The 71,314-nt window shown below is 33.1% G+C and overlaps 8 protein-coding genes across 8 annotated transcripts; 3 read left to right on the top strand and 5 right to left on the bottom strand.

The window, feature by feature from the left end:
- The first annotated feature begins 5,584 nt into the window (after positions 1 to 5,584).
- LOC114723362 (uncharacterized) lies at positions 5,585 to 7,997 on the top strand. Its single transcript, XM_028909557.1, has 3 exons — positions 5,585 to 6,144; positions 7,127 to 7,479; positions 7,856 to 7,997. The coding sequence occupies exons 1-2, from the start codon at positions 5,632 to 5,634 to the stop codon at positions 7,187 to 7,189; spliced, it is 576 nt and encodes a 191-aa protein (XP_028765390.1). The 5' UTR covers positions 5,585 to 5,631; the 3' UTR covers positions 7,190 to 7,479; positions 7,856 to 7,997.
- Positions 7,998 to 14,129: 6,132 nt separating this feature from the next.
- LOC114723327 (probable sodium/metabolite cotransporter BASS3, chloroplastic) lies at positions 14,130 to 17,873 on the bottom strand. Its single transcript, XM_028909521.1, has 5 exons — positions 17,364 to 17,873; positions 16,631 to 16,726; positions 16,230 to 16,536; positions 15,801 to 16,048; positions 14,130 to 14,681 (listed from the first exon to the last, which is right to left on the bottom strand). The coding sequence occupies exons 1-5, from the start codon at positions 17,762 to 17,764 to the stop codon at positions 14,444 to 14,446; spliced, it is 1,290 nt and encodes a 429-aa protein (XP_028765354.1). The 5' UTR covers positions 17,765 to 17,873; the 3' UTR covers positions 14,130 to 14,443.
- Positions 17,874 to 19,778: 1,905 nt separating this feature from the next.
- On the bottom strand, positions 19,779 to 23,993 carry LOC114723328 (flavanone 3-dioxygenase 2-like). Its single transcript, XM_028909522.1, has 5 exons — positions 23,675 to 23,993; positions 23,352 to 23,587; positions 22,772 to 23,099; positions 22,039 to 22,091; positions 19,779 to 19,998 (listed from the first exon to the last, which is right to left on the bottom strand). The coding sequence occupies exons 1-5, from the start codon at positions 23,951 to 23,953 to the stop codon at positions 19,977 to 19,979; spliced, it is 918 nt and encodes a 305-aa protein (XP_028765355.1). The 5' UTR covers positions 23,954 to 23,993; the 3' UTR covers positions 19,779 to 19,976.
- A 7,232-nt stretch (positions 23,994 to 31,225) lies between these two features.
- On the bottom strand, positions 31,226 to 32,663 carry LOC114723330 (flavanone 3-dioxygenase 2-like). The gene is made up of 4 exons (XM_028909525.1): positions 32,382 to 32,663; positions 32,031 to 32,266; positions 31,584 to 31,911; positions 31,226 to 31,468 (listed from the first exon to the last, which is right to left on the bottom strand). The coding sequence occupies exons 1-4, from the start codon at positions 32,661 to 32,663 to the stop codon at positions 31,226 to 31,228; spliced, it is 1,089 nt and encodes a 362-aa protein (XP_028765358.1).
- A 10,536-nt stretch (positions 32,664 to 43,199) lies between these two features.
- LOC114723329 (uncharacterized) lies at positions 43,200 to 43,520 on the top strand. The gene has a single exon (XM_028909523.1). It carries the CDS (start codon positions 43,200 to 43,202, stop codon positions 43,518 to 43,520), a length of 321 nt encoding a protein of 106 aa, XP_028765356.1.
- An 11,469-nt stretch (positions 43,521 to 54,989) lies between these two features.
- On the top strand, positions 54,990 to 57,448 carry LOC114723383 (uncharacterized). The gene is made up of 3 exons (XM_028909577.1): positions 54,990 to 55,185; positions 56,386 to 57,082; positions 57,124 to 57,448. Coding segments are annotated over exons 1-3 (894 nt in total). The 3' UTR covers positions 57,125 to 57,448.
- A 568-nt stretch (positions 57,449 to 58,016) lies between these two features.
- On the bottom strand, positions 58,017 to 65,390 carry LOC114723384 (fimbrin-2). The gene is made up of 14 exons (XM_028909578.1): positions 65,120 to 65,390; positions 64,766 to 64,936; positions 64,348 to 64,589; positions 64,096 to 64,267; positions 63,555 to 63,593; positions 63,354 to 63,422; positions 63,140 to 63,256; positions 62,625 to 62,836; positions 61,796 to 61,951; positions 59,960 to 60,159; positions 59,664 to 59,821; positions 59,236 to 59,332; positions 58,600 to 58,691; positions 58,017 to 58,437 (listed from the first exon to the last, which is right to left on the bottom strand). Exons 1-14 carry the CDS (start codon positions 65,204 to 65,206, stop codon positions 58,270 to 58,272), a joined length of 1,980 nt encoding a protein of 659 aa, XP_028765411.1. The 5' UTR covers positions 65,207 to 65,390; the 3' UTR covers positions 58,017 to 58,269.
- Positions 65,391 to 68,367: 2,977 nt separating this feature from the next.
- LOC114723382 (uncharacterized) lies at positions 68,368 to 70,817 on the bottom strand. The gene is made up of 4 exons (XM_028909575.1): positions 70,692 to 70,817; positions 70,346 to 70,564; positions 68,972 to 69,154; positions 68,368 to 68,791 (listed from the first exon to the last, which is right to left on the bottom strand). Exons 1-4 carry the CDS (start codon positions 70,695 to 70,697, stop codon positions 68,738 to 68,740), a joined length of 462 nt encoding a protein of 153 aa, XP_028765408.1. The 5' UTR covers positions 70,698 to 70,817; the 3' UTR covers positions 68,368 to 68,737.
- Between the last annotated feature and the right edge of the window lie 497 nt (positions 70,818 to 71,314).

The following is a 71,314-nucleotide window of genomic DNA, read 5'->3' as shown; positions in this document are numbered from 1 at the left end:
ATCATAATTAACATGAATTACTCCGAACAACTGTATTCTATACTAATAGAATGCATGATTTGACATTATTTTGCTTAATTAGGTGAATGAACAAGTTGTCGTATACATCTATTTATTTATTTATTAACCTATAGTTATGTGCCCCTTCATTAATGATAAGATTATATATATTGACCCAATACCTAAATAATTGGATAGATTTTTGTTTTTTGATTCAGGGTTGACTTGGTAAACACCAATTGGAGTTTATTTTGGTAAAGAAGAAACCTATATAATTTTATCTTATGTATAGGACGGCAAATTTGGATTCATTTTCTTCCAAACATTTATTAGCTAACTCTTCGTTGGAATTTTATAGTAAACTTGTGCAGTTCAGGAACATAAGAATCAATTCTAATTACAACTCTTTAGAAAGTTCTAGAAATAATTAAAGAATACCCCACTAAATTAGAAAAAATCTTAAATTGTATTGACTCTCTATTAAAATATAATAACTTTGTAACTTTATCTCTATTTAATATACATCTTTCCAAAAAAAAAACATTTATTCTTATTTATAAGGCAGAGAGAGATTTTTTTTAGTCATATTTATAGCTCATCTCATTAAATTTTTAATGTAAATATATTATTTTTTCTTTCATTTATTATAGTGTAAATAATTTTTTTTAAAGGTGTATATATTAAATAGAAATAAAGTTAAAAAGTTACTATATTTTAAAGAAGAGTTAATATAATTTAAGTTTTTTTTAAAGGTGTAGTATGTTAGAAGTCCTATAAATAGAACCAGAAGAGTAACTATCTATACTATAATAAATGAAGGGCAAAATAGTATATTCATATTAAAAATTTAACAAGGTGACTGATGACTTATAAATAGGATCCAAAAAAATCTTGTCTCTTTATTTTATAAATAAGACCAAAGAAGCATATTTCATGTGTCCTAATAAATGATTAACATCCCATGACTCTCTTCTTGTAAAAATTTAAAAAATTTAATGGAAGGACTGAAAGAAATAAAAATGTTTTAGATATCAATTAGCCTAAAATATTTTCTGGGATGGTAAATAAATAAAAAAGGCACTTATAGTTAAGGATGAAAGGATTATCACTTTTTTCCATCTCTAACTCGATACACATCTAGTTTACATGAAAAGTAAAGTTCACATACATAAGATTCTGTTGGAAAATAATAAATGTACTAATTATTGCTGGCAAAAAAAAAATATGATAACCATTGAATATTATCCACCTATATCTAAAATTTGATATGTTTAATATGAAATTCTAAATGAGATTGATATAGATGTGCTGCAAAAAGGGTGCAAAGTTTAAGTAAATTCTATGTATTTGATTTTCTTTTTTCTTTGCTTTAAGGACGTCAAATAAAATTTGTGGCAAAGAAAAAAGGACATCAAATAAAATTAGAACGAGGTAATTCTTTCTAATCAAAAATTGGAAATCATTTTTTAAACAATTTTCCGTATAAACCATTAAGCAAAAGTAAAGAATTATTTATAAATCAGGTATGTATAATAAAGCTTGTTATATACTCCTCCGGTCCTTAATATAGGATCCAATTCTTGAGTTGGTTTTGGTCCTAAATATAAGACCCATTTCTTATATTTATCAATTTTCTCTAAATTACCCTATAAATACTCTCTCAACCATAATCAAGTAGAAGAGGGAGAGGGGTATTAAGAAAGATAATTATGGTATTTTGGAAAAAATGCGTCACTTTTCTTATAATTAACTAACTTACCTAACTTCTTTAATCTAACCAAATTAGTTAAATGGGTCTTATATTAAGAACCGGAGGAGTATTTGATATATAATTAGGCTGGCAGCAAAAAAAAAAAGATATATAATTACATAAAATTATGTGTGTTAATAATTAAACGGACCCAATAAATTAATTAAAATACGAGACTCTACATAATTGTGTATTAAATTAGACAAGACAAAACTATAATGATTGTGTATTCCATAAAATCACAATCATTGTCACGCCATACGAATCCTGTCTATTGCGTGGACTTTGGTAAAAATTATTATTCCAAAAATTGATTCTTTCTTTTCAGTTTAAAATCAGGAAAATAAAATTAGAGGAATAATAATGAGTCCATGTTTGGATCTGTGGTCAAAATCGCCCACATGTGGCAATTTAATCCGATTATGGGCGGTTCTACCCTTTGGATCACCAAACGCAGCCTTTCTAGACAGTCACGCGTTCCTTACCCCCAAAATGACAAATATTCTTGCCCCTGGGACTCATCCATATGCAAAATCCAAACGACGTCGCTTTCATGGTCATGCATATTCACGATTCTGATTCGTTGTTTTACGCTACTTTATGGCGCGTGTAGTCACTGTTGCCGTCTTTGCTATTTTCGAACTCCATCCCTCCCCCATGTGGCCGAATACACAGCCTCATCACGTCGCTTAGGGGTTCGTCTGGAATAACGCCCTCATAGTTCTCTTAATTACAGATTTACACCTCATCTCATATGTCTTGTTTGGATGATCCCTTTTTTATTTCCCAAAAAAAAAATCACTCTTTTTAGTCTTGAATATAAGAGATGAATAACTAATTTATAAATATTAAATATTAAAATATTTTAATATTGTAATTTTATAAAAAATTTGAAATTATCCCTTAATTATAAAAGTTATATTTTTAGTCATTTAACTATAAAATCCTTAAAAAAATAATGATATTGAGATTTTGAATGTTGATAAAACATTTTTAAGTACTAATATATCAAGTTTGATTTTAAAAAAACCATAATCACTACATAAAATTATCATTTAAGACTCATGATTTTGGGATTAAATGATTAAAAATATATTTTTTAAACTTAAGGGATCAAAATGAAACTTTGTATAAAATTAAAGAACTAAAAATGTGCTTTAGTTAATATTAAAACAAAAGGAAGTTTTAACTTATTAGGTGGTATTGGTTATATGGGTCACATGATATCATTATACTTTATCAATACCAAATCCTTAAATAGGTTGTTAGCCAAAGAGTTTTGTTTGATGAACTCATTAAATGCTCTCTTTGATCTTCATCTACTTTTATTTGGAGGATTTCAATCTATCCAATTTACTCTCCTTATCAGTGCCTATACTATGTAACCAATCTCAGACCCGAATAAAGGAGAAGAATTATGTTAGTTTCTTGGCAGCCAACATAAAACTTAACAAATATGTTGGGTTTTTTAAATATCCCCTTTAATCATTTCATTACCCCGTTACTTATATTTTTTTAATATGTGTGATTAATGGAGATCATAAGTTAGGAAAAAATTCATAAATTTAAGGGAAAAATATATTAAAATTTTATATTTATTATTAAAATAAACTTGTCAACGAAATCCTGCATTTAAATCTCAATGTAGTTTTTTCATCTCCCAGCACTTAAACCCTTAACCTACCTTATTTTAAGGAAAGCAAACGATTCATGAGCATTGTTAAAGTTTATATATATCATATCTAAAATACCTCTAAAAATATACTATGTATTATGATGCATTTGGAAATTGGTAAAGGAAAAAAAATGCAAGTGAAGTTTCATTATACATTGGCATTATTTTATTTTATTTTTTTGTAAATGCATAATATAAATGAATTAATTCTCTGTTCACACTCATCATGTGTTGTCATTTTCTATTTTTAAATATAATATATACATTTATTCTTCTCTCAAAGGTAGAACATATGAATTGATCAAGATTTATATGTTGATAAAACATAATATATTGGCATATTAATAATGAGAGTGAGATTGTTTACCAACTCAATCAACAGCTTATTAATAATACAATATCATTATGTATATTAATTTATTTTGCCTATCATAATTTTTACATACTAAAAGCCACATAACAATTGTTAATAGAATATTTAACCTTACATGAGGTAGCATCACTTCTCATAAGTAGAAGAACACAAGTTTGAATCTTAAAAAATATACTTTTTAGGAATATTTTAATTTTAACCCTTTTAGCCTAATAGAGATTAATCTCAAATTCAAAATAATTTGAAAATATTCTGAATTATACATATATATATATATATATATAAAAGAATACTTAGCTTACAAAAACATAAGTTGAACTTCCAAACATTTGTTCGACCTCTTAAATCATATTGAAGTCAGAATAAATATTTTCCCTTCTAAAAAATTTATTTTATTTTTCAATATATGGAATTAGTGTGTCTTGATCTTGACATGACTGTCCTTATATCATCATGTCATCATAAGTGTAAAGTTTTTAAGAAAATGATTATATTATTCATATTTAATATGAGTAATATAAAATGGAAGCACGTCGGTCAAAAGTATACACTAAATATTTCTACCATTTTTAGAGATTTGAAAAAACTAACTTAAAAGTTTGAGGTAAAAATCCTCCATAAGAACCTGTCAAACAAAAACTACCGGATATTAACTAAAACCGTCGTGTCTGATTGTGATTTGGTTTCAATTTTCAAATTCCAGAAGCAGTTTGTCAAAAACATGTTTCAAAACAACTTCTGAAACAAAACTTCATTTCCCCCCATATTTTAAAAATAAAAGATATGTATTTATTTAATTTTTTCTTAATACTTGGTTTATTTCCATCTTTTGCCAAAGATTTGTTTCCATTTAAATGATGACTAGTACTAATAAGATATAAGAGTAAATAATAAGAAAATTATTATTATTAATTATTACAGTAACATGATTAATCAATTAAATCAGTCAACAAAATTACTCACAACAATACCTTCTTTGTATTTTTTTAAAAAGATTAAAATTATTTTAAAAAATCAGTAAAAGGGTATTTTTATCATTTAACTTTATATGAAATTTTAATTTGATCTTTAATTTTATAAAATATATTTTCAGTCATTCAATCTTACAAAGTTAGCTTTAATAATAGCAAATGTTAATATGATAAGCTGTAATGTTGACAGTATATTTTCGAACACTCAAACATTGAATTTGATTTTAAAAAATAAAAATGATTAGATCAGAAAAACTATAATGTTATAATTCTTTGACTCAACATTTTTAATTTTGTTTAATGAAATTAGATGTATTAGGGTTAAATGACAAAAATTACATTTTTGCACTAAAATAATGCATAAATATATTTTATCAATTTAATATATAAAAATATTCATATACAATCATCCATCTAAAATTTATAAAAGTGCAATACCATATTAAATAATAATTATATTGTTTAAAAATTATTAGTATATGAATTATTGTAAAATTATGTGCAATGAAAAATGCCACATATAGCCGGTAAAATATAAGTCAGATTTTATTCAGAAATAGAAATGAAGCCAAACAGGGCATTAGGATTCTAATCAAGCATATGAGTTCAAATGGTAGAAGATTGCAAAATCCAAGGACCCCACAGACCACCAATAATTGATCATTCTCCTAATCCTCCCTGTATTCAAGCTGGCACCATTGTCTCCCTTTTCTTCCTCCTCCTTCGCATCTCTCTCTGCTCTTCATCCTTCCTTCTCTTCCTTCTTTTAGATCCTAAAACCTCCCATAAGTACCCATTTTTCTCAGCTCTCTACTTGCAAATTCCCAATTCCAATGCTTTGACAAGCTTTAAGCTTCAAAAAATGGCTCTTTTCTCTACCAGTCGTTTTCTTCCTCTTCTTCTTCTACTTTCAATATGCCTCTCATTCTTTCTCACATTCGCAGCAGCTTCGAGCTCTGCTAAGTCTATCTATGAAGTTCTTCGCAAACATGGACTCCCCATGGGTCTGCTTCCGAAGGGTGTGAAGGAATTCGACATTGACAAAGAAGGTCGATTCTGGGTGCATCTGGATCAAGCTTGCAATGCCAAATTCGAGAGCGAATTGCATTTCGAACAAAACGTTACGGGGACTTTGAGTTATGGACAGATGGGAGCGTTGTCTGGGATAACGGCGCAGGAGCTATTTCTTTGGTTTCCGGTGAAGGGTATTCGCGTGGACATACCGAGTTCTGGGTTGATTTATTTTGATGTTGGCGTTGTTCGTAAGCAATTCTCTTTGTCCCTGTTCGAGACGCCGCCGGATTGTTTAGCGGCTCCGTCTGGGGAGGCAGATGATTTCCCAGAAGGGGTGATCATGGCGGAATCTGTTTCCAAGGTTTGATTAATCTGATTCTTTCATTTTCTTTGTCTTATGTTTGATTTTTGATTGATTTAGTGTATATGTCGATGCGAACCTCATGGAGCTACGCAGGTATTGAATCGAATATATATATTGAGCAAACACTGTGCATCAACTTGTATTTGCAGCGATATATATCCTGTCATGGTGATAGTGTTTGAACTGTCTCTAGTGTCCGGTATAAAGCGGTTCTTAATCGTGGAGGAAGAACCAAGGCCTAGATTAGCCAAATTCAGCAGTTATTTTTTTTTGGGTTTGGTGGAGGGTCATGTTCTCAACCATTCCTTCATGTGATCTTTTCCTTTTCTTTTGGTGGTTAAGTAGAGTCACTTGAAAACACTGAATAATTGGTTAGGGATGCTTTTGTTTTATCTTTGTCCTCTTATATTGTCATGCAACAAGGGAAAGTTACTTTTTGACTTTACAAACGGAAGAAAGGGCTTTCCACTAGTATGCAGCTACCTAACTGCTTCATGTATTTATAGCGTTTTTCTCAGGTGATCATAATGTTGGGGTCAAGTATGAGTAAGGAGTGATAAAAAAGCCTTTGCGGGCGATAGAATTAGATAGGTTAAAGAGGTGTATGGGTCAAAAGAACTCATAAATTTTATGCCTCAAGGTTAGGGGTCACATTTCTTTTTAGGCCTGAAAGGGTCACAAATTGATATCAAGCTCATTTAGATATTTCCTCTGAAAGTTCAATGGAGACAAAGATATTCCGGATCTTTCTACTATATGAGGTTCTCTCAAGTGCTAACACTAGGAGTGTCTCCCTCCTCTTTCTTCTGTATTAGGAATGATATTCCTTAGTTGGGATGATGACCTCTGGTGTTTTATGTAATTAATAGTTTCATACAAATGATACAATTTCTGAATACCATATCATGCTGTTTGAATTACTTATTACCATGGAAGCAATTGATTGGAAGATTTATCCTGCAATATATTTCATATGCAGAGTCAATCAGGAAAGCTTCGGTATCAGCTTAATCAGGAAAATTTTGGGAGATATGTTCTGTAGATGATGCAAGAGGAGGTGAATTAAGTTGTGTTGTAGTTGGATCATCATGGTTTCTCCAATCATATAGCATATATCTTTGGAGAGCATAAATTAACAGGCGCAGTGTGCTACTTGTTTGTCTTTTCCTTCCTCATATAGTGCAGAGTTAGTGTAGTTATGACAGCCCCTGCATTTCAGTGATTTGTTGAGAAGATACTCGAAAAAGTGCAGCAACATAAAAATTTTGCAGAATCGAGCTTCTTCTAAAGTCGATAAAGCTAGGCCTGAGCATTTGGTTGTGAGGAATTCAGGTAATAAGTCTGAAAAGATTTTTGTTCTATGTTTAGTTCTTTTTTTTTTTTTTTGGTTGATAATATAGATATATTTTGAGATGATGAATTGACTGATCAAGTACTTTAAAATAGACAGAATATGATGCACATTTGTTATGAAGATTTATGAATAAAATTGTGTATTCATTGATACAATATACTTCATATGTTGCCAACCTATATCAAAATTTTAGGGGTCCTTTATTTATTAATGCCATTTCTGAACTACGGTTTGAAGTTTGAGAAGCTTCTTAGGATTCAAATATTGAAATTCGGTGACTTTAATACAATCTGATGTCTGATTAGGGAGAGCCAATTTCTTCAAGGAACTTATGTTTCAACTTCTTGTGCTCAGGTACATTCGCGGTGGACATAATTCAAGGCAGAGGGCTTGAGTAATTTTGGTCTTGTGTATATTCTGATATGGGTTTCTCTGTATATGGATACTTTTTTCTGAGAAACAAATAAAATTTTATATTCTGGAATTTTCATTTCTATCTTTCTTTCAGTATTGCTGCAATAATTCAAGACTACTGTTTTGCTGATGGGATTTACTAACTGGTATCTTCATTATGCTTGCTTTTCTTGGTCTGAAAATGCTCGGATGCATGCAAGATCTTCATAATTGCATGCTTTTTCTTCTTCACATCAAAAAATTCCCTGCTTGTAATCTGAGTGGTATTGACTGTTACTTAAAGTTGATCATGCATGTGGAGACTCCACTTTTCATCTGCATCTATTACCATAGAAGAGAACCAGAAACTTTCTACTCCTCTGGTACTTAATGTAAGACTCAATTAACTAATTTAAGTAGATTAAGTATGTTAGTTAAATTAGTTAATACGGTATATTTTTTCTAAAACATTCTAATCATCTTTCTTAATTCCCTTCCTCTCTATTCTACTTGATTGTTGTTGGAAAAATATCAATAGGGTTAATTTGAAAAAAAAATTAATAAATGTATAAACTATGTCTTATATATAGGACTAATATCAACTCTCAAATTAAGTCTTACATTAAGGACCGGAAGAGTATTTATAATGCATGGTGATGTTGAAAAAGGGAGAATGACATTTGGATCCCTTATAAGGCAATTTATTACTTTTATTACCTTTTTTTTTATAAAAAAAAAGTTAATGTAGTATGTCATAGTTGTCAATCTCAAAAGGATCTTATGTCCAGGAAACTAAAGTGTCAATAAATATTTTACAAGGAATCCAAATGTCAATTTGCCTTTAAAAATATACTATAATGAATAAATGAAGGAATAACAATAGATGATATTGGTTTTATACAGTATAATGATTATTTCTTTAGTCTGTTTATCTCACCCAAAGAAGGAAAATTTTACAGCTCTCTCTTCTATGCATGCACAGCTGAAGTGAGTGTCTAGTTCTTGTTAAAATAGCCTAAGTTACTTTGTCTGTTGTATTGCTGCCTTCCAATTTATTAGTCTTATCTCATCTCATCTGATTAAATGTTCTACTTAAATTGCGATTTCCACTAATAAAAAATAGAAAAGCCGGGTTGCTTTAAGGGCCCCATTTGGTATAAAATAGGAATTGAAATGGGAATCCGAATGAGAAAGCTCTCTCCAAGAAGGCAACTTTTTCTCATTCTTCATCTCATTTATTCATATACTGTACGTACCCTAAAAAAATCAGAACACACAAATAAGAGTTAATTTAGTTGGTAATAAGTCAGTTCATAAGTTACAAAATTGTGGTTTGAATTCTGTTTTTGATGTGAGGACTTTATTTTTGGGTGATTTTTAAACACTCTTTAGATCTGGAGGTATACTCTAGCTTTGGAAAAATCTTCGGAATCCAACTCACCTAATTTTTTGTTTAAAAAAACAAGATAAAAGATCAAAACACTCTTCCAAAGAAAATCTTGAATTATATAAAATGAGTATTCGTTTGAAGTAACGATAATTACAACTAGCTCATAAAGTCATTGGTGTTCTAGAAAATTTTTCCAAACTCAACAAAGAAAGAAAAGCAAGAAAAACAAAAATAAGAAGTAAACGTACATATTTTACTTCAAATACAATATTTTGATGGATGTTCAAACAAAAACAGAAGGAACATTCTTTTACTAGATTTGGAAATATTGGATGTAGGCATCTTGTCACCAAAATGGAAAGGAAGAAAGCTTAAGAGACAAGAAAGATGTTGTAGTGGGAATTAGAAACAAGGGAGAGTGGAGGTGGGCTATAGTCAGGATTAAATGTAGAGTTAATTGGGGACAGGCGTGTGGAAGATATTTTATGTTAAAAGGTTTGCGCATTTATTACAACAAGAATGAAGGAACCAACCAAGGTAAACAGGGCCAATGACTTCCAATTCCTTGCTTTCACAAAATTAACAGTATAGTATTTTCTTTATTGAAGAATTGCAATAAAATTACCAAAAAAAATAATTACTAAAATTTTTTAATGGCAACTGAATAACTTATGATAACAAGTTTTAAGATAAGAAATGAAAACTTCTCATTTGTTATTAGAACTTTTTATAGTTTTTTTTTTTTGAAATTTTATTGCAATTATCTCTTTCTTTTTTTATCCTATTTATATAACATTTCTAATATTTTTTATTAGAATTAAGAAAGATGTTAAAAATCTTATTAACTTTGTATTAAAATTTATTAATTTTCTAGCCTTATTCCCACCTAATATGAGGGAATGGATGAGAATTGAGAAGTCTTAGAATAAATCTTAAAATAATAAATTAGGGATGAAACAGCACATTCACATAATAAATTTAATGACGTAACTTATATTAAGAATGAAAAATACCTTCTCTTTATTCTATAAATAAGCTCGAAGGGGTAGCTAAAAAGAAATCAACCAAAAATAGTGCAATTATAAAATATGAGCTTTTTATAATCATATTATCTTGTGTACTAGTATTTCTGTAGTATTGAATACATGGCCATTAGAGTGAATTTATTTTTGGCGGATTGATCAAAGTTAGGTGTGTGGTTAGTGGGAGTTGGTTGATGAACTCAATCTTATCCTGTAGATGTGCTAAATGGGGTGCTTACTTTTGTTTTTGTTTTTTGGTTTTTTTTTTTTTGGAAAACCAAACTTTATATGGTTAAAGTAGCCAGTTTCTAATTCTATATATAAAATACAGATTACTAAATTATGTAAATAAAAAAATTGGTTAAAGTTGATTAAGGGTAATCAACAGGTAAAAAAAATGCATACTATCTTTTAAAAATACCTTTATTTAGAGAGAGAGAGAGGCTGAAAGAGAGAATAAAAGGGGAAAAAAGATATGGGTGAAAGAAAATTAATGCAGAAATATAGTAACATGTAATTAACAAGGCAAAAAATGAAAAAAGTTGAAGTTTAAAACATCCATTAAATGTATTTCATAAATATGATCATGCTTATCTCAAAAACTAACTCTTATATACAAGACTAGAGGGAAAGCCACTATCATCACTGGTTCAAAGAGGAAAAATTATGATCAGAAAATAAAAAGGATCATTCACTGGTAATAACACGTAGGAGGAAAGTGAATAAGCCATAAGTTTGACATATGCCGCAAAGATGAAGTTGCTGCAATATTCTGAAAGCTCAAGAGGATCATGTCTATCTCTTGAACTGGATAAAGGCGTTTCAAAGCAGTGAGGAGCCAATCAATTAGGCCAGAATTTGCAGAAGAGGAATGAACAGATAGATAGAGGGACAAGCAAACCCCACAATGGGGTGCTTACCTGTGTTGTATTGCTATTTGACACTTAAACTAACAAAATAGACGTCAATCAACTGTGTGTGTGTTTTGCTGTGATTGGTGACTTTTGTAATCATTAATTAATGCTTTAATTTATTTTTAAATCAATCCATCAGGTGTTGGTGAGATGCCTACTGCCACATGGATCAGCGTAAGCACCACTAACTTCTTTATTATTATTATTATTATTTTTTGAAAGAGAGAATTTCATTGAGTCCCTCAAAAGAAATTTCTTTTGCAGTTCAGTCCCAAAAGATTCTAAAACCTCCTTGGGTTTTTAATTGAAAATGACTTTTAATTTGCACTTAAGGTAAATGCCCCTTGCCAATTGAAAAAAGAAAATCCTGCATGATGATCATGGGCGTCAACGATTGTTGAAGTTATCGGCACTTATGCTAGAGCCATTGTTAGTCAACCAGCAGCATGAGTTCATGTCACTAAGTCACTAAGTGAAATGTTCTTAAAATGACTAATATAGAGCTTCAACAAATGACCAATGGATCATTAATGCCTTATAATATTATAATACAATTATATATATTAAATTTAACTTTAAAATCATTTTGTAAATTTCATAAAAGTTATTGCGATTTTGTTTCAATGAAGATATTCTAATATAGTTGTCAACAGAATTGTTCATTTATAAATATTATGAATTTGCTATAATAAAATTGTCACCTTATGGAGAGTTTGGGAACTCCCAAAATCACTTTAAAAAATATTTTTACGTAAGTCGAGATAAAATTCATCTCATATGTTTATTTCAAACTCTGTAAAATCATTTCTGAAAAGTTATTCCAAGCACCTTCTTATCATCTTGAGAACATTTCACTAAAAACCTTCTTTTTAGACACTTGTATGAAATTTCCAAAAAAAAAAAAATTGGTAAATACTTCAGTCTTTTCCTAACCCCCAACTTATTTCAAACTTTCCCACTACCTACTTGTACAATATACTTCTAAATTTACAACAACAAAAAAATATTCATAAATTGTGATTCGCCCAAATTCTTGTGTGAGATATAGAACGTATGATTTTACATTTGCTCTCATTTTTTAAGATGTTTTTATTTATCTCATAAATCATTAATAAAATCTTATCACACCATCCAAATTTTTTTATGCCTCTCCTGTGAGTTGCATCAGAAAGATCTTTAATTACATAAAATCTAGTCAAGTATATATTAAATTATCCATTTTTTCTACTGACTATATTCCATATTAGATACATATTTTTTGTTGATTTAAATTAGGACTCATTTTATCCCAAAAAAAATTTGAAAGTCATGCAAAACCTTATCTCCGTGTTTGATTTATTATTTTTATCAAATCCATCAACACCTTACACTATCAATTGTATCATTTTCATCATATGAAACATAGATTTTAAATGTTTGTATATCACAAACTTCTTTTTCCTCCCCTTAGCTACTCCTTTAATATGATAAGGTTTGAAAAGGTCATAAAAGTGGCTATTGAATGTGGATACACAAATCCAGAGGCCAATTGATAATCAACAGAACAAGAAGCTGATGAAGCATCCTAGATTGAAATTTGTCGTCTTATACATGAGTGACTGATTGTGAGGGAAAATGATAATTCCAGAAAAGACAAAAACAATATGAAACATAGAGGTTTGTGACAATGGCAACAAACCGCGTGAGGGTTGCGTCAACCAGCACTGCCCTTATCAATATATGTAGGTCCCATAGTCAAACCTAAACCTCTTTCTTATTGACTTTCATCTGTCGTGCTTTTGGATCAGACCTTCATTTCTTGGTACATGTTTGTTTGTTTCTTTTACAGGGCAAGATAAACGTTTGAAAGAATTCATCTTATATTAGTTTATAATATAAGAGTTAGTTGATTAATTTGAATAAATTAAAAAATTAGTTTAGTTAGTTGTTTGTAAAAAAATAGGTATTATCTTTTCTAGAATATCCTTGCTAATCAAATATATTGGTTAGAACTATCATTATTACAAAGACTACCTTAAAAAAAAAGATAAATATGATAAATAAAATGAATTGGGATCTCATATTTAAGATCAAAATAAAAGTCAAACGGGTTTTCATATTAAAGACCGGAGGAAGTAATATATTTATTAAGCTTTATCCCCCTAAGGCCTAAGCTATGAGGTCATTATTAGTTCATGTTTTGTTTCATGTTAGCTTTGGTTTAAAATAATGTGAGAATAACTTTATCTTAAAAGTTGCAAAATCACCTTTTACAATGAAAACAAAACATGTAATTAATCGATGTGATACACTGTCATTCTTTGACCAAAAAAAAAAAACTTAATTATATGACCGGAAAGCTCAATATTAGTATTACGAGTATTGCAAACCCTTATAAACACCGAACATTCTTGTGGAATTTACAGCTGAACAATTAAGGAATGGAGTTTTCTTTCGTAAAACAATGGAAGAAGCTATTAAATTAACAAAACACGTAGGCATAAAAGGAGTTTTATGACAGCGTCTTTTGTTGCATAATAAGATTGTGACATTTTTTTCCGGCGACAATAAGATTATGACATTTAACACAAAGTTGGTGGACAAAAAGTCAAAACTGTCAAGAAACAAATATGGAAATGGAAGTGGGTTGTAGTTAATTTTAGCCCCAAAGCATGGTCTGAGAAGTTATCCTCCCCAGGCCCGCCTAAATTAGTTCTTTTTTCTTTTGGGCTAGGGAGGATTTTTCAGTTCTCATGTTTGAGCTACGCCATGTTTCTTGACCCAAAAAAAGGTTTACACAGAAGAGATAGCAAGATAACGTCTTATTTTTGAAAATCGGAACTAACAAAATATGCAGAGAAATTGAGAGGATATATCTTGAGCATTTTGTGTCGGAATCATTCACAATGTACATTGAAATGACAGCGATAAGAGCCCAAAATTGTGTTATGTATTCATAAATAATATGATTCGGGTCTGTACAGGAATAAGTATATGCAGCTAAATAACAAAAAAGTGGCCTTCTCTACAAGTATACATTCATTCCTATATAATTTCAGCTCTGATCATGCGTATACTATGTTGCTATTCAACCTATTTTCTGGCACGTTCATATATGAATGACCTTGTCAACAATTCAATAGCTTTCTCTATCACTAGCAGTCCTAAACATCGCTAAAAACTATAAATTAGCTAAGCTCTATCGGGCTGACTTGACCAAGCCTTTAACTGCAACTAACAAAACTTAATCCTTCAAAGCAGAATTGGGTTTCAGAGGAAGTAATGATGGAAGGTCTCTCATTCTGAAGCCATTTCCCCAAAAAGAGGCAAGACAGAGACCCATTATAGCCATGGCTACCACGGAGCATGCAGACGGAACTGCCTGACTACTTCCTAAGAACTGAGTTGCAAGAAGACCTGCAAGTGTGGAGCTTTGCATTCCTGTGCATAGCGAAATCGTTCGGCTTACCTCTTCACCTTGCCTGCAGCAATTGTTGTATCAGACACCTTTCGAAGTGATACAGTTGTTTGTGAGAATAATGCATACAAATACACCACTTCAACTATAAGAAACCTAAGATTAGCCCTCAAAATGTGCATGGGCCACCATGGGAGAGGGAGAAAGGTTGCATGGATACTGAGATGATTTTTTTTTTTTTTGGGCATTAATATCTTTTAGCTTTATTACCATTATATCTGTTATGTGATCCGTATAACTGACCATAACCGGTGAGATGAGACTTATTGTCACCGTTGTCAAATACAAATATTATTTTTCATCATATTTCCTTTCTATTCCTCGTGTTATTCTAAATTATTTTTTGCATCCCAAAAATTATCTTTCATCCCTCAGTATTTACTACTTAGAATCTTCCATCCATTAGGAGATCCCACTTAACAGTTAACCCTATCTTCTTATCAAATGGATAGCCCACTTGCTCGGAATGCCAACAAAGATGGTTAAAATATTAAAGCCTTGCACAGAAATGAAATACCCAAGCTCAATCTCCAAATTCCCAAATGCTACATGATCAGAGTAAGGGGGGAAATTCTAACTTCCTAATTTTTTCTTGGGAGAGGAGGGGGCTGGCTTTACAATTGACTTCATGTTGATTGTCAATACAGAATTTGTATATTTTGCAAGTGCGCACAGTTTGCAGAACAAATTGCCAGCAACCCTTGATACGAGATGATATATACAACGTTGATCAATCAATCAGAAACTTCAACTTACTGATGCATGAAAGTATGTTCATGCCTAATTTGATCTTTTTAACCCTGACTAAAGCACAAATGCTTTCAAACAACTTAAAAATAATCCAAACAATTTAGCTACTATGAAAACAGTCCATCATCTGCTGTCTCAATTTACATCTTATGATCTAAACCCAACAAACATTAGCATATAACATGATTAGAACCCCAGATAGTAAGGCCCACTAAGAAGGATGCAGCTGTGAATGACTAGTTACTAAAAAGGTCGCACCAAAATAAAATGTACAGATAATAACATAGGGTTAAATCTGCATCTAAGGAATAGAGTTTGGATTGCTTGACTTTTGTTGTTGTTTCTAAATTTCAAATTTTGGTAGTGAGCGTACCTCAATGTTGGAATGTTTGAGATCCAATATCCTAAAGTGAAGGCAGCGGCATGAAATATCAGTATAGGAAAAACTAACTGAAGACCTTCTCCAGACAGAATTTGACTCCGATTTATAGCAAGCGGGCTGCCAATGCACATCGAAGTACATATCATTGCAACAAAGGGCATCACAGGTTGAAGAACAGATACAACTGGCTTTGCATATGTATTGAGCAGAAGTCCAAGAGTAACTGGAACAAGAACAACCTGCCAAATATTTCCAGCTACATCCATCACCAAATTGAAAACAAGTAGAAAATTGTGAAGGCACTTAGCTGGAGAAAACTTCTAAGGTATGAACAATGTGCTAGCTGGCAGCTGGTAGGGGTCCACTAACACACTAAATTTCTACGTGGTTAAACAGCTTTCCGTGCGAGCCACTAATTACCTGTAGTATTGACTTTGACATGGCAACTGCATCAACAGGAACTACGGATCCAATGATAAGACCTGTTAATAGAGGTGTTAAAAGAACCGATGCAATTGTGGTACAGCTTGTAAGGAGAATGCTGAGTGCAATATCCCCTTTGCTTAGAAAGCTTGCATAGCTAGATAGCTGAGCCCCTGAAACACAAGCAGTGAGGACAAATCCTGCATAAAACACCCTTGGCATGCCAAACGCCTTTGCGATCAGGACACCAAGAATAGGTTTTAGCACATATTGTCCAATGAACCCAATGGAAAGTGGTACAGGTCTGCCATGGATAAGAGAACAATGAAACTTGTAAGTAGATTCATGATTTCATGAACTCAAATTAAGCAGAAATCAAGGGAAATTGAAAGTCACACCTTTTAAATGCAACGGCAAAATCATCTAGGGAAAGTTTTATTCCAATAGACAACATAATCCCACCAAGAGCAGGGGCATATAACTCTTTGGATACCCTGGAGAAGTTGAAAGCTCTTAGTTCTAGTATTATCAATCCAATTCACTACATAATCGTTTCAATTTACTCATAGAATGCCAGATTCTTGACTTCAAGAGCGACCAATAGAAGAAAGAAATAAAAATAGAAGAAGATCAACTTCATTGTCAGGTGAGATGAATAGAAAAAGGTCAGAGCACCATAAAAAAGTTTCCAATACTCTCTTTAGGAGCCTTTTATCAGACATACAAAAGCCGTCCCACACTCAAATAATAAAATTTCGTCACCACTCACTAACCAAAATAAAATTGAAGTCAAATACCATTTTTTAATACAAAAATTGAAGTCAAATACCTTTTTTCAATACAAAAATTGAAGTCAAATAGCTTTCCGATATTAAAAAGAAAAATTAAACCGTGAAATCCTGAAAGCAAAGGTTTATAGCTCAATTATGAGAAAATAAACGCATAAAAATTGAAATACCGAGTTAATAATAGACAATGGATTATAATAACACGCAAAATCAATGCGATGCAAGAAAAGCAATGAGAAAATGGCAGTTTCAAGCGGTTCTTTCCCCTTCACATAAAATGTCCAATTCAACTTGAAAAGAAGATTAACATCACATAAAAAAGATCATCACCGTGAAAACTCACCATGTAAAAGTAGAAGGTTGAGCCAAAGCGGCAATTGCAGTGGCAAGAACAACAAACGGAAGCATCGATGACAAAACCTGGGACCAATCCCTTTTACCCACGTCAGCTACAGGAGTCGAATCAATGGAAAAAGAAAGCAAGGAAGCATTTCCTTGCCTTCTGTGCCATCCAACTCTTCCGATGAAAGGCGAGGTCGAGCAAGCGTGCGTCGACAAAGCACCATTGCCGCAACCCTTTGGGAGCTTAAAAGATAGATAAGAAGAAGAAGAAGAAGAAGGAAAAGAGGGAGAAGAGGAAGAAAGAAATTCAAAACTTGAAATTCGAAGCTTTGGTTTAGCCGGTACTGTGGGAGAAAGAATGGGAGCTGAGAATAACGAAGAAGAACAGAGAGTTCTTGCCATTGAATTGCGAAATGACGCTTCCTCCGGTTCGGATGGTGTTGCCGGCAATGGTTGCTCCTCGCCGGCAAGGTTCAGAGAAAACAGGGGAAGTAGGAAGATAAGAAGTGATTTCTTCCTGGAGGATAGAAGAGATAGAGTGAGCATCTTATATATATCTATGCCTCTGCAAAAAGATTAGGGCTAAGATCAGATACGTGAAGGCACACAGTGGGTAATACACCTCATTATTATTTTTGTTCCCATCAAAACTTCAAAAGTATTTTCATGCCACTGAATGACTGTAATTTTAATTTAATTTTAAATATAAGATTTCAATCTATTTTGTTATTTTTATTTATTTATTTTTTATGGTAGTTTTTATAGTAATTATACATATTAAATATTTAACCAAATAACATTTGATTAGTAAGAATATTTTAGATAAGACAATACATATTTATTACAAATAACTAATTTAACTAATTTATTTAATCTACTTAAATTAATTAATTAATTCTTATATTAAAGACAAGAGATAGTATCTCTTGTCTTTAATACTCTTGTCTTTAATATAAGAGTTAATTTGATATTTAATTTGATTCTAAATATAAAATCACAATCCAATTTATTTCTCATATTTATACATTTTTTTCTCAAGATAATGTCTTAGAAAATAACACCTATTTATTACAAATAACTAACTTCACTAATTTAATTAATATACTAAATTTAGTCATATAACTCTTACATAAGAAAGAAAAATTGCAAATACAGACCCCCAATATGTAAAATTATGATTTAGGACTCTTAATTTAGAAAATAACAAATAAGGACTCAATTTTATTTTTCCAAATATGAAATTGTAATGAAATGTCTGAAATGCCCCTTAGTCAAATGCATTGACTATGAGAAATGACAAGTTCACTTTAGTGAATGACAACTTTAGTAGATCAAATCACAATTTGATTAAGTGGTATTTTAGATATTTCACCCATATTTCATATTTGTAAAAATAAGACCAGGTCCTTAGTTGCTATTTTCTAAATTGAAAATCCTAAATCATAATTTTATATATCACGAGGTTTTTATTTGTAAATTTTCCTATCCAGAATAGGAGGTGGTATATTATCTCATCAAATCTGTTTATATATATATATATATATAGTTTTATTCTTTATTTGTTTTTCTCATTGTTATTTTTAAAATATATATTAAATATAAATAAGATTAAAATTATTAAATAATCAAATAAAATTAATAAAATTTAATTTTTAATTTAAAAAATTATTAAAAATACCTTATATATAAAATAAAAAATAACTAATTAGTTTGATTATTAGTATTTCCGTGTATTAATATTAATGTAATTACGCCCTTTGACTATTGGTATTTGGCTCTCTGACAATTATATCAAAGGCCGCAACAATAAGCAAATTTTTTTTGTAGAAAAAAAGGTTACAATGACATGAATTTCACGTATTTGTTGAACTCATCTTGATAAAATATATTAATAGTAGGATGAGTTAGATTGACGTGATTTAATATTATTCTCAAACCAGCCCCAAATTGGGAGATCTTTGAATATTTGAGGGGTATTTTTCCCTTAAAATAATCTATCATTTATTTCTTTAGTTTTAATCACTTGTCTATTTTTATCTACATTAAAATTGAGCTTACTCTATTCAAGACTTCCGAGCTACAATGTCCTACAAATTATTTGTTTGAGAAAAACTAAATATCGGATTTGAGTAATTTGTTCTTAGCAAATCTTTTTATTGATTTTATATCATATATTCACATTGAATGGTATTTATGTTTCATTCCTTAACGTATTATGAGAATTAAGAACTATATATGTGCGCTGATTTTTAGTGCAACTTCATTGGTTGAACTTATTTATAATTAATAGAAGCAGTTATATTCAAAATTGTCTTCCACTGTAGCTCTGATGGAGCAATATGTGGCCCTCCTTCTCTCTAATCTATTGGGAGTCATTTTCCTTATTTTCGTTTATGCTTTCATTGGATATTATGCATTCAAACCACAAGTACCTTTCTTGGATGTCACGAAGTTAGGGAAGAAAACATAACAGATTGTGACGCGTGCCTTCTTTTATGATGCTTTACAAAGAGGACAGATTATGATGGATTTCGTTTTCCTGTAATGATTTTGACGGATACTTTACTGTTAATCGTTTCGGTCTCCATGCAGATCATAAGTGGGGTCGGATTGATCACTTGCACGGCCCAAACCAAGTGAACGGGCCCAATGAACTGGCGGCCCAAACTTCTTTACCTTTCCTTTCTATCTTTCTTTGGTTTGATCAACAGTGAAAAACAATCAATAGAATTAAATCTAGTAGAACAGACTAGTCTCTTATAACGTGATCAACAAATGTTTAAATTTTTACTAGAAGAAGTGCCCACATTTAGCACCTGATAGTACTTTGAACAGAATTGTCTCAAATAGAAGAATACCTTACCTTGCAGATTTAGGAGATATTAAATTGAGGTACCATCCGGGATCTTTAATATAAAACCTAGAAAATCAATTTGTAATTATTAAAAAAATTAGTTAAATTAGTTATTTGTCACAAATGTGTGTTGATCTCCTTAAATTGTCCACTTCAATCATGTGCATTGAATAATTAGAATTATTTTTTTAGTGGGAATCCTTCAATCAATAAGAATATTTTTTTAAAAAAATAAGAAATAAAATAAATTAATATATTATATTTAAAATTAAATTCAACTCGAACTAACTCTTACAAAGTAATATTATAGCCAGCTCGTCTAACTCATCTTTAGTACGGAAAGTAATGCTATGCTAAATCAACCACAACCTCTAAGAACTTTTTTTTGGGGGGGGGGGGCTCACAGGCTCGTGCCTCTATGCATAGAAGCATGAGAGAGAGGGGGAGAGGGAGAGAGACTGGGGGAGATGTATATAGAGGGGGAGATTTTTTTTTTTTTTTTAATGCATGATATTTTTCCTTTACTTTCCCGGACATGTTCCTGGTCACTCAGTGTGCTCGTCTGCCATTATTTTCTTATTTCTTCATGATCTCTCCATTATTTCCCATGGTCCTTTTGACTTGCAGCATCATATCATATCATATCATATGCAGAGCCAAACCAACGTTCTTTGCTAAAGATAACTTCAATCTCGTCTTCAGCCTCCATTCTTTATTTCCTTTAAAAAAAGAAAACTGCTTGCATTCAACTCTTGAAATTCTGCCATGAGCCAAAGCATTTCAGCTGTCAATATACAGTCATCCAAAAGCCAGTCATCTCCGGTCGATCATCAACATAAATAATGTTCTCCAGTTCACTAGAAAAGCTTGAATCCTAATAACCTTCAAATTGGGATCTTATAGCATACAGAGTCATGTATAATAATCTTATAACCCCCTCTACTTCTAATAATTCGAATCCACAACAGAAAAATCACGATCTGATAACTCTGCTTTTATTTAATTGTCTGCCGACAAGTCACCTTCAGTAATTAACCGAGTGATAGATTTACTTGAAATCAATTATAAGTTTTAGAATAATAGATATAATATCTCAAACAAGCTCAACCAACATACAAATTTTATATGAAGTCGATGGCAACTTAATATCATAACTTATATTGGAAATACCATCATGTACATGAAATTATGATCAACAGCCTCAATCATTTTTGTAAGCATATAAATATATCATATATATATTTAGGGTTAGGGTGCAAATTTTTTCTGGAAATTTTCACTCAATGGCTCTAGGTATCCGGAAGTTTCTTTAGGAGCAAATTTATTCTAAAATTTAAAATCATAACAATACTGCTTCTTACCATTAAAAATGTTAATAGTCAACATTACTATTTTAATAGTCAACGGTGGCTTTTTGATTGCAGGAGGTCACATTATTATGATTTTAATCTTCCAAGGTAAAATTGCTTCAAAAAAAAAACTACCTGATACCCAGAACTCCTAAATGAAAACTTTCATAACAAATATGTACTTTTAACCATATTATATATATGGTTGCATGCTTACAACAACATAAAGTTCAAATCCCATTGCAAATCACATTATTATTGTTATGAATTAGTTTTGGGACATTAATTAAATAAGAAGAATATCATCCAAGGGTCTGCTTGCTTCACCCTTGGCCAGTTTAAGGTCAACGTAGTCCTTGAACTTGATGCTCTTGAACAATGGCTTTTCCTTCTCCAAAAGCTTTGGGGTTGGCCCTATCTCTTTCTCAACAGGTGGTCCATCTATCATTGCAATGGTCACCCTCGTGTTTCTATCATTCAGCATTACTCTGTGCCAAATACCCTTGTACCTTCCGTTGCTCACAAGCTAATGATTAACATCCAAACACAGCCACAATAATAATGGGTTAGAAACATATCGCCGAGGTGTTAACGGTTTTGTAATCTGGTGGCATGAAAACTTCTATGTAAATGTGAATTTGCAACCACGATCCCAGTTCTAATATCAAGCTGTTAACATGTGTTGCCATTTTAAATTGGAAAAAAAAAAAAAAGAGAAACAGGGCAAGGGTGGTTAAGTGAAAAAAAACAGAATTTGTTGTCTTAATATTTATAATTAATAATGCCATTCAAATTTTAGTTTGGTTTAGTTTGCACAGTTTAAAAAACATTTTTTAGCTCAACAAAATGTGTGCTTGTATATTTTCAAACTTAATACCTGCTGTGATTAAACATATATATATAGATACGTAATCAAACACGTAAAGATTAAACATAAAATTATGAAAATTATTTAAGATTTAGAAAAATTAAGAGAAATTACAAAAAAAGACCTTGGAATTACAAAAATGCAGATAGGGACCCTTGATAACTTCACTTTGGGTTTTGACAACTTTATGATATATTATTATTGTCAAAACCCAAAGTGAAGTTGTCAAGGGTCCCTATCTGTGTTTTAGCAATTTTAAAGTCTTTTTTTGTAATTTTTCCTAAAAATTAAAATAAAGATATAGTTAGGGAAAGTATTTAAGAACTAAAAGAACAGACCTCGAGTTGATCTCCAGGAAATACAAGCAAGCAATTGGGAAGAGGATTAACATTAATCCACTTGCCATCATGTTTCAGTTGAAGGCCTGCAATTTCGTTTTGCGTGAGGACGGTGAAGAGGCCATTATCAGTATGAGGAGGTATCCCCAAAGCAAGGTCTGGACGTGGACATGGAGGATACAAGTTGGCTAGAAATTTTTGAAACCCAGAATCAAAATCCGTGGACTCAATTATAGCATCAGGCTCTAACCCTAGACTCTCTGATACTCCCTGAAGCAATGCCCTCACTATACTTCTGGTCTTTCTACTATACTCAAATGCCACTTCCCTGTATGGAAAAAAAAAAAAAACAAATTAGCAGGGAAGAGAAAGATCAGAGAGGCCAAAGAGTTTTGAAGTTGACTGTTATGAACACAAATTTAAAAGGAGAATTCCCAAAAGACTAGGGAGTAAGAAAGAGCCTCTTGAACTTATAAATCATGTTTAGGAGTCGCATATCAGGAAGCCTCACAAGTGTTGGTTTCTTAGGATTGAGATTTTCTTTTAAAGCTGTCTGTTGATAACATTAATATTTACGTACTTGAAACCAGAAGGCTTGTGAGGGAAATGAAACTCAGGAAAAGTTGTGACTCTCAGATAATCTCTCCAGTAATGAGCCTTCTCTGCTTGACTATGAGAACCAGTGCCATATCTAATGTGTGGGAACAAGCCCTCGTCTTTGAACTCCTCCTTTTCTTCAAGAGGCAAATTGTGAAACTCCACGGACTTCTTCATTACTTCCTCCATCAGGCTCTCTCCAATCCCATGATTTATAATCTGAGAAATGGTACACCCCACAGTACAACGTAAACTCAGGCAAAAAACAATTACAGAGAATAACCCAGAAAAAAAAAATTTATCTACCATGAAGAAGTTCCAATCTTGGCAGGCTTTGCCAAGTTCTTGAACGGCATTAGCATGGATTTGAGGATCCTGTGAGTTGAGGAGGGAGAAATCGATGACGGGGATGGAATCAGCAAGGTGGTTTGCAACATCATCGTCATGAGGAAGTGAGTGGTACAAGGAAGGGATAGAAGCGACGACGTCGTTTGATTCGGTGAAGGCTTTGATGCTTGAAATGTCAGATGCACGAACATTTTGGGGTTCTGATGATGATGAGGGCAAAGCATCTATGGAAGCCATAGATGTGATAAGAGAAGGAAGTAAATTTAAGCAGCAAAGAAACCAGTTACGTGAAAAATAGAATGTGAAATGAGAACTATTGGCTGGGAGGTATAAATAAATGCTAAACAATAATGCATGATTTGTGGGATAAACGACTAATTAAATATTTTAATTTTAAAGCTGGCTGTAAACAAAAGCAGAAAAAGATACTACTTCTACTATACGATTTGCGCATGTACTTCTACTTTTTTTTTTAATTGATAGTCAGCAAGTTTGGTAAGGCATTTTGAGGGAAAAAATAGTTTATAGATGTGTTAATCAATTTGTATCTGACTTATGGGTTAGAAAGTGCTTTTTTAAGTACGATTATAAAAGCACCTAAAACTTACTTATGACATATGCAAAAATATTTTTTTAAAATCAAAAGACATTTTTACTTTATATTTATATTGTTCTTGTGCTTCTTTCCATATATTTTTTGTACTTTCTAATCATTGTTTAATTATTTATTTTTAATATTCTCTTAAGTTAAAAATAATTTTTAACAGTTTTTATAATATTTTTAATTTTTAATATTATTTTTTAATTTTATATTTACATAAATTATGTAGATATATTATTTAATTAATTATGTAATATTATTTAGTTTAAAATTTTTCATGTTACTATTATTTCTAATTTAAATATATTTTATTCATTAAATATAAATTTTTCCTATTATACTAATTTAAAATTATTATATTTTGTAAATTTATATTTTTAATTATTTTTTAAAAATTATACTTATTTTGTTCATTCTATAAACTAAACTTACTTATTTAATCATAATTCAAATAACTTTGTTACTTTACAAACTAATTTTAATAAAAGTCAATCTAAACAGAAATCACGTTACCTAATATAACTTTTACCCAATCTTATTTTTTTAACTGTCAGAATAAAAATAATTTACTTTTACTACCGTTAATCCAAATGGACCCAGTATTTCCTTCCATGCCTATCATAAAATACATTTAATATCATATAATTGAAGTAGAGATAATATGCAATGGAATGAGAGATAATTAAGTTATTAAATTTCTTTGAAAATGAAACAAGTTTTTAAATTTACTTACATTGAAAATTATAAATTATATTTTGAGAAGTAAAAGAAAATTGGGACAAACATCAAATAATAAAGTCAATTTTGAAAATATTAAATTATAAAATTTTATGATATAATCAAAATTAATAAACATTATAACATATTAGAAAGTTCAAAAAAAATATGTATTCTCACAAGTTTTAAGCTATATGAAAATTATTTTTAAAGATTTTTAAATGATTCTTGTTCTATGGAAGGGTATTTTGGTTGAAACAAAAATTCAAAAATCAAATTTAATGGTCAACTAATAGTTTAAATGAATGAAAATAAATTTTTTATATAAAAAAATTTGTGTAAAACATATTTTTATTTTAAGAAAAATTCACATACGTTTCTAGAATAAAAAAGAGGTTTCTGTAATTTAGATAAAGGAAAAGTTGGTTAATGTTTTTTATTCCATATATTTAATGCATTACTTAATAATTTATATCAAAAATCAGTCATTCCTTCTAGAATATTCCTTATAATAATAAAATAGTCCTTATGATAAAGATCACGAGAAAAGTGACATTATGGTTGGGGTGGGGGGACATTATTGTGCTCGAAACCAAAAATTAAAAAATGGATTTTAAGGTGTGGTTGGGTACTTACGTGGCTCAATAAATGTTATTTTCCTACAAATGATCAACAAATGTTTATTTTAGGAGAAAACTATCACATATATTGATCCATATGGGAAGATAATTAACTTGAAAGTTTGAACTTCTTTGAAATACCAAAATTATAACCTGTGTTCTAACTTTTTTTTTTTGCCCACTCAATTCTTCGAAACTTTATTCCAATTACATCTGAATCCGATCCGCATCGCGCACCTGGCTGTGATGGGTGAGTCTCCCAACAAGGATTTCTGTATACGCTGAGGTTCAAACTCGAGACCTCGTTTAAACGGTACCAAGCCGCTTACCACTTGGACCAACCCCCGTTGGTACCTGTGTTCTGACTTTCAAGCATGTGATATCTCCGTTACTTGTACTCGTCCGGTTCTTAATATAAGACCTATTTAACTAATTTGATTAGATTACAGAAGTTAGGTAATTTAGTTAATTATAAGAAATATGACATGCTTTTCCTAAAACACTATAATCGTCTTTCTTAATATCATTCTTTTCTCTTATATTTGGTTATGGTTAAGAGAGTATTCATAGGGATACTTTAGGAAAAACTGATAAATATGAGAAATAGGTTGATATTTAGGATCAAAATCAACTCAATAATTAGGTTGTATATTAAGAATTGGACAAGTATATCTTTATGATTTATTTCTAATTAAGGATTGAATTTCGTATCCAAGGGCAATCATTTAGGGACAGCTCACCTACTTCCACAAGGTAAAAAAACATAAAGCATATTCGATGACATGACCTGATCCGCTGACGAGCTTGTCCTCTGAAAAAAAATATATTTTAATATTAATGATAGAATTAAATTTTATAAAATAAACGATGTGTGATGAAGTGTTTATAATTAAGCCATTATATAAATGGAGGGGGTGGTTGAGTTATTAAAAAAAAATCAATCAATTTAATAGAGTAGAAGAACCGAGAATAATACTAAATAAAGTTATCAATTTAATTGAGTTATTAATAGCTTTATAAAGAGATGCATAAAAACCGAGAATAATACTAAATAAAGTTATCAATTTAATTGAGTTATTAATAGCTTTATAAAGAGATGCATAAAAACCGAGAATAATACTAAATAAAGTTATCAATTGAGATCTATTGGTGAATTTTATATTAAGAGGTGGATAAAATATGGTATGTGATGTGATTTATGAAATCAACTCCACTTCATAATTGATATATAAGGTTTTTTGTTGTTATTATAAGAATTAGATGCATAGGCTACAAATTATTAGTTGCCAAAAAAATAATTTTCAACAACAAATCCTTTAAATTAATGGAACATTAATGACAAGGCAAATATCATGAAAAATAGTTCAACGACGCAAATAAATATTTTGGAATAGTGTTGCAACTTGAAAGTGGGGAGGATACAATAGGAAGTGAATACTTCCCCTCTTCTGTGCAAACTGAGATGGCAAGCATTTACTTCCCCTATGAAAAAGACACTTAAATAGTTGTCAAACATGGCCCACTATGAGCTAAGAAACTGCTATACAAGGCAATATGAGTAGTGGGTGTCACTGACAATTCCATAAACTGCTACTTGTCCATGTGATGATTAATAATTGGCACACTATGAGCTAACAAACTGCTATACAAGGCAATATGGGCAGTGGGTGTTGCTAACAATTCCATAAGCTGCTATAATAAACACTTGTGCATGTGATGATTAATAATTGGTCAAAACAGGGTTGGGCTAATGCTTCCCAAACGGATGGTGAATCCCAATCTATATTTTTAAAGGGTTATAATAAAAAGGTTTCCTGAACATTGACTTGTAAAAAATCCTGAAATGATTTGAAGTTTATTTTTAAACTTAAGTGCATCTACATATATAAAATTAATCCCAGACATCTATCCTTAATTCCCAATTCTTCTCAAGTATTTCTCTGAATAACAAATCCGTTCATGCACACACATCTGTTTACTGTAGAATATATACTGCACATCAATACAAGAAATCAAATTCAAAAGAAAAAAAATTCCACATCTGATCAGTACAAGTATTGCTCTCATGGTAGAAGATTTTGTGTTGTAGTATTATGAATGACATACTGTTACATAGGCGTCACAATGCCTCCACTGTTATGATTGAATTTTATGGATTACATGAAACATATACCAAGAAAGATGTATAGTTGAGGATTTTCCACACAATATCCCTCAATTGAATCAACACTCTATAGCAGCCCTGTTTGGTAGATTTCCACCCTAATAGTGAGCGACATTCTGAACACAATCTACACAAAGTCCAACAACTACGCATATGCAATCTAACAACTTTAAAGCAAAAAATGAAAAAGCCAAAAAAAAATTGAAATTTGCATAAAGCTAACTCCAGGTTTAGCATGAAATAAGAAACTGCAGCTATGAAACATCCACCGAAGCTGAAGAAAATCAGGATTTTTTTTCCCCACAGTATCTCTCAATGATGGGAGGAACTGAAGGATTAAAACATTAAAGCTATTATATTTATAAAGCCCTTAAGATTATGTTTCTTATTGATTGACATACTATCATGTGTAACTTCCATAAAGCAATCCCTCCTTCACTCTTTTCAACGACAAAGATATGTCTTGCATCATCCATATCCCTAATAAGATTTTCTGCAAAACATCACTCCACATTATGTGGAACAATGGATTGTGAAATGTGTGGTACAATAGTCTTTGTAAATGATGTCACCATATATGAACTCATGCAAATTGATAAAATATATGAATAAGGCACTTAACTATATCCAATTTTCCTTCGCAGTTACAAAAAATGTATTAACAATGCCTTGGAGTTGGCTAATTCATATATGACAACACCACACCTAAATTCAAACAAATCATCATCGTCCCTGCAATTCCTGCAAAATTAGGGTGGGACACTGCTAGTGGTAACTGCTAACGACGTCTTTGCACAACACATACAAATTGAATATTTTATTCAGTCAACAATTCGCCCCTTCCCAATCGAAGTGAATAGATACACCACGGTTCATTAAAGATCTAAATCACGTGAATAATACCTCTCAATTTGTGTACCTAATTGCTGATTATTTAATTGCATCCTATTGACCTTTTCCTGACTTGTTTATTCAAAATTATTTAATTTCTCATTACCATCTTTATTGAATAAGAAAAAGTAATAACAAAAGCATAGAGATAATAACTTCCATCCTAAAAATTATTATGTCTCTAATACGCATTGTATCTCAGGAAGAATAAGATTTTATTTTTATATAAAAAGAATATGATTTTATTAACTTCCATGAATTTACAACCCACATGTTCTTATATTAGTAAACTTATCACATTGCATAAACACTAATAATGTACAGTCAGATCAAATCATTTTGACACGGCTATAGAGTAGGAACAAAAGGTAACTTATAATAGTCCTAATTTCCTCTACATGTGGTGAAGTAGGCCGATCAAATTTTGCTTGTGCTTCAACTCGTACTGCTAATGTGTTCCTTGTGTCGGAACTCTGCTTCAGGCTCCAGTCTTTTGAACTAATAGAACTCAGTCACATCTTCAAATTATCCAAATTATTTAGCTTCTGTGCGACACAAATTTGGACCTTAAAAGCTAATCAGACCATTAATTAAAACTACGCTACAACGTGCACATGCAATGACACAAACAATTACCTCCGACCTCCGACCATACTCACCAACTAATATTTACTTACCATAAACAGAGCATGTGAATATAAATTAAAAAAAATACACCAACATAAAAATTTATGTCAATATAACTAAGCATTCATTATTCCAGTGCTTGTAGTGAGTTCACAGTAACAAAAGGATAAAGCTAACTCATCCTCCTGGTGTTCTTTGAGTACAAAAGGATAAAACTAATAATACTTTAGTTAAATCAAATTAAATTGCCAATTCTCAGTATTCAACAATCACAAACATTTCCCACTTAAATCCATATACATGACATACCTCATCCATTCATTTAACCCCCCTCATCATATAGCAAAATCAAATTGTTCTTAATTTATTTTTAGTTAAGTAACTCATATTAACGTTGGAATGATTATATTTTAAAGTTTAAAGAAAATATTACAATTAACAACTTAAATATATGTATAGTATATTTTAGTGTGGCATAAAATTTTCTAGCTTCAACCGTAGGATCTCTCCTTTTCTTTATAAAATGTGATCTGTTCACTTTATTTGTATTTCTTTATTATTTATTGTTAATAATTCAATTATGTTGGCCAACCCACGAACGGATCCAAGTGCAATCATTTACCCTATGTCTGGATAGAGAGAAGGGGAGAAAAGCGGAGAAAATAGGAGGGGAAATGGATTTTTTTTTTAATTTGGATTAATTAATGAGAATTATAATATTAGCTATTTGTATTATAATCATAAATTATAAATAATATTAATCCAAGTTTCGTTCATCAGATCATCATATACACTTACATGTTGATAATTAGCGTTTTTTTTTTTTTGCTCCATATCACATAGGTTGATTGATGATTAACTAGCATGGATTTTTATAATTTTTATTTCCCAATTCTTTCATATAGCTTGATCTCCCAGATTCATGTGTTTGATATCATTATAGAGACACAGACAACAAAAGATAGAGATTGATAGAGACCAGTATCCTATTTTTTATGCCATTTCCAATTGCGGAAATGAATGCATGCAGATCTGGAGAAGACGTAGGAGAAAAAGATACTCAAAAGATATTTGAGTAATCATACAATTATTTTTGCATTAGGTTGCCTCCCGTAAAATATCTTTTAGTAACACTTAATATTTTAGATTAATTTTTAGTATATTCAACATACTGAAATATTTTTTTTTAGTAATACTCAGTATTTTAAAATAATGTTTGGTATAAATTCATCCTTTAAAGTATTTTACTCACTGATAAGAGAAATCTTCAGCTTAAACCGTGTGCTGATATTAAAATATTTTAAAGTGTTAGATGCATAAAAAATTATTTTAAAATATTGAGCGTTAATAAAAATAATACTTTAAATTGCTAGATATATTAAAATTCAGTATTATCGAAAAAGAATACTCTTGAGTGTTGGATGCTATTTTACTTTTAATTTTTCTTACATGATATAAATCAAGTTAAAACATCTATACTGAGATTACTAATTTTAGTTAAACTCCTTGGGTTTTATTCTTACTGTGGCTTTACTAGCTAGATCTGACTATAGAAAAACAGTTTTACAACACTACTCTCTCTAGTTCTTAGCATATAAATCATCAGTTTTAACTTCCATACCAAAATCAAAAGAAATTATCAGCTAAATTATTTATAAACAATAAATATATTAAAATTTAAGAATATATAATAGCTATCTCATCATTATAAATTGACACAAGGAGGGATTTAATCCTAAATTTTTCTGAAAAAAATAGGACACATGACAAATGTGATTTAAGGACTTGACATAATGGTTGTAAGGAACTGGATCTAAGTATTGTTCATATCAAAATTATGCATAAAATTATGATTAATTTCATTAACTGGGGTCTCATAGTAATTCTCCTTAAGTAATACGAATGTTATCCAAGGTTCTTCCTGCAACACATCTGGCTTGCTGTTGAAGTTCAATGTAGTCCTTGAACTTGATGCTCTTGAACAATGGCTCTTCCTTCTCCAAAAGCTCTGGTGTTGGCCCTATCTCTTTCTCAAGAGGTGGTCCGTTTGCTATTGCAAGAGTCACCCTTGTGTTTTTGTCATTAAGCATTGCTCGGTGCCAAATACTCTTGTACCTTCCGTTACTCACAAGCTAATTAACATCCAAACAAAGCCAGAATATAATGGTTAGAAAGTTAGAATTATTAGAAAAGCAAGGAAATATAGTTACAGAAAGTCTATAAGAACTAGAAGAAATAATTAACGACCTCGAGTTGATCTCCCGGAATTGCAAGTAAGCAATTAGGAAGAGGATTAACATTAATCCATTTGCCATCATGTTTCACTTGAAGACCTGCAATTTTGTTTTGCGCGAGGATGGTGAAGAAGCCATTATCGGTATGAGCAGGCAGCCCTAAAGCAAGGTCTGGACGAGGACATGGAGGATACAAGTTCACTTGAAATTTTTGAAACCCAGAATCAAAATTCGTGGGCTCAATAATAGCATTAGCCTCTAACCCTAAACTCTCTGATACTCCTTGAAGTAATTCCCTCACTATACTTCTGATCTTCCTAGTATACTCAAATGCCACCTCCCTGCATGCAGAAACAAATTAAAGGCCATTAATTAGTAAGGAAGAGAAAGACAGAGAGCTCGGCCAATATATATATATATATATATATATATGTATGTATGAGTTTTGAAGTTGATGTACTTGAAACCAGATGGCTTGTGAGGGAAATGGAACTCAGGAAAAGTTGTGACCCTCAGGTAATCTCTCCAGTAATGAACCTTCTCTTCTTGACTATGAGAACTAGTGCCATATCTAATGGGGGCGAACAAGCCCTCGTCTTTGAACTCCTTCTTCTCTTCCAGAGGCAAATTGTGAAACTCAGCTGACTTCTTCATTACTTCCTCCGTCAGGCTTTCTGCAATCCCATGATTTATGATCTGAAAGATGGTACACCCTCAAGTACAATGTAGACTCAGGCCAAAAAAGAAAAAAAAAACATGAAAAAAATTAGTTCCAAGCAAGTTCAAAAGGGTTAAAATTTAATCTAATTACCATGAATAAGTTCCAATCTTGGCAAGCTTTGCCAAGTTCTCGAACGGCATTGGCATGGATTTGAGGATCGTGTGAGGTGAGGAGGGAGAAATCGATGATGGGGATGGAATCAGCAAGGTGGTCTACAACATTATCATCATGAGGAAGTGAGTGGTACGAGGAAGGGATAGAAGCGACGACGTCGTTTGATTCAGCAAAGGTTTTGATGCTTGAAATGCCATCCGATGTACAAGCTTTTTGGTGTTCAGATGATAATGAGGACAGAGCAGCTATGGAAGCCATAGATATGAAAAGAGGAGAAAGTGAAGCAGCTGGGTGAGAAATAGAATTGCCTGTGAATGACGAGAAATATTCTTGGCTGGGGATAAATAAGTGCAAAACGTTAGTGCATGGCAGAAGAGGAAACGACCAGTAACATGGAAGAGGATGTAAGAACCAGTTTGATATTTAATTAAATCCTAATTATAAGACTCTAATTCATTTTATTTCTCACTCTTTCATATTTATCTATTTTTTTAAAATAGTTATTGTGATAATTGCATATGTTAAATGTTCTATCAAATAGTAGTTATAATGACTATAGAGAAGATAACACATATTTATTACAAATAATTAACTTAATAAATTTTCTTAATCTACACAAATTAATTAGCTAGCTCTTATATTAAGAACCAGGATAATATTTTAATTTCAATAGCGGGTGAAAAAAAAAAGGGAAATTAAAAGCATGTATCATGATTTGCGAATCTACTTTTAATTCATATGTATACCTTCCTCCATGTCGGTTAGGTGGCTCAACAAATGTTTGCTTTTAGGAAAATTAAAACTTCACATAAGGGAGGATAATTAGTTTGTTTGAACTTCTATATTTGAAATACCAAAGTATCACATCTGGTTTTTAGAATGATTTTCAGAAATCTACTCCTGCTTTTTAAATTTATCATTCCTATATGTATAATCGAGAAAATGTGTTTAGATGCTCCTCAAAACCATGATTTTGGGAGGGAAAAAAGCCACATCCTTTTGTTTTTTTGCCGGGAAAAAAACACAGCCAAACACAATAATTTTCCATAATAAATTTATAAAAGGCCCATGGTTTTTTAAAAATAAAAATGGGAAATCTGATATATATATATATATATTTATATATACTACCTCCAGTCCTTAATATAAGATCCTGGTTGACTTTTATTTTGGTCCTAAATATAAAATCCCAATCCATTTTGTTTCTCATATTTATACTTTTTTTTTTTCAAGGTAGTCCTTCTAATAATTGTAGTTCTAGCTAATATAGTTGATTAGTAAGGATATTTTAGGAAAGACAACACTTATTTATTACAAATAACTAACTTAACTTTATTCCTTAATCTTTTCAAATTGGTCAACTGGATCTTATAATTAGGACCAGAGGTAGTAATTTTTTTTGCCAACAAATGGGAAATCAGGTATAGACAAACACAAATACAAAAGAATCCAAACCCTAAGCATCTTTAATATAATCATCGGCCACCTGCTATTAAGAAGAGAGAAGATAATTAAAGATGCAGATATAATCAGTAAGAGCCTAATTTAGCTAAGTAATTAGCTACAACAACCACATTCCATCCACATGATCTAGATACACCTTCCATTTCCTACGTAAGACTAGTCTAAAAAAACCATGGTTTTGATATTAGTTAGGGAGAACAACTTCCGGTAATATTTTTTTCACAAAATTTATTCTACTCAAAATTATTTTTTTACATAAATTTTTTTTTCCCAAGTCACTTTTCTCCAAAGTCACTTTTCTAAAAGCTGAACTGAAAATAATAAGTAACGATTTCAAGAAGTTGAACTGTCGAAATGATGGCTGATGAGTTTACTCCTGGGGGAAAAATTCTATTTAGGGTTTTAGAGTAATTATTGTTTAATAAAAGTTGTTGTGCAGAACTTTCTTGTTATCATAACTGAAGAGTTATAATTCAAATTTTTCAGAAAAGATTACTATTAAGAGCCTATGAGTATTAATAAAAAATTTATAACTCTCACATCGTGTGATATCCTCTTTACTTGTATATCTTCATAATTTATTTGTAATGATTCAATACGAGCGGCAATCATTTAGGGGCAGCCAACCTACTCCCACAAATTGAAAAAAGAACCTACTGACATGTATAATGTGTCTCTATAGTTTTTTTTTTTCCCCTTTAAAATTTCCAAATATTCTCCCTTAAAATTTTTTTTTATCCGCCTTCTTTATTGTTTTAAACTCCTGATGAGCATGTACTTTGAAAAATATATTTCAATTCATCAATTAAATTTTATAAAATAAATGGTGTATATTGAAGCTTTTATTGATATCAAACAATTATAAATGGAGGGGGGTGGTTAAGTTAATATAAAAATCAATCCAAGACAAAAGAGTACACGAAAAGATAAATGTGTAATGATCTTAAAACAAAAACGATGAATCTACGATGACCACATAAGAAGACAAATCGTAGTGGTATCTATCAATTAAAAAAATTATGGAAAATCTATCATTTAAAAATAATTTGGCTACATGCAAAAAAGGTGCTTGTGAGAAAAAGTGAATCAATAGTCTTTAGCTTTATTAAGAAATGCAGATAAAAACGTAGAATAACACTAAATAAAGTTATCAATTGAGATCAATTTATTGGTGACTGGCATATTAAAAGAAATAGGTTGTGAAAAAAGCAAGAAACAAAAATTTAGACTGAATACTAAATCAATCAAGATAGTGATTTAAAAGTTAGTTGGTCAGATCAGGTCAATTTGTGATCAAACTTGTTATATTAAAATAATATAATTTAATTAAAAATAAAAAAAACAACAATATTAAAAATCAGTAATAACAAAATACAAGAAAATATAACAATAGTTTGATTGTAACAATAATAAAGTACTTATTTAGTCCTTAATATAAGATCTATTTAATTAATTTGAGTAGATTAAGGAAGTTAGGTAAGTTAGTTAATTATAAGAAATATAACATGTTTTTCCTAAAATATCATAATTATCTTTCTTAATATCCTCCCTCTCTCTTCTACTTATTATGGTTAAGGGAATATCTATTAGGATAATTTAAGAAAAACTGATAAATATGAGAAATAGATCTTATATTTAAAACCAAATCAACTCAACAATTAGGTCATATATTAAGGACTGGAGGAGTATAACAACATTGAGAATTTTGATTTTTACAATTCATCAATAACTAAAATTAATAATTATTGATACCAAAATCATCATTAAAATTCATTCAAATCTATAGTAACTGAGTATTAAGAGCTGAATGAGAAAAAATAGGATAAATGAATAATAATCATCCAAACTAGTTTATCACTGGTTTTTACCTGTTTTCAAAGGTTTGACCGGTTCGGTACCGTTTTAACTCCTAACCGGTTCACTACCCAAACTAAATTGGACCACTAACCAGTTCACTGATATTATTATGTGTCCTATTTTTATGTGGATTTAAAATTAAATCAAACAATGGTATATGAAAAAAAAAAAAAAGGGTATGACACATGATAAAGTGTGAATAAAAAATTAACATAATGATTATAAAAAAATTTTACATAAGTTTTGTTCAGGGCAAAGGGCAATCATTTAGGGATAGGAAAAAAAAATCATAACCATGTTTACATACACACAGCTTGAACTCCTACACTCATCAATCATATACGCTCTACTTAATGGAAAAATACAATTTTATTATTAATAAAACTTAACTTTCCTATAAGCTTTGGTTTTTTCCTTTAAGCCAAGAGGCATTTAATTGAATCATGCACAAACCAAAATCTACGGAACAACGGAGTAAAGGCAGAAAAAACCGGAAAAATTAAAGGGAACTAACAAACACAGAATACAATAGAACCTTGTAGTTTGCACCAACAAAAGACATGAAATAGTGAAAATTAAACAAGGAGGAAAAAACAAAACTATATCAACCAGAATCCAAATGACTCAATGTATCTAAAAAGGAGGTCGCAACACCTAATTCATATGTTACTTGCTTTACTAGTTTGGACCCGCCGTTGGGCTTCGCTTCTACTTACCATTGTATGTTAGTTGCTGAAACCTTTTTTATATGGATCGTTTCGTCTAGTTATTAGCTAAAACAATTGTTGCTTATTAAAAAAAAAAACATAGAGCACCTAATAGTATTTTATCTTTCTTTTTTGGTCGGCGATAGTATTTTATCAGTACATACGGGTTTATTTATTTTGATGTTATTATCCTTAATTTTCTTAATTTATTTTGATGTCATTTTCGCCCGCTCGGCTCACAAGTCACACCACACCGACATTTATTCCCGGATTCCATCATTGCTTATCATGGTCCGGTGAGAAATTTAATCCAATATAAGGAAAGGATTAAAGAAAAGAAAAATTAATTTGTAGGTGTTTATAATTTCATTATACTTTTAATCAAATCTCCATAGTTTTTTTTTATTGAGTTTTATATTTTCTTATGTTCATAATCTATTAATTATGATTTATGCGGATGATAATTAAGTGTCACAAGATATAAAGTGAAAGGATATTTTAAAAATAAAAGGGTAAAGATGTATCCAACACTCTTATTTTTCTAATGATGTATTCAACTTCTTGGTTTTATTTACTTGGTGCATCCAACACTTAAATTTTATTTTTAGTGCATCCAGCACTCTAAAAGACCACTGGATATAACTAAAAATTACTTTAAAAAAAGCTTCTGAAACATTATTGCCTTCAATATAGAAGAATACCTGAAAGATTAGTTTTATTACTTGCTAAACGAAAGTTGTTAGTAACTGATGAAGTATCTCTACTACATGTACAAAAATTATGAATTACTTCAAATAATGGCATGGTCTCAATTCTAAATAGTAAATTCTATACGGAAAATAATAAATTTTGAATGCATTTTACTATTTTTAGAATAGAAATTAACAAGTCATGATTTCAACCCAAAATATCAAATCACGCTTTTAGAAAATGCTCAATTCCTAAATTTTAATTGGTAATAACAAATTTTCAATTCATTTTATTAGTTTGGAAATAGAAATTATAAATGGGAAAATTTGTGTCTTTATGTTTGAATTTCAAAATTCTATTTTAGGATTTTGCATTTTTAGGAGACTATGCTAATTCATCATTTTTTTTTGGGGAGGGGATTTCTCATTTTTCGGATTTTTTATTAGTCATTTTTCAAATAGAAATGAACTGGAGTTCAACAAACATAACATAGCTAAACACCCAATAGTAGAGAAACTAGAGAGAGAACGTTTGAGCTTTTCCATGACTCCATCCTAAGACAGCCTCCGGAAACAACCTCTCGACCGTCCTAGTGACGGAGGTGAGGAAGTAGAAGGAGGTAACAAGCGAGATATGATCGACAAAGAGAAAGGAGAGGGAGGATCCTCTTGGCCAAGGCTATCTAGAGAATCGCAAATGAGTGTTAAACAGAAGAAAGATGAAGCTCGAGGGAAGGTGCAAAGGACGAAGGGTGTGTTTTCTGGGGAAGTCTCATTACACCCCAGAGAAGAGGATTAGATGTTGCCAGATGAAGAAATGGAAAACTAAACACAGAAGCAAAACATGATCTACAGAGAGGCACTCAAACTGCGGGTGCCTAAGGACAAACGAACAAGAAGCAATAAGGGGGAGGAAGAACCATGGGATGGAAGCTTGCTGTTTCTGATAGAGGAAGATTTCACAAAGGGAGTAATGATCACAGACACGGTAGCAGGCCCTTGTATTAACTTCATAGAGGAGGAAAGAAAAAGAATGGAGTATCAATGGCAGAATACCTTGATTGTGAAACTCCTGGATGGAAACCTAGGATTCATGCAATTGAGAAGGAAGGTGTAACAGCTATGGGGAAAGTCTAGAAGTGTAGATTTAAATGATATAGGAAATGGGTATATGACAGCCACATTTAGAGACATGGATTATTAGTACTACGCTCTAGAAGGAGGGCCATGGATGATACAAAATAGCTACTTGATTGTGCAGACATGAAAGAGGAATTTCAGACCTTGGGCTGAAAAGATCCAAAGAATCGCAATGTGGGTCTGATTACCAGGCCTTCCAGTGGATTACTACGATAGGAAATTCTTCTATCTTTTGGGAAATAAGATTGGCAGAGCTATAAGAGTTGATGAGATGACTCTCACAAAGGCTAGAACAATGTTTGCTAGGATGTGTGTGGAAATCGACTTGGATGCCCCCTTGCTTCCATCATACATCGTGGACGGGAACCATCTAAGGATTGAGTATGAAGGATTGCCGTCGATCTATTTCCTTTATGGAAAATTTGGACATAGTAAGGAGCGGTGCACTATGAAGCATCAGAATGAAAATGAAATGGAAAATAGCCAACACACCTCGCCGGTACAGACAGTACAGGAAGGAGGATCTCTAACCGAGCATTCTGAAAGAGAAGGCACAAATGTCTATGGAGAGTGGTTGATTGCGCAGAAACCAAGAAGGGGTAGAAAAGCAGGAGTAAAAGAAGGGAAAGGTCCAGAGAAGCATATCAGAAGTGGCAGAGGAGAGCCTGAAAAATCAATAAAAGCATCCAGGTTTGCCATACTTGAATTAGAAGAGGGACGTTGTGAAGAAACCAAACGGGAGATTGATAGTAGGAGACCCCTAAGAGATATATCCAATAGGACAACGCAGCTTGAAGAAATCAGTACGGATTGAGGTACAAGTTAAAAAAGGCAAGAAATTAAGAGTCAAAGAAGTGATGTGATGTTGACAGGAAAAGGCAGAGAACAACAGTGCAGAAGAGAAGGAAATAAAAGTAAGAGGAATCAGGAGGAAGGCACGTGCGGCCAGATCCAAATTCAAACTGGGCTGTCCAACGAGAGGGGAGAATTGGGCCAAAGAATGGATTTGGACATGAAGAATAAGGGAGGCATGTACGAGGTGGACCAAGTGAAGAATGGCGGAGAGACAAAAGGGGACAGTGAACGAGCTGGAAAGGGAGCAGGACCGATTGGGAATGGGCTGAAAGAAAACCTTGGGATGGACAGAGAAGATCACATAATGGACCGTTTCCTAGAAGGCCTCCTAGACCAAGTGCCTGATTCAATGGAATTGGAAGAAAGAAAGCCTCCAGACCCAAAACAGAACAATAGCTTGTTGAGCCCCCAGGGAGTGGAGTATCACACGGGAGAAACCCAACATGGAAGCAGTGATAGAGCGCAGTACGTAGAAACCCAGAGATTGGGAAGCGAGAATTAAGGGGTAGAATGCCGCTGACATTCTTAAAACTCCTTGCTTTAATGATCTTGACATGGAATGTAAGAGGATCAGCCATTAGAGAGTTTGGAACTGCTCTGAAAGAATTTAAGCGTAGATTTAAACCCAAAGTAACTGTTTTAGTGGAAACGAGATGTCATGGGGAAAAGGCACAACAAGTAATACGAAATCTAGGATTTTCCTACCATGTAATGGTTGATGCACAAGGAATGTCCGGTGGGATTTGGATACTGTGGGATGAAGATGATATTCTAATCAGAGCGCTTGAGAGTCAGAAACAATTTATACATTGTGAAATCTTTCGCCTGGGGGGGAGGTCCTGGTTCTTCACTGCTATCTATGCAAGCCCAAGAGAAAGTGAAAGGAAAATTCTCTGGGAACAACTACATGTAATAGCTTCATGGTGTCAAGGACCTTGGATGCTTGCGGGAGACTTCAATGATATCATGAATAGCAATGAACAACAAGGAGGAGGATAATTAAATGTTAAAAAGTGCACCAAGTTCTGCTCTAATATAGAAAAATGCAACCTCATAGATTTGGGTTCAGAAGGACCACAGTTTACATGGCGGGGCCCTATGACTACTCATGGCACCCGGCTCTATAAAAGACTAGACAGAGCCATATGCAACACAGAGTGGAGAACAAGATTCGGTGAGGCCTTTGTGAAAGTAGGGCCCAGGTTTCAATCTGACCACCATCCCTTGTTGATCTATCTAACGGCTAATAAAGTTGAAAGAGTGAGAAGACCGTTTCGTTTTGAAGCCATGTGGCTCCAACACGCGGATTTCGGTAATATGTTGAGAGAGAGCTGGAAACAATCACCGAATCTGTGGGAGAGTTTAGAGGGACTGGAAAGTCAGTTGGTTGAATGGAATGTGAACACCTTTGGCCATATCAAAAAGAAGAAAAGAGAATTGTTGGGAAGGATTGCAGGAATACAGAAAAGCTTACACCAGCATTTCAAACCCCACCTCGAAAGTTTAGAGGAAAAATTAAGAGAGGAACTGGAGGAAATCTTAAGAAGAGAGGAGATTATGTGGCACCAGAAGGCTAGGATGAGGTGGCTCAATGATGGGGATAGAAGCACAGCCTATTATCACAGAAAGACAACCATAAGAAGGAGGAAGAATAAAATCACAACCTTGAAGGATGATAAAGGGAATTGGGTAGAAGGGAAGGAGGCTATAGGACACCTCATTAATGAATTCTTGCAGGAGCTGTTCAAGGAAAATGAACAGGCTAAAGCATGGCAAACAACTGTACACACTTGGCCTGAGATATCCCAGGATGAATAGGGAAAAATAAACGAAGGGATAAATGATGTAGATATCAAAGAAGCGATGTTTTCTATCAGAGGTCTCAAAGCACCAGGGGAAGATGGCTATCCGGCTTTATTTTTCCAGAAGAACTGGGAGATAGTGGGGGAAAATGTGTGTGACATGGTGAAGAAAATGTGGAGAGAGCCAGAAAATATCGCAGAAGGGAATAAGACCCTGGTTGTTTTAATTTTGAAAGTAGAAAGACTAGAGAAGGTGAGTCAACTACGACCTATATCACTATGCAACGTGGTTTACAAATGCCTCTCAAAGATAATAGTGAAACGATTGAAAAGCATTATGGCCCAAATAATTTCCCCATTTCAAGTGAGCTTTGTACCAGGGAGGATAATTCATGACAATATTATTGTAGTGAATGAGATGATACACTCAATGAGAAAGAAAAAAAGGGAAAAAAGGCTTTATGGCAATTAAAGTTGATCTAGAAAAAGCCTATGACAGAATTAGTTGGAGTTTCAAGGAGAATGTATTGAAGGAATTAAAAGCTCTAGAAGAAATGATTAAGAGGATCTTGGGGTGTATTACAACTACGAAAACTCAGATCCTATGGCATGGTGAAAAGATGGAAGAATTCAATCCCTCTAGAGGCCTAAGGCAAGGGGATCCAATCTCCCCATATCTCTTTGTCATTGGAATGGAAAAGCTCACACACCTCATTCAAGACAAAGTAAGAGAGAGAAAATGGAGAGGCATGAGAGCTGGCCGTTCAGGGCCCATTATTTCTCATATGATGTTCGCCGATGACTTAGTGCTATTTGCAGAAGCAACCACTAACCAAATTGATGTCATTTTAGATTGTTTGTAGGATTTTGGCTCAATTTCAGGTCACAGGGTAAGCAGTGAAAAAACATAGATCTTCTTCTCTCCGAACGTTCCTAATCACTTGCGAAGAGATATCTGCAGGAGAAGTGGATTTAGACAGGTACAAGATCTGGGATGTTACCTGGGAGTAGATATATCCTTCCCCAGAAACCAAAAAACAAGATATGCCAAAGTGGTGGAAAGAGTCAAAGGCAAGCTGAATAGGTGGAAGGCGGAGAGTTTATCCTTAGCGGGGCGAATTACGCTGGTTAACTCGGTTACCAATACAATAGCTCTTTACACCATGCAACATGATAGATTACCAAAAGGGGTGACCGAGGAAATTGAGAGAATACAAAGAAATTTCATTTAGGGAGATATAGAAGGGAAGAAAAACTAGCACGCAATAGCCTGGACTACCTTATGCAATCCCAAAGACAAGGGTAGAGTTGGAATCAAATCCCTGAATTTAATGAATGATGCGTTGTTGTTGAAATTATTATGGAGAATGAAGTGCAAACCAAATGAGCTCTGGGTCCAAGTTTTAATGGGAAAATACCAGCGACACAGTGAAACAGGAGACCAAATTACTACGCTGACAGGGGACTCAAGATTGTGGAAGGAGCTTGTCAAACTCCAGGACACATTTAAAGCCAACGTGGTTGTAGAAAATACAAATGAGGGAGTAAAGTTACGATAGAAGTTGAACGGGAACAGAATATTCTCCACAGCAAGTACCTACCAGGAATTGAGCAATATTTCCAGGATGCAAGTCGAAGGCAACTGGAAGAAAATATGGAAGCTTAAGGTGCCGAAAAGAATAAGAGTTTTCATGTGGAGAATAAAGCATGAACGAATTTTGACAAGAAGCTTGATGAGTAAATGGGATGACGGATCAACCCAGTGTCAGATTTGCCAAAGTGCAACAGAAGATATACTACATGCACTCAGGGACTGTCCGCACGCCAAAATAATTTGGAAGAAACTGACACCGTGGTGTTGCAGGACCTGGTTAGGCATTACGGACTGGAATCAATGGCTGATGGGAAACCTCAACTATAGAGGAAAGATAGAAGAAGAAAGCGTATGGCCGGAGCTGTTTGCAACGACAGCTTGGCACATTTGGAAATGGTGAAATAGATATTTACACAAACCAAAGTGGGAAATGCCCAGGAATGTCGAGAAATATATTGCAGAGTATCTGGAATCTTATAGGACAAGACAAAACAAAATTTATGTGAGGAGGAAAGGACACGCAAACTCTAATAAGATGGGCACGATCGCATAATGGATGGTGCAAGCTCAATTCAGATGGAGCAGGAACGAGGAAAGGAAGAACTGGGTGTGGAGGACTTATAAGAAGAAGCAATGGGGAATGGTTGGGAGGTTTTTCATGCAATCTAGAAGCACAGGACGCAGCCATGGCAGAAGTGTGGGGAATCATAGAGGGACTTAAGCTTTGCTGGAACTTGGGGTTTAGGAAGGTCCAGGTTGAGACAGATGCCAAGGAGATCATCAACCAGATTAGAGAGAAAGGAGAAATAGAAGGAGACAACGCTTTAACAAACATTCTGCAAGAACTAATAAGGAGAGAATGGCAACTCGAATTTAGTTATACTTACCGAGAAGGAAATCGTTGTGCTGATATGATGGCAAAGATGAGTCTATCCATTCCACAACGTTGGAGCATGTGGGAAGCACCACCAAGCGGCATACTGAGAATCTTGCAGGAAGACGCATAAGGAATTAAAGTACTGAGAGGCTCAAGACCCTAGAAACAGGGTCTCCTTGTATCACAAAAAAAAAACACCTAATAGTAGATAATTCATAAATTTATTAAAAAAATTAATCAGATAGAAAAACAGAAAAATATTTCTTGTAAATTTTAATTTAAATATCACTTTAAAATTTATTATAAAAAGTAATAACAAAAAGTTCAGAAAATAATTTTCCAGGGTTAATCCATTAAAATATGTAATTACATATATTAAATTTTAAAAATGATCATGTTTTAGTACAATTAAAAATAATACGTTAACTATTTTTTCAGGTTACTTAATGGGAAAGGAAGTCTTAAAATGAGTTTTGCATTGAAGGCACTGACCTCCGGATATTCACTTGTTGAAGGATCGGTTTGGATGGTCATATCAAAACTTATGAGAATTAAATTGTTTAGATTTAAAAATTTTAATTAAGTCAATAAAAAATTATTTTTATTTTTAGTTATATATATTAAAATAATTAATTTTAAAAAAAAGAAAGAAATGAGATCTGAATGGTCTTGATCTGATAAATTTGGGATTCTTATCCCTCTTGATCACTACTGAAACTCATTGCTACCTTAAAAGCTTTTGTTCTAGGTACAGCCTACAGGCGTCCTCTAAGTAAAGATAATCTTACACAATCGGCCCGAGCACATACTTCAGTGAAATTCAAATCTTTTTGGTCGCGTTGCTGTTCTGTCCCATGAATACCTCATCTTATTTTTGCTTGACAAAGCCTTTTTTCTGTCTTTGGATCAAAATCTATCTGGCTTTCTAACATATATTGTATTGAAAACCAGATCGGATTGGCTAGGTTGGACAAACCAAGAAATTTTGGCTTAGGAAGACCCAGGCCAACCTGAGAGCAATCTGGTTAACCCAACGAGTTTTGTGGATTAACCTGTTGCTTCTTTTTTTCTGTTTTTTGGTTACTTTAAAGCTATTTTGATGAAAGGCCCTTTCTTTTTTCTTTTTTTTTAATTAGTTGTTAATTGTTACTTAGTGATTGAATGATTGAGGGGTGAAATATTTTTTTTATTATATATATGTTTTTCTCATTAATATAATATCTTTGTGGATATCCATGTATCTATCATTATCTTCCTTATCTCCTATTATCTTCATTATCCACAATTATCTTCTATTATTATGAAATCTGTAAATTCTATTAAAGATGTAAAGTTATGCCTATAAATAGAGGGTTTGTATCATATGTTGAGTACCTCAAATAGAATAAGAAATACTCTCTTGTTTCTCTATTCTCTACTTTTTCTCTACAGTCTACCATTTATTTTATAACATGTTATCATCACGAGACTCTACCAAAGGTACAATGCTTTATCATCTTCATGTTTTATGATTCTCTTATTAATTGCATCTCCCCTCCTTTCTTTTAATTTATTTTCTCCTCACGATTCTCATAAGTCATTATTTTTATACATTTAAGATTCAATTATATATATATATGTAAAGTCCATATATGATGTACTTATTTTTTCCTAATATTATTTTCTTTTTATCATAGTATTATCATGTCGAACCTTACCAAGAATTACTTATCCTAGATACTAGATGCGGAAATTCATTTGAAAGCCAATGGCCTTGAAGATACAATCAAATTGGCAACCAAGCATCTACTCAAGATACAGTTGAAGCCATGATATTTTTACGCCACACCACCACTTACACAAGGCACTAAAAATAGAATATTTGACTATAAAAAACCCTCTTGTTCTTTGAAACAGTTTGAAAGAGAAGTATGATCGCCATAAAATGGTTATTCTCCCAAAACTCACTATGACTGGGTGCACTTGAATTTGCAAGATTTTATATCTGTCTATGAGTGTAACTCTGCAATATTTAGAATTAGTTCTCCACATTTCATGAGTCCAATGTAGCAGCAGCACGATGGAAAAGAGTTCAAGAAATATTCTGAATTAATTTCTTGGCTTCTTGTGGCTGAGCAAAATAATGAACTCTTAATAAAAAATCATGAATCCTATCCAATAGGCTCTACTCCATTCCTAGAGGTGAATGTGGTAGCAAATAAATATATACGAGGCCATAGCTATACATGTGGATGTGGCTGTAGATGTGGTTGTGGCATGGCCCTAGCCGTGAACATAGACGTGGTTGAATCCCCATTTGAAGAGAACAAAGAATAATGAGAATTACAAAAGAAAAAATAGTGGGAATGTTAATCATGTTGAAAATTCATGGTATCGTTGTGGTGGCAATGATCATTAGGAACGTACCCATCGTTTGGTTGACCTTTACCAAGAATTGTTTAAAAATAAAAGTAAGAATAATGACAAAATGCCAAAGATAGAAACAAATTTTGTTGATATAGAGGGCAATTTTGAGTATGACAACATGGATATAACTCATCTAGATATTGCTTATTTCTTTGCTGATCCTAATGGAAGGATTGGCCACCTAATTAGTGATGGAAATATCATTCAAAAATAAATCTATCTTAGCAGAGTTCAATTTCTATGATTAAGTGTGTTCTTTTTAATATCTATGCTTTAGTTTATCTTCCTTGTACCTCAATAAAGTTTTCGCTTTCAATGCTGTTATCTTTTCAAATTAATAAAAGTTATGAGTATTTTCTTTTCATTAATTTTATATATTTTCCCTCCTTTTCTCTTTTTCTTTTGCTTCAATATTTTATCTAAAAAATAATAAATAAATAGTGAGCATTAATCCATAGTTTTAGCTAAAATTTTTCTAAAAAAAAAAGAAGTAGGCAGCCACACCATGGTTGTGCCTTTAAGATAATCCAATCATTACGACCTGATTTTATTATTTTAGCCTTAGTAGAGTTTATTACAAAATTATTATTAAATGATTAATTAGTTACACACATTTGTTCTTTCCAGATTAATATTAAAGGATTATTTTTTTTCTCTTTTCTTTTGCTATGAAGAATGGCTTCTATTGACATCAATCACGAAGATTTATGTCTCGTTGATAGTATAACAATGCACACAGTACTTAGGAACGAGAAATATTTCTATTATTTGGTAATGTAAGAAGCTAATGTTCACGCTATGAAGAGCCATGATATTGTTACCTGGAGGAACAATATTATGCATTGATAATACATTTTACTCAATTAAGTCTAGAAGAAATTTGTTGATTTTCAAGGATATCCATAAGAATGGATACCATATCAAAACAATAACTAAGGAAAATAAAAAATATCTTGCTATTACAAAGTCAATCTCTAGTAAGAAATGCATACTAGAAAGATTGCCTGTATTTTCCTTTGGCTTATACCACACATTTATTAGTACCATTGAAGTTTATGCCATTGTAAACGAGAAGTTTACAAATGATAACAAATTCAATATTTAACATGACCGGTTAGGCCATCCTGGGACAATTATGATACGAAAAATAATTAAAAATTCATGTGGATATTCATTAAAAAGTCAACAAATACCACAATTTAATTTTTTTTCCTCATGTAATTCATGTTTTAAGGGAAAGCTAATTATTCACCCATCATAAGGAACACTAGAAAGTGAGCCTCTCGCTTTTCTAGAACGCATACAAGGATATATTTATAGACCGATACACCCACTGTGTGAACCATTTCAATATTTTATGGTTCTAATTGATGAATCAAAATGATGGTCGTATGTTTGTTTATTATCTTCACGCAACCTAGTGTTTGCAAGATTATTGGCTCAATTAATTAGATTAAAAGCAAATTTTCCTATTAAGAAAATACGTTTTGATAATGCTGGTAAATTTACTTCCTAAGCTTTCAATGATTATTGTATGTCTCTTGAGATTGATGTTAAACATCTCGTGGCTCATGTGCACACACAAAATGGACTTACAGAATTATTGATCAAACACTTACAATTAATTGTGAGACCATTACTTATGAGATCAAATCTCCCAATTTCAAGTTGGGGACATGTAATTTTCCATGCATTAATGTTAATTCGCATTAGGCCAACAAGTTATCTCAAGTCCTTACCTCTATAATCGGTTTTTGGTTAGGAACCCAATAGTTCCCATCTAAAAACCTTTGGATATGTTGTATATGTTACAATTACTCCACCGCAACGTACCAAGATGGGTCCTCAAAGAAGTATAAGAATCTACGTTGGATATGAATCTCCTGCTATAATAAAGTATCTAGAACCATCAATGGGAGATTCGTTCACGGCTTGATTTGCCATTGTCATTTTAATGTGTTAGTTTTCCTAACATTGAGGGAAGAAAATAAGCAGTGGAAAAAGGACATTAATTGGAAAGAATTATCACTATCTCATCTTGTTTCTCGTACAAAACAATGTGAACTAGAAGTTCAAAAGATATTTTATTTACAAAATTTGGCTAATCAATTGCCAGATTCATTTACCGACTCAAAGAGAGTAACAAAGTCACATGTTCTAGCTGTTAATGGTCCTATCAAAATTGATGTCCCTACTGGACAACCAATTGTGAATTATTCTAAAGCATGCACGAAGTGTGGCAGGCCTATCAATTCCAAATATAAAAATCCTTGAAAGAAAAAAGAAACTAAAATTATAGACGACCTAGTTGTCACACCTTACTTATATAATACTTTAGCATTCATTTAGAACCATTCCAAACCACTTTGGATGGTCTTAAGCTTAAAAATTTCAATTTGGACGTTAATTTTCGGAAAATTACTGTTCACTGTCTAGTTTTCATATTACAGGTCCAACTTTAGAAAATCATAACTAATTCTAGAAAAATCGTATGGAGGTGTTCCAAAATTCTACGGAAAGCTCTTTCAATGCTCTTTAAGGGAAAAATATTCAACTGAACTCATCCTCATTGAAAACGTACAGTTTATTAGATTAAGATTACTATTCGTTTGGAAAAATCTGGACTTTCCAGATTCTGCGCCTTAACTTTGAAAGTTCATATCTCTTCGTATACACATCCAAATGAGGTGATTTACCACTCATTTTGAAGCTTGGGATGTGTACTATAATTATACCAAATTTTTTTAGCTTAAATAATTCATATGATAGGTCAAACTGAAGCTTGAAACTAACTGCTCCATGACCTACGTTTTATCCCTTAACATCTCTTTACTTTAATTCTTTTTATTTCTTTGGCATACCTAACATGGGCTTACTTTTCCCATTCATGCTCATACATTCCTATACACACCATAAGCTTTATAATTAAATACATGACATTCACAACATAAGTCATAACATAGGAGAATTATACATTGAATAATAATATCAATCATTAGCATCAATAACTCTCCACTTCTTCTCCTTGCTTCTCATGCCATTAGTGCCCATCATTGATTGACCTAAATGGTTGGTTAGGGAGGGGGTGAGATTCAGGGGAATCTCAGTAGCAAACAATACCATATAATCATACTAGATGGATGTTAATGCACTACACGCAACTTGTTTATTCTTTTGTTAATTAGTGACATACTAGCATGCTCAAAGCTAACTTCTTGATGCATGGCCATGGAGACATAATCTACTCATCATGAATAGACAGCAGCTAAAACATTACAGCAGCTAAAACATGTCACAACAACATTCAATAACATGTACACGGCAACACACAAGCATACAACATCAAGCAATGACAATAGGTAAGTTCACTACCTTGCACCTCAAGCTTTCCTCTTACTTTTCCTTTGACTCCCTTGACTTTCCAACCATGTTAGCTTTTGGTCAACATCACTAAACATCCTCTTGGATGTTTCAAAGGTCCTAAACATAATCATAATGATCATACAATCTATTAGGATCACTAGATTACATAAAGTTTAAAGCTAGCTCTCTTGAACCTCAACCCTTTCACTTAGTCTTAGGATTTTCTTTCTAACTTTTCTAACATAAATCTCATCATTTCCCATTCTTATGATCCATTTCTTATCAATTAGGATCACTTTAGATGGCCTTAGATTCAAGAAGATCAAATCTGAAAATTTTGGTTCGCGGGTACTGTTCACGCAGAATCTCCAGAATTTTTGCTCAACTTTCAAAATTCATAATTAAATATATAAAAATCCAAATTGAGTGCTTCCAAGTCTCACTGAAAGCTACTTAAGTTAAATTTGAAGGAAAAATAGTTTCAGGAACCAATTCTACGCCTAATAGTACCATAATTGTACGGAACTCGACAATCTCCCAAAAGTTCAACACTGTTTCCAGATTTCAAACCCGAACTTTGAAAAATCACCATAAATCGTACACATATCCAAATGGAGTGTTCTACCCATGGATTTAAAGCTCACAGAGTGTACTACAAGCATACAAAATTTCAGAATCAGATATGAATAGTAAATAATTCGAAATAGGCATCAAATCAGCACGTAATTCTTCCAATTTCCACATAGATCCACTTGAAACAACCTCTAATCAATGTGTTCTAGCTAGATCTAACATCAAAATCATCCTCCCCTAAGCTTACGTCAATTCGGCCAGCACCTCCTCTTAGGGGATCTCACATTTTTTTAACCATAAAACCAAAGATTCAAAGCAATAAACAAGAGGGAACAACTTACTAACCTTAGATCCAAACTCGGTTGATCAAAGTAGGTGTCTTTCTCTTGATTTAAGCTTCAAGAATCAAAATTGTAAGAGTTTCCCCTTATGTTTATCAGCTTGGCCGAAATGGGGGGAGGGAGAGTGCCTATTTATAGCCAAAAAGTTGGCTTGAATGGACCAAAATGCCCTTGGTGGCTAATAGAAAGGGTAAGGGCAAATTTGGAAGTTCAAGTGGACTTTTGCATCATCATTGCATCATCTTATTACATCATGCTTACCTCAACCTTCTAGAAGATGCCAAGTGTCATGAAAGTGGTGGAGGAGATGGGAGATTAGATCCTAGCCGTTGGATCAAACTTGTTTCATAAGCTTCCTCCGAATTTACTTGGCCCACATTTCTCCGGCTTTCTTTATGGCCTTCCGGGGTTCAGAAAATTCTTCTATCTACTTCGTAAATTTCCCTTCATCCTATAGAATACCTATGAATTTTCTCAGGCCATAACACTTCCTTTAAGCCTTGTATAAAAGTTGTTTACTAAAATACCCTTTTAACGGTAAAACCGGCTCTTTAATTTATTAAAGCCACTCCACTGGCCTTTTGGTTGCGGGACTAATTTTATAAATTAGTACAACATTCCAACCATTTAATCTCATTTTTGTATACATTTTTGAGGTCTCTTGCTATTTTAAATAATTACCTCAAACGGTATACTTTTTACCGGTCACAACCTCATAAATTCCATTTAAGCTGCCTCAGGGGTATTTTTGTCATTTCTCTTCACAGAAGAGTCTTAGAATATTATTTCCCATTTTCTAGGATTTTTCTTAGAATTTTCTGTACCCTCTTCCATTTTTACCCCTATTGGTCATAACTTTCGGAATTTACAATTTAGTCCCTGCTTGGACTTAACTTCATTAATCCTCTCTTTGAGGTTTCTAACTTAACATTTGGCCTGTGTCTAGTCTCTTTTCTCTCTCTCTGGGCCTTCGAGACTTTACTAGAGCCTCTAACCTTAATTATAGTCGAGCCCCTGAAAACTTTTACTTTGCAGTGTAGTCCCTGAAACTGCTTTAACTTCCTTTTTCATCTTTGGGAGTTCTGCTCACAGGGGTCTGGTAACCTATTTAATTTAGGCTATTTCTGAAACTTCTAGGCCTAAAAGTCTGGATGTTACACTAGTCAAGAATAACCCAAAAAAGTTAGCAACTCCAGAGGAGTCACTAGAAAATGCTAACGTCCCCATTCTCAAAGAAAGTCAGGTACCTGAAATATGTGAAAATGATGAGATCTCAATCAATTATATTATGAATGGGATTTGATTGGACCGAAATGAAATCGATATCGATGATACTTTTGCTTATAATGTAGTGCTTGATGTGATGAATAATAATGAGAATCATGAACCAAAGTCAATTTAGTGAATGCAAACATAGAAATGATTGGTCAAAATGAAAAGATACAATTGAGACAAAATTAAAATCACTAGAACAGTAAAAAGTTTTTGGACTGATAGTCCTTAGACTTGAAAATGAAAAACCAGTTGGATACAAATGGGTTTTTTTTCGAAAGAGAAATGAAAAAGATGAAATGATAAGATATAAAGTACGACTTATTGTCCAAGGGTTTACACAAAGACCTGGTGTTGATTTTGAAGAAACATATTCACCAGTGGTAGATACATGTACTTTTCAATACTTGATTAGTCTCGCAGTAAATGAAAGGCTCAATCTACATCTAATAATGGATGTCATTATAACCTATTTATATGACTCACTTGATAATGACATTTACATGAGACTCCCTAAAGGGTTAAAGTTGCCAGAAGCTTACAATTCAAACTCTTAAGAATGATACTCAATCAAGTTAAATAAATCCCTATATGGATTAGAGCAATCAGGACGTATATGCTATAACTGGCTTAGTATCTCTTGAAGGAAGGGTGTAAAAATAATGCAATATGCCAATGCATTTTTATGAAAAGATTAGGAAATGAGTTTGCTATCATCACCGTTTATGTTGATGGTATAAATATCATTGGAACTTTTGAAGGGCTTGAAAAGGCGGTGAATTGCCTAAGAAAGAATTTGAAATGAAAGACATAGGAAGACCAAAATTTTATCCTGGATTACAAATTGAGTATTTGAAAAATGGAATCTTTGTATACCAAGAAACTTATACAAAAAGGTCCTAAAAAATTTTTATATGCACAAATCACATCTATTATGTACTCCAAAGATTGTAAGGTCTTTGGAGGTGGATGAGGACCCTTTTAGACCTCAAGAAACTGGAGAAAAGGGTAATGAAGAGCTACTTGGTCCAGAAGTACCATATCTTAGTGTAATTGGAGCACTAATATATCTTGCAAATCATACATGACCTGATATATCATTTGCATTTAACTTGTTAGCAAGATATAATTCTTCACCAACTTTTTAGCAAGATATGGTTAAGATCCTTAATACATTACATGCAAACTACTTGTGACTGATTTTCTAGTAAAGTGATCCTAACAATCTTATACGAAGATAATACTACATGTATTGCCTAACTAAAGGAAGGGTACATCAAAGGAGATAGAACAAAGCATATCTCTCCAAAATTCTTCTTCACTCGTGACATTTAAAAGGATAGTGAAGTTAATATCCAAGAAATTCATTCCAATGAAAATTTAGTAGACCTATTCACCAAATTACTTCCAACCACCACGTTCAAGAGGCTTTTTCATGACATTGAGTTTCACAGACTCAGAGATATCAACTGACGTTGTTAAAAAGGAGAGTAAATACATGTTGTATTCTTTTTTCTTATTTATGATTTTTCTCATTAGGTTTTTCTAGCAAGGCTTTTAACAAAGCAATACTATAAAATATATCAATAAATGTTGTAGCTTTTTTCTTCTACTAGGTTTTGTTCCATAAGGTTTTCTTAGTATAAGTTTTTTTAATAAGACACATATTTAGTTATGGACATCCAAGGTTGAATGTTGTGAATATAATATCTTTGTGAATGTCCATGTATCTATCATTATCTCTCTTATCTCCCATTATCCACAATTATCTCCTATTATTATGGAATCTGCAGATTCTGTTGAAGATGTAAAGTTATGCCTATAAGTAGAGGGTCTATATCATATGTTGAATACCTCAAATAGAATAAGAAATAGTCTGTTGTGTTCTCTACTTTTCCTCCATATTCTACCATTTATCTTAGAAAAAATTGTAAAAAAAAACTACCGAAATAGAAAAATTATACACAGGAACCTGTTTACAATAATTGTTGTCAAAACCCATACTATTGTTGTCATGTGTCCTTATTTGCAATTTTTTATTATTTGACACTCTTTTTTTTTTTATGATTTTTCCTTTATTTTATAACAAAATATTTTGATACAATAAATGCTAAGTGGTTTTAGTAGTACGATATTATAATTTCAATTTGTCAAAAAAATTATGAAGAACGTTGAACATAAACTCTAAGCATGTGATTATTTGGTTACGAATTCAACGTATTGAATTGATATTTAGTCTTTGAATAGTATAATAAAAATTTAAATTTTTTTTCAATTTTTTTAATTTTTTTACTGATTTGGTCTTCATGTCAACTCTACTCTGACTCATTAGCCTGCTCAAATGAGGCATAAAAGCTAGGAATTTGAAAACAGGTACTACCTCCGACCCTAATTATAAGAGCCAGTTAATTAATTTAAGGAAATTAAGAAAGTAAGTTGAGTTAGTTATTTGTCCTAAATAGGTGTTGACTTTTCTAAAATATCCTTGCTAATCAAGACTATTGACTAGAACTATCATTGTTAAAAGGGTTACTTTGAAAAAAAAAGTATAAATATGAGAGACAAAGTAGATTGGGGTCTTATATTTAAGACCAAAATAAAAATCAAATAAGGTTTTATATTAAGGGGGTGTTTGGATATAACCAAACCATGGTTTGGAAAATAGCTTCTGGAGAATAGATTCTAGGGAGAATAGATTTTTTGAAGAATAGATTTTGTGAAAAAGTGATTCTGAGAAGTGAGAGTGTTTGGATAGTTGTTACCAGAAGCACTTTTTACATGTACAAATTACTAAAAAAGGCATAAGTTAATATGATAATTATAGAAAAAATATATTTTATGATATATTTTAATTTGAAGGAATAAAATTGTTAATAATATATTTTTTTATTAACATAATTAATAATACATAAGATAATATAATTAATAATTAATTAATATGTATATATTTATAAGATATAAGATTAAATATATTTATAAAAAATATGTTTATAAAAAAAACAACAAGATACATATCCTATAGGCTCTCATACTCTCTTTTTTTTTTCAAAAGCAAAAAAATTTTGCTTTTTCCAAAAATCATAGTTTTAGTTTTTTTAAGGGTGTTTAGGTAATTTTTTCTCAAATCATGATTTGGATTATGACCCAAATACCCCCTAAGAACAGGAGGTAGTAGCTACTTTTGGCTCAAAAACCATTAAAAAAAAAAAGAAAAGAGGGCGGCAGGTTAGCTGGCAGCTCCTTTAGCGGTCTAGCCCATATGTGAGAGACGCCAGCGTTCATGTTGAAGTCTAGCCCGTCTTCTTGGTTCATTGCTATCATCATGTCATAGTCATTAACAGTAAATATTTCTAGTGAGCTTTTGGAGTGGATACTCCTCCCGGGGGCACTAAGGCTTGGTTCATCTTCACTGAACTCCCTACTCATTCTTCTTCATGCCGATTACAATACCAGCTGTTTCTTCTCCGAGCTTTTCCTTCAAACGCCATGCCCCTCTAGCCGCAGTCTCTTCCTTTTCCCACCCACATGTCCGTATAGGCCGCGCTGTAATTTCAAATGCCTCATTTCCGACGGCAACCCGAGCGTGTACGGGTCAGTGTAGATGGAATTATATTGGGATTTCAGGTAAAATACCTAGATTTTCAATGGGGAGGCATCTAGGGGTTTCTGTGAACGCAAGGGACAACGAAAGGGAGCTTAATAACGGAGTTAGCGAAGCTTCTAGCCTTGACTTCGATCAGGCTGAGAAGGAAGCTCGAGCCCAGAGTACCATGCCTGAGCGGTTTAGGTACTTGACTAAAGAAGCTCCTGACCCCCCTATTCGGTGGCCGTGGTTTGTAGGTTAGTCATTCGTTTTTTAACTCTCCTTTCATCTCTTTGCGACTATGCTCGCTTTTACGCGTTAGTTCTTGACAAGAATGCTTGAATCGAGGATAAAAGAAACGAACTTAGGCCATCCAGTTAACTGTTTTCAAATTTGTTGTACAGTAATTTTATCGAGTATCGTGGTGTTGAAAATTGAAATCTTCCCCTCCTTAGAATATCTGCAAATGGTAGATCATTACAGTTTTATGGGTAAGGGTTTGGCTTGTGAAGATTTCATTGGACGGTGGTGGATATTAGGATGCTGGAAAACGTGAAAATTTCTTTACTTTCATAATGTAGTGGCATAACTTGGCATGCTTCAGCATTTGGCCTTTACTGCTATGTTTGTGTGTGTGTGTGTGTGTGAGTGTGGAAAGCGAGAGGGAGAGAGCCTCTATTGCTTCATATTTACTGGGAAGAGGGATCAAATACCGCTGTTTCCATCTGGAACTTCTATGAATGGATGTATGGAATGATGCGATATGTTCTTGTGCAATAAAGACATGTTAGAAGGTGGATGAAATTATTTGGAGCACTAAATTTTGATTTAGTTAGTGTGCTTTTGACATTCGTTCTAATGTTTCAGAACATTTTAGACTTGCTTGTATCTTCTTTCTAAATAGATCTCATGCAAATAAGGATTCTTCACATTGATAGGAAATATTATAGTACTTGATTCATCTTCATTTCATTATATTGAAATGAATCGGTTTTTTTTTTAATTTTCGTTGACAGAGAAATGATCAAGAGAAAGAAGTTAAATTGCATCTATAAACTATTTTTATCACTTTGTTAACGCATACCTGGCATCCTGGCACCATGTATGCCTGTGTTTCCGTCCTTTGATGTTGCTTCTCTGCATCAATATGGAAACCTTGATTTGTTGAAGTTATGACTTCAAGAGTTCTATGTCCTAGTGTAGCCATTTGGGAACTTGTGACCCGACAGCTCTTCTCTCTTTTAAATTCAGATCCTCTTTTGTAGAGGATGCTCTAGTATTAGGTTTTAGGAAAAGAAAAATGAGCAACTTTTAAAATTAGAAGCCTCTCACCCCAGCTCTGTGTGTGTGTGTGTGTGTGATTGGATGACATCCTGTTCATGTGTTAACAGGAGAAGATTTGAACTACTCTCTTTTATATGCACATTAACGTGTTTTGATTAAATATCAATTTACAGCACTGGCTTTCCTTATTTATGCTTGGAGAGCTGTTTTATTTGAACTATCAAATTGGAGGAACGCTGCTCTTGGTATTTTTCGTTTCATGGGATATGTCTTCAAATATATTTTGGCCGTAATCTTCCATTTCATTGGGGATCCTATCACTTTCTCAATTAGATTTGTTGAGGATGTATTCTATACCATTCGAGCTTTCTACTCTGGGATAGTTGCGTATGCTCCTGTACCAGATCTCACCATCATCATTATGCTGGCATCAATTGTTTTAGCTGTTGCAGAAGCTACTGTCCCTAATAGCATCAACAGCCAACCGTATGTGTTGACTGCGTCAGGCCTGATTGGCTATGCCGCGGTTAAAGGCTATATCTCAGAACCTTTTTTCTGGACACTACTGGTGGGGCTGTATGGTTTTTCACGACTTGTTAGAAAGAGAGACGATGTCTCGTCCACAATGCCTGTTGCAGCTGTACTTGCTGCCATTGGCGAGCCTTGGATAAGAGTTCTCGTGTTGATTTCTTTTACTGCCTTGGCTATTTCTCACCATTCAAGAACGCTTTCAGAAGGAAAGGAAATTGCTGAAGTTGGAACAGCAAAGAGGAGGCTTCCAATTCCACTGCTCGCTGCAGCTTTAGCAATTGGTATCCGTGTTGCTGCCAAATGGGCCGGGTATCGGCATTTGACATGGATGATTGTATAAATTGATGATGGCTGTGACCTACTTATCTACTGGAAGAATAGAGCCAAGAGGTTCATGCAGTTTTGAGGCAACATGAACAATATGGTAACTTCTTGTGGTCTTTACATGGTAATAGATGAGAGCCGTCAGGCTGGAAAATTGTTGAATGCATGCTATGTAGTGTGAAAAGTTTGGTTTTTTGTCTTTGTAATCTAATGTAGTAGCTTTTTAGGGATCCTAGCGGACCATGAAAGAATTCATTTGAGGGGAATATGGAAAAACGTTTCTTGTGATTTTTTTCTTTTTCCTTTTTTTTTTAGGGTTTCAACTCATCTGTCTATCAAATTGTTATATACAATGCATACGTGCTTTGTTTGCTTCCAAAATGTTCGTACCTTGCTTTTGTTCATGCGCTGTTCTTTTGCACTCAGCATCTCACTACTTGCTACTCGCTAGGGAACTTACCGAATGAGGTTCAGGGTTATGTCTTTGCCTGAGAAAAAGTAGAATTTGATCAATTACGATTGACCTTCGACTTGGATACCAATTATGCACTCTGTACGCTGCAAAGTAACTGAGAATAAATATACAACTTCATTAACTCCATTTTCTTTTGGGCAACTAACTCCAATGTGTTTAAACTTCAAAGGATCTATTTCAGTAATAAAACGGGTCTTATATTTAGAATCAGACTAGTATTTTATGAGAAAATATTTAGTATTCATATTTCGTGAGCATGAAAGTACATGTATATAAGCTTGGCTGTGCAACATTCGTCCTCCTCACGCATGCCATATATGATAGCGGAAAACTAAGCAGGTGACATAAGCCACGTTATGCTTTATCGGATGGTTTTTTACAAAAAAGCTAGTTCAATATATTTATGGATAACATTGAAGGCTGATCATCTTTACTTGGGAAACTATAGCTTAACAGATTATGAGTGTGGTGTGATTTTGGGATAAAACTGAATTCAACAGATTAACAGTTTAATTACAATTACACTTGCAATTTAGGATTAACAAGAATAAAATTTGAAATGAAGGCAAACAATGAAGATTTCTAATCCCTAGAAAAAAATTCTTCCTCCTGATACATTGAATTACCTAGTGTCAAACATTGATCTTTTGATCAATGATAATGAAAAATTTTAAATACAAACTTAGAATTTCATTCACCAAAATCCCATTTACGTGAACCCTTTATCCTATAAGGATGAATCAGAATCAGAGTCATCAAGTGTTGAATCTGATGTAGTCTCCAGAGGGCTCCCACTTTCACTGTCCGAAGTTCCCAATGTCCTTTCTTCAAGAGGGTGTTTTAAGAACCAATACATTATACTAGCTGTCAGTGTAAGGATCATCTTTTGATTCACCTGAAAATGTATGAAGTTCAAAATAGAGAAATTATGAGCTTGGATTATTAATAAAGGCAAATCCATTTGTATAGTCAACAAATAGAGAAAGTTGAATATTCTGACTAAAACTCATTGTGTGATGTGTTGGAAAGGAAAAGACAGTATCAAAATTCCAACTACCTCAGTGATGTCTTCAGGAAGCAAGAATATGGAACATCCTAGCTTTCTAGCAATGCTGATTATATAGGTCGCGTTCATCTTTTTCTCCTCATCTACAGGACGGACACAAGTATATATTGATGAAATTTTTGCAGATATTTAAATTAAAACTACAAAACTACGGCAAGAAAAAAAAAATTCTTAAATTTCAAATCAAACCAGACAATGACTGCATAACTCTAATATATGATTGTGTAATGAGATTGAGAAGTGAATCCTCCAAAAAGTAAAACTACGACAAGAATATGGAACATCCTAGCTTTCTAGCAATGCTGATTATGCAGTTCGCGTTCATCTTTTTCTCCTCATCTACATGACACAAGTATATATTGATAAAATTTTTACAGAAATTTAAATTAAAACTACGGCAAAAAGAACTTTCTTGAATTTCAAATCAAACCAGACAATGACTGCATAACTCTAATATATGATTGCGTAATGAGGTCGAGAAGTGAATCCTCAAAAAAGTATGCCATTCATATCAAGATGTTGCAGAATTTACCCCTAATGAGGGACTAATAACAGTCTGAAAGCCGACATCATCTTGCAAATAATTACAGAAACATAGAACATGAAGAGAGTTGAAAGAAAATGTACCAGTTACTCCTTTTTTGACAAGACTCCAATCGACAGCTCTAGTCTGCACGGAACTAAGAAGTTCGAGGAAAAAAATTCCATTCGACAGGCTTTTATCCTGAAATTAGACATTGTAACCATCAGTAGAGAAACCAAGATATTCAAAATCTAATATTTCAGATTCCTGAATAGATGCCATTTGTCACAAATCTAAAATCCATGTAGACTTGCTTATCACATCTGCCAGAAAACGAACAGACAAGTTGTAAATGGTGGGTCTCAACATGCATTGCAAGGTCGTCACGCAGTTCAATAAAAGGTATCTTGAATAATGAGATGTTTTTATGATGCATTATCATATGCCAAACAGAAAGCATTCGTCCACCAGTATCAAATAGCAATCCCAAAATTTTTTTTCTAGATGAAAGGATTGGAGAGATATTCGATACCTTAAAACTATCCATGCGGCTTTGGCTTCTTGAGCTGCTCACTTTGAGATTAGCCCACTCTAGAATATCAGCATCAGTTAACTCCTTTCCATGGGTGTGAAGTCTCAAATTCTTAAGAAGTTGTAGCATGTTGTATCGCATCAGTTGCCACAAATAAGCTAAGATAAAAACGCCATCGTCAAATCTTGGAAAGTTTGGTAGAAGTAATATGAGAGTTTAAATTGCTGGAATACATTCAATTTACAATGGATTTATATTCTACCTTGTAACAAAAAATAATGTGGAGGTTAACGTACCCAGTATTAACTTTTTATTTCCCTGCACAATATCATTGCCAGCAATGTTTACCAGAGAAAACCTGAGTTGTTTCCCTAGTTTCACAACTTGGTTACAATTTTCTACTTTCTTGAACGGCATCTTTATTGGAGGCTTGTTAGCAATCTTCCAATTGACAATCCCTGGTGATACCTTGTCAAGGGTCTCTAAAAGTACCCACCTGTTGATAAGAAATATTAACCTAACTCAATAATTTAAAAGATCAAAAGATACAAAGGCATTCAATAAAATCAGAATCGGGAACAACCAAAATGGGGGTAGAGAAGAAATATCAGCAATGTAAAATATCAAAAGAAGAAAGAGATCAATTGAGTCATACGCAATGAAAGGATGCAAATAAATAGGTTCAACACCATTTTCTGACACAAAACATTAAGATAGCGAATTTATAGGTCACTCCATTTATATGTCGCTTATTAAACCTAATTTTATCTGGTGTGAGATTTCCTACATCAAATCAAATCTGCTCACATTTGGAATTTTATCGATACCTCCCTTGAATGTGAACTCCTGATTACCCACACGACAGCCCAATATTGGGTCTCGAGTGGCATGCAGTTACAGGGTTCGATATTGTCTTTACGTAAGGCTTTGTTGAAACTGGCTCAAGTAGTACTTGTTAGGAAGGGAGTGGAATAAGGAGCTATTTGGAACGAGGAAGAGACCAACTGGGGCCATGAGCAAGGGGAGTATATGAGTGGGCTTGACATCATATCTTAACCCATTTGTATCACTTACTAAGCCATATACTATCCATGTAAGACTTTCCGTATCAAGTCAAGTTCACTCACATTTAACATCCTAACAATCTCCCCCTCAAGCACAAGTCCATGATCAACAACAAGGCATCCCAATCTTCAGGTTTTTAATGGCGTGCAATTACATGATTCAATATAATCTTCACACAAGGCTTTGTTGTAAGTAGCTTTAGTACTACTTGTTGTAATATCAAGCTCAACCACAAGGTCAAAAGCTATAACTATTAATCAAGGCGCAAAAAGGATTGCACTAATAACCGATGCCATAAGTTGGCGTATCAAGCTTAACCACTAGGCCTAAAGCTATAACTATTAAACAGGGCGCAAAAGGGATTACACTAATAACCGATGCCATGGGTTGGTGCCCAACGAATCACAAGGGAGATATTAGTCCCGTCTTTCCAACAACTTCCCCATCAAATGACACATAGGGGATTCAAACCCATGACCTCAGTCTGATATCACACGCAGGACCAAGTTGACAAGCCAAGTCATCCCTATGAAACTATATGTATACCATGTGTCAAAATTTGGATCATTAGGTGGCAGTTATGTAGCCTCACTATCTAGACATTTGATGGCTCCTAACTTTGGGAAATTTTCACTTGTTATACCCTGAGTTAGAGTATATTGTTGTCAAGAAATGATAATGTTGTGTGGTAAGCACCAAGTATGCCAAACATGAGTGGAGATCCCAATTCATAAAGCCTCACGCTCTAATACCGTGTGGGTTTGCAAAATCTTCCTTTCATTAATAGAATATTATTTGGGATCTAATGATATCTCACTTATTAGTTTAAATAAAATGATGATTAATAAAAGACTTAATCTAGATTGGCTAACCCCTAATTACTCTCCAGCAAAAATCAATTAGAAAGTCACTTGGATTCCTAATTCCAGCACAACTAAAAAAGACATCCGTTGAAAAGTTATTGACTTTTAAAGTGAACTAAGCATTATGTAATCTCAAAAGAAAATCAACAAACCAATTCTTGTTCGACATTTATTAGAAAAATTAGTATGGTAGAGAAAGCATACCCATTTCTGACGTCCTCAAAGACATTGTTGATGTATGCTGAATTGCCAAGACTGTTAATCCAAAGGCGAAATGCTCTCTCTTCTCTTGAATCTTGGGTGTCATCCGGCAATGTTTGAAGCAGAGAAGCCTGCGTTATTTGGGTTGAAAATCCATTCCTATAAGGAAAAAGTGAGTGAGCTTGCATTCATCGAAGCTTGATGTTTGAATAAGCTGGTATGCGTAGTTGAAAGAACTTAGCAATGGTTGAATCTTTCAAATTTTACCAGCATCGGTGATGGAAAAAACTTTCATGGACTTCTCATGATAGCTTAAGCTTCTCAGAATACACATCCTCGATGTGGTATAAGAGCTTCTCTGAGGTCAAAATTTACTCCCTACCTTCGTCCTTCTAATTAAATTGACATTTGTTTTCATGGTTCAAGCTAGAGAGCCTTGAAGAACAGGATGTGATAAAAACAACTTTTGTATGTTTTAATAAACTAAGCATGGATCCTTTGTCGCTTTACACAACACAAGAAGTGATAAAAATATGGCCAATCGATGACAGTCAATTGATATCAGCGCACATTGGCATGGAGTATGCTCAAATTCTTAAAAACTTAGATCCTACCTATTACTTGAGGCCCAAACCTTATCCCTTGGTACGAGCTAATGCGCAAGTGTTTTGGATAGAATGCTTCCATCAGATGAATTGAAAATGGGGGAGAATTTGTCAAGAATGAAAACAGATAGGCTGACACTTATCAAATGGCACAGACTAAATAGAGAACTTGGGGGAAAATTTTCACTATTATACATGTATACCATATTGTGTTAGAAGATTCTCACCTATTCTGGAAAATATGTGCAACGAAAGCAAGATTAAGGTTTTGACAACCTTCAACTATATCTTTTGCAGTCAAGTATCGCTTGCAGCCCATCTTCTCCGCATGCTCAAGAACTAACTCTGCTCTTTCAAAAGGATTTTTGACAGCAAATGTTGATGGACTGGTGTACTCAGGAGCAAGGACATTTAGAAGATGAGCATAAGCTTCAGCATCCTGCAGGTTCAAAACCAGAGACTCAAACAGCAGCTAAGTACAATAAATGTTTAAAAAGTTGGTTATAATTATTTCTTCATAATACTGATTGGAGTTGGATAAGATAATTCCTTGTACGTCCTAAATCGTACAAGTTACTTATGTTTGAACCTAAGACACAGCAGTATACAGCAGAAGAATCCTACAAAATCGTAAAACAATCCCCGCGAAAACCAAATGGATGAAAAACAACTATGTGTAATACGTGGCTGTTCAGTAAAGGGTAGCTTATGAACGCATTCTAATTTATAGTTTCTCACTTACCTTTACATCAAAGGAGAAGTTAGAAATTATCTTCGTGTACCCTGCTTTCTTCAAGTGGAAATTCATCCACCTTAACAACATTTTCTCTGGAGGTAGTGTCATTAACTCTTCCATGTCCTGTTAGTTTTAAAAACAGAAAGATAAACATATAAAACAAACAATTCTTGTATTAGTTCATTCAACTTAACCGACAACCGTGAAAGAAAACCTTTACCTTGCTATCATCAGCCAACTCCACCAACTGAGGAGTTTTCTTTAGGTCGAGGTTTGCCAACAATTGTATCTATTAGGAGCATCATATTTTGCATCAATAAATAATATTCCAGATCTATTCATGTAATTCATATAATATGACAAAATCTTGTAAAATTATGAACCACACAATGAAAATCCTCATTTACCCACGTGAATTTACCTTAATAATCTGTGAAATCAATCCTAGTACCAGATGACGCTGAAATCCAAGGGAAAAAAGTAGAATTACTTCAACTGGGTTGAAAAACTTTCAAAAGCAATCAGACCAGGTTAAATAAAAATGCAAAACAAGGATAAGAAAGGGATATTAACCCACTTATTCAAAGACATATACATTCAGACTCTTGTTCCACATTCATTACAAATATATTTGCAACATTCACAATAGAAAATTATCTACCAGTTCAAAAAAGGTTAAGCCTCTTGTGGAACTTTAAAGCTCATGATTTATTGAAAATTGCTTGCATAAACTACAAATGACACCACATTTCCACATGCATGTTATTACACAAGATGAATGACAAAAATTCTGGGAATTATCTCGACCCAGCATAAACAGGTGTGACACTGCAGAGGAGTTAAAAGAAGAAAATAAGAATTATAATGTATCACATCATGAAACTACATTATGTACATAAGTTACGAACTGATCTAACAATGCTGCTGGTAATTATAAAAATTGCAAAGGCGTACAAACATACCCGTCCTTCAATGAAGTCCTGGGTGCCGATATTGACTACTGTACATCCAATTGCTTTGGCGGAGTTGAGGCAGAGCGTGTGATTTTCATTCCTTTCCCATGGATTGAGTACTCTTTTAGTATTGATTGCTCGTTCATCAATTGTGCCCGGAACTGCCACATTGATAAGCTTACTGCAACAATGTGCAATTCTTTTTAAAAACAGAATTTTCATGAAGTGCAAAATAAGAAAACTAATGAACAAACATGGTACCATAGAAGAACGCCATCCTTTGCAATCTCAAAGAGATCATTTGTTGAAGGATCAATGGGAAGGTATTTCTTGAGGAACTCATCTTCAGCAAGATAGTTATTTATATGTGCAACATAAGATGCCTTCTCAGATTCACTGATTGTGTGAAGCAATGTAGTGGTAGCAGCTTTCAGAAATGCCGAGGAATTCTTTGGACTACCCGCTATTCTGGAACTTGCAAGAGTTTGTAGTTTCAAGTAAACCTATCATCGATTTGTCTATTTCTTAGCAATCAAATCATACATGATAAATTATATTTAAAGATTGGAAAGAAATATAAGGTCAACGGGAACAGGGGAAAAGAATGCAATTAAAACAGGTGCATCGCGAAGATGATATGCTAGCTTAAAACGTTGCTATCCAAGATGACGAAACGCACCTTGAGAAATGACTCAAAATCCACCTCCTCGTCTACATTCTTATACAAATCCTTGATAGAAGCAGCTCTCTCCTCCTCACTCAGATTTTCTCCCACCACTTTTAATGTCGACATCTTGGAAGCCAAGTCCCTAAGCGCGAGCTTCTCACTCTCTCTCCTCATGCTCATGAACTACACCAAACTTAGACAATTATTACAGTCCGTAGGATCAAAACAGGAGAACAGTAACAGAAATCCAAACGTGCAGGATAAACCGTGACGAAATAATATGCATGCATGAATGAGACGGAAAAGTTCGCTTGTGCACTTTTCTGCGAATCAAAAAACAGAGGATCGAAACGAAGATGGACATACTTGGGATTTTAAGCTGCGAAGTTCAACTTGAGTAAACTGATTTTGAAGCCCGGGATCTGAAACAAGAATTCCCCAGTGGCCAGACATTTCTATATCTGCTTGTGTCTGAATTGAATTTTCCTTCTATTTCTGATATTGATGAAAAACGCAGATTGGAAAGGGAGAAGAAAAAGCGTGAGAATGAGAATCAAAATTCGGTATCAAAGAATAATGCTCCTTCCCTGTTCCATTTCCGAAGGCGATGAGAAAATTGGAAAGGGAAGCAGGCGATGGACGCCTTGGGACGGAGTATTCAAAGTTGCTCTGGGAGCGTGAGTGAGAACGGGGGAGAGAGAATTCAAATTATTGTGATATGGTCGGTTCCTTTTTACCGTTGAAGGCGATTTCAAATTGGCATGTAAGTTTGAACGTGCAAAATCTCAGATAAATTAAATTCAATAATGAATTAAGCCCCGAAAGTCTTTGAGAACGTTGCTTAAATTATTAAACAATTATTAAATAAATAGTGACTTAATAATGATCACTGCCTTAATCATGAATTCAAATTATTACGGTGAGATCTTTTTAGCCTAGTCATACCTTGCATTTTTAATATTTAATTTAAGTATTTCATATAAGATATTAATTGTAAACTATCTGACTATTTGTTTGCCAAAAGAAAGTGTTAAAACTGTTTTATTATTGAAATGAAAAAAAAATTGTTTTATTATTTTATGTGATATGTCACCTTCAGTCCTTAATATAAGAACTTATTTAACTTTTATTTTAATATTAAATATAAGATCTTAATATACTTCATCTCTCATTATCTATTCTTTTTTTCAAGATAATATTTATAATAATGATAGATCTAGTCTATACACTTGATGAATAAGAATATTTTAAGAAATATAACACCTATTTATTATAAATAAATAATTTAACTAATTTTTTAATTTACTCAAATTAGTCAACTGGTTCTCATATTAAGTACATGAGGTAATACTAGTATTATCTTTATTTAAATCATTAAGATGTTAAACTACATTTATAATTTATACTTTATAAAAAGCTACCAAAAATGCATACTTTTCTAGTATTACAAGTAAAAAAGCTATTTAATTATATCTATTAATAATAAATCTTTAATCTAATTTAACAAACTTTCTTAATCTACTCAAATTAATCAGGTAGCTTTTCTATTAAGGATTGGAGGTAGTATTAAATTTCAATTTGATCTTTTTTTCTTGGCCAACAATTTGATCTTTACTTTCATAAAGTTTTTTTTTTCAGTTTTCTTGATATTTTTGAATAGTAATTTTTATGTCAGCATTATTATTTTAGAAATTAAAAATATTAAAGTTGTAATTATAATAAAAACGGACTGTCTTTTGTCGAAGTAATTATAATGGACTTCAGTCATCCAGTCTCCCTCAATCACGCCACGCGTCATCATCTCTCTGGAATCAATTTCAACTCATGCTTTCCCTCCCTCTCCATCTGTCCCACCCATGCATGGATGATTGATGAACCGATGACATTTGAAATTGATAGGATTTTTGTGGGAGAAATGCAGACTAGAAATTGAAGGTGGAAAGTAAGGAAAAGAGTTTGGGAACTTTCAAAGTGGCTTTAAAAGTGCTTTAAAAATGTTTTTACGTAAATTAGAATAAAATTTATTTTATATACTTATTTTGAATTTTGTAAAATTACGCTAATCCAGACGCTCTCGCCCAACACCCGATGTAAAAAAGAATTGCTCAATTATTGCACGCCCTTTTCCCTGAGCACCACTTTCAGAAAATATCCTGTTTTTTCTTTGAGAAATAGATACTAAAATACCCTTAAAAAAAAGTAAAAGATAAATTAGTATGGGTGAATATCAAAATTCTAAATCAATCCCTTATATCATTTTAGAATTTTGAAATATTATAAGATGACAACATTGCCCATACTTCTAGTAATTACTTTCATATAGCTATTTACTCTAGTTTAATTATTGACTGTTTTATTTTAAAAATTATGGTGATTATTTTTGTATAACTATTGGCTACACAAGATAGTAGTAAATAATTAAACAAAAAGTAGTCATTAGATTTCTAATGACACTTAATATATTTTTTTAAAATTTTTGAAATAACAGTAGTCAATAGCTAAATAAAAATAGTTAATAGCTAAATAAGATTAGTCACCACATTTTTAAAAATAAAAGTAACCAATCACAATATTAGAATAACCAATAGCTAAACAAAAATAGTTATCTAAGTTTTGAAAACAAACATAATCAAGAGCTAAAAAAAGATAGCAGTCACTGAAACTGCGGTGACTAATCACCAGAACTCTGACAGCAAGCCAGTGCTAGAGTTCCAGTGGCCAGAATCTGATTAAAGGTACTGCAGCAGTAATATTTTTTTAAAAAAATAGTAAAAAACATTTATGTAATTGTGAAATATTTTAAAATTTTAAAATAGTATTGGGAGTTTGAATTGATATTTTAAAATTCACCTATATTGATTTATCTTTTAACAATTTTTAAGGTATTTTATCATCTTTTTCTTCTTTTTTTCAGGGGATAAAAAAGCCATTTGCTTCTCTCGACTTTACGAGTCTTGGGCCCAAGCCATTCATTCCTGGGACATTTCCGGTATCAATACATTCGTCGGAGCTTTCTCTCACTGCCAACAGCAACAGCCACACTGCTCCTAGCCTTTTGTTTTGTTGAGGCTTCATCTCCCTTCTTGTAACCCTTTTATTAAGTAACATGTATGTGTGTGTGTGTGTGTACGAGATAAAATACTAATAAACACGTGCTTTTTAGATGCCAAAAACCTCCTCGTTTAAAATAACCTCCTCAACAAACCCTTTTTTAAAAGACAATATTCAAATGCAAGCCAAGAACCAACCAAGACCATGCAATTCTACATTCCGAAATCAAGGAAAACAGAAAGCTCGACATGATTATCTAAGAAAAGATATAAATAAATAAAATCCTCATTATAGATTTAAAATATGGCTTTGCAAGCGTTCTAGTCAATTTCTCAGTCAACTCTACATTTAAAAAAAAAGATAAAATATTCAAAAAAATAAACAGGCTTAAGGGGGATGTTTTGTTAATTGCCAATTACTAGTAAACAGTTATTTACACAAAATACCAAATTATGATTAGCAAATTCATAAAAGTAACAGAACAACATAGTGAAATGGCCTGGAATCAATTCATCAAACTCAATCATCAGTTATGATAATGCTCGTACCAACTAAAGCAGTTGGAGGAAGGAATATACTCATATAAGTTGAACATTTGTCCCTTTGCTTTCACTTTACACAGCCTTTTCACATTCACATAAAAAAGTTCAGTACTGCTAAACCCAAAATGATTCAACCTTCTGATAAAACACAAACAAAATACACTACGATAATATAATAATGTTAACCTGAAGCCAAACCCTTCATAGTAACATCAAACTCAAAAGCCCAAGAAGACGCTTCCCTAATCATCTTCTTCTCTCTCTCTCTCTGTACATAGGCATATTAGGGTTTAAACTTTAAAAGCTCATAAACCAGACAAAAAAATCTTCATCCTCATAGTCTCTCTCTTTCTCTCGGAGTTCACAGTTACTTTAATAATAATCTAATGGTTCAGACGGAGCAAGTCGGCATCAAGCAGCTGGAAAAGAAGCCAAACCCTCTCTTCTGCACCAACAGAATGAAAAGCAAATGAGCAAAAGAAACGAAGAAGCTTTTTCTAAAGCTGCAAGAAAGTGATCAGAAAGAGGGAAAAATGGAAATAAAGACTTCCTTCTAGTCTAAAGCTGCATGAAATATTCAGGTTTTTTTTTCAGTAAGCAAAAGAGGAAGTATTGTTTTACAGACCTTTCTGGTTTTTGCATAAAGTAGCTCTGGTGATATCTTATAGAGGTCTTCGTCCACAGGTTTTGGGGTTGCCTTTTTCATAGTTGGTTCTGCAGCACTAGGGCTTCTTGATGATGGCTCCTTCACATCACTAACCCAATTCTGCTTTTTCCCTTCCTTTTCATTCTGTTTACGCGCCTTCGTCTGTAAAGTCCATAATAACTCTTCAATAACATATCATCATGATCGTTTACTTGACTGATATTACCGTTTACTGATAGACAACAATACAGAAGGCAAGAAAATTATTGATGACGAGATTAACGGCATCAAGAATGGTACAAAAGCTGATAACGTTTGAGGCTTCGCAGCGTCAAAAGTCAGAAACATAATAATATTCTCAAGTTTATGAATTATGATTCCTTCCAAGACCTCTTTTATCTTTATATTACATGATGATACCAGTAGATCCCACGATCTTAAAATCGTTTACTTTATTTAGTGACCCACTGACCCTTGACAGGGACGATAAAGCCAAAAGTGAAATTTTTAGTGCAAGTCCCTTTTTTGTTTGTTTAACAAGTTAGTGACACGAAAGAGATCATTGATTATGACGAAAGATAATTTATTTTAAAAGAACTTGTCGAGGATTCTTCAAGAGAACCAAGCTAGCAGTAGTATGTATCCTCGTGAACAAGCTTTTATGTGTTTTTAAAATCATCACGCTTTGGTGCGTGACTCATGGAAGTCATCTCTGGATAGGCCCCACCTTCAGAGATGCACCTACTACCATACACTAACCAGTAACACAGACTAAAGTGAACATTTTGCATCACCCATGATCTTTAAAAACTTTTAAAAAAAAAAATTTACCTCGACCATGGAGGGCCATGAAAGATGTCGAGTGTTTCAAACTCATAGGTGGAAAAAATTGTTATTTAATTTAAATATTTTAACATTTGAGGATTGAGGATAGTAATACCGTTGTCCAGAGATCTATGCAAACAGCAATGTGAACTTCACGCCAAGGAAAGTCATAAGAGTCATTATATTAATTCACTGATTTCAAGTGAGTTTTGTCTAAAGACGAGACCTTCTGCCACAATTGTAATAAAATATTGAGGTCTGAACGAGAGAAAAAAACCACTTTTCAATTTCACTGTAGAATTCAGACAAAAATGACAGACCCTTGTCCATGGTTCAGACACAAGCACATGAAAATAAACAGGGCGACAGAGTGAAAAAGAAAACGAGAAAAAAAAATCAAAATGAGCAATTCTAGACTGAATCGAACCAAACCGAACCAGAGAGACCCAACATGTAAACAAAGGATCTGAATAGGAAGAACAATGATTTTTGTTCGGAGTTTGAATAGTTAGAGCAATAGGAACATACCCTTCTGCGAGGAACGACGATCATGGCGGGGATAACCACGTCATTCTCATACAAATCTCCAGCAACGTACAAGTCACGCTCCTCAGAGTCATCAGAGTAACTGTTTCGCGTCAACCCAGCTTGTCTCGCAGACTCAAAGCACTGTGTGAATTGAAGGCTCTCATCCCAGTCCCAGCTTCCAAATGCAGGAACATGCGTCCTCTTGTAGAAGTAATTGTCCTAACAAAAACGAAACCCAGAAATCAAAACCTTCAAAATCACAAAGAAGACAACAGAATTGTTCGCAAGAGCACGAGAGGCGCAGGGCAGAAAGAAACCAGAGAGGGAGAGAGAGAGAGAGACTTACTTCCATGGCAGCCGGAGCAGAAAAGGAAGTAACAATAATGATAAGTTTTTGAGAAGATTGAGGTATCTTTCTATGAGAGAGTTGTGTTTCTTTCTTTCTCTCTTCGATGTGGTGAGTGTGCGTGTGAGCGTGGGCGGGTATAAAAAGAGATGGAGAAAGAGAGAGAGGGCGTGCGAGACGTGGAGAGAAAGAAAGAGAGGAAAGAGATCAGGGAGAGTGAAAGGTGGGGTAAAATTAATGGAGGGGTATGGTGTAAAGCAGAATGAGATCAGAGAGAAATGGTAGAAAGAAAAATGGAAAAAGGAACTACCCAGATAACGAAGTTTCACAGGAACAGACAGAGAGACAAACGGGTAAGGTATTAGAGACAGTGACTGATACATAGAGAGAGAGAGAATGGTGGGTGTGGGAATAGGTAGGTAGGTTGCTTTTGGTAAGAGTCATTTAAAATTCTGTCTTTGAGTATTACAGGAGGGGCCAGCCGAGTGAGTCTTGCAAGAGGGACTCTACAATATGGATATAGTAGCTAGCTTATAACTTTGCTTTGAACTGTCATGTTTATGGCTGGACACATGTGCTACGTACATTCCAATGCTTAAGAAAAGGACCTAAGATAGTAACTT

Source organism: Neltuma alba, unplaced genomic scaffold (genome assembly GCF_004799145.2).
Source record: "Neltuma alba isolate B1F8T4 unplaced genomic scaffold, ASM479914v2 tig00012135_pilon, whole genome shotgun sequence".
Classification (NCBI taxonomy): domain Eukaryota; kingdom Viridiplantae; phylum Streptophyta; class Magnoliopsida; order Fabales; family Fabaceae; genus Neltuma; species Neltuma alba.
This window is presented reverse-complemented; position numbering and strand designations above follow the sequence as displayed.

Coding starts and splice junctions, on each gene's coding strand:
- LOC114723362 (XM_028909557.1), top strand. CDS start 5,632: ATGGCTCTTTTCTCTACCAGTCGTTTTCTTCCTCTTCTTCTTCTACTT. Junction 6,145..7,126: donor TGGCGGAATCTGTTTCCAAG/GTTTGATTAATC, acceptor TTTCATATGCAG/AGTCAATCAGGAAAGCTTCG.
- LOC114723327 (XM_028909521.1), bottom strand. CDS start 17,764: ATGGCAAGAACTCTCTGTTCTTCTTCGTTATTCTCAGCTCCCATTCTT. Junction 16,049..16,229: donor TGTCAAAGTCAATACTACAG/GTAATTAGTGGC, acceptor AATATTTGGCAG/GTTGTTCTTGTTCCAGTTAC. Junction 14,682..15,800: donor TCAAACATTCCAACATTGAG/GTACGCTCACTA, acceptor CAATTGCTGCAG/GCAAGGTGAAGAGGTAAGCC.
- LOC114723328 (XM_028909522.1), bottom strand. CDS start 23,953: ATGGCTTCCATAGATGCTTTGCCCTCATCATCATCAGAACCCCAAAAT. Junction 23,100..23,351: donor CACAAGCCTTCTGGTTTCAA/GTACGTAAATAT, acceptor TTTTCCATACAG/GGAAGTGGCATTTGAGTATA. Junction 19,999..22,038: donor CACAGAGTAATGCTGAATGA/TAGAAACACGAG, acceptor GGGCCCGTTCAC/TTGGTTTGGGCCGTGCAAGT.
- LOC114723330 (XM_028909525.1), bottom strand. CDS start 32,663: ATGGCTTCCATAGCTGCTCTGTCCTCATTATCATCTGAACACCAAAAA. Junction 31,912..32,030: donor CACAAGCCATCTGGTTTCAA/GTACATCAACTT, acceptor TTCTGCATGCAG/GGAGGTGGCATTTGAGTATA. Junction 31,469..31,583: donor TTCCGGGAGATCAACTCGAG/GTCGTTAATTAT, acceptor GATGTTAATTAG/CTTGTGAGTAACGGAAGGTA.
- LOC114723329 (XM_028909523.1), top strand. CDS start 43,200: ATGGCAGAAGTGTGGGGAATCATAGAGGGACTTAAGCTTTGCTGGAAC.
- LOC114723383 (XM_028909577.1), top strand. CDS start 54,990: ATGGGGAGGCATCTAGGGGTTTCTGTGAACGCAAGGGACAACGAAAGG. Junction 55,186..56,385: donor TCGGTGGCCGTGGTTTGTAG/GTTAGTCATTCG, acceptor ATCAATTTACAG/CACTGGCTTTCCTTATTTAT.
- LOC114723384 (XM_028909578.1), bottom strand. CDS start 65,206: ATGTCTGGCCACTGGGGAATTCTTGTTTCAGATCCCGGGCTTCAAAAT. Junction 64,268..64,347: donor AAGGATGGCGTTCTTCTATG/GTACCATGTTTG, acceptor ACATTGTTGCAG/TAAGCTTATCAATGTGGCAG. Junction 61,952..62,624: donor GCACATATTTTCCAGAATAG/GTGAGAATCTTC, acceptor TTTTCCTTATAG/GAATGGATTTTCAACCCAAA.
- LOC114723382 (XM_028909575.1), bottom strand. Junction 69,155..70,345: donor TCGTCGTTCCTCGCAGAAGG/GTATGTTCCTAT, acceptor TGGACTTTACAG/ACGAAGGCGCGTAAACAGAA. Junction 68,792..68,971: donor TTTATGCAAAAACCAGAAAG/GTCTGTAAAACA, acceptor CTGTTGGTGCAG/AAGAGAGGGTTTGGCTTCTT.